The sequence below is a fragment of the Sarcophilus harrisii genome, unplaced genomic scaffold (assembly GCF_902635505.1).
Source record: "Sarcophilus harrisii unplaced genomic scaffold, mSarHar1.11, whole genome shotgun sequence".
In the NCBI taxonomy this organism is placed as follows: domain Eukaryota; kingdom Metazoa; phylum Chordata; class Mammalia; order Dasyuromorphia; family Dasyuridae; genus Sarcophilus; species Sarcophilus harrisii.
In genome coordinates, this window is record NW_022290915.1 from 8005 (window position 1) to 76515 (window position 68511).

At 34.4% G+C, this 68511-nt stretch overlaps 3 long non-coding RNA genes across 4 annotated transcripts; all 3 read left to right on the forward strand.

The window, feature by feature from the left end:
• Nucleotides 1-21981: 21981 nt before the first annotated feature.
• LOC105750984 lies at nt 21982-40358 on the forward strand. The gene is made up of 3 exons (XR_004230767.1): nt 21982-22020; nt 26261-26368; nt 40335-40358. It is a non-coding gene; the product is annotated as an uncharacterized LOC105750984 (long non-coding RNA).
• LOC111721567 lies at nt 29405-36842 on the forward strand. Its single transcript, XR_004230768.1, has 3 exons — nt 29405-29434; nt 30041-30082; nt 36829-36842. It is a non-coding gene; the product is annotated as an uncharacterized LOC111721567 (long non-coding RNA).
• Nucleotides 40359-49903: 9545 nt separating the features above from the next.
• LOC116420434 lies at nt 49904-57100 on the forward strand. Of its 2 annotated transcripts, XR_004230766.1 has the most exons (4): nt 49904-50334; nt 52714-52722; nt 53432-53452; nt 57078-57100. It is a non-coding gene; the product is annotated as an uncharacterized LOC116420434 (long non-coding RNA). The 2 variants fall into 2 exon arrangements; XR_004230765.1 differs by lacking the exon at nt 57078-57100 and having other exon boundaries at nt 53432-54633.
• Nucleotides 57101-68511: the final 11411 nt, after the last annotated feature.

The following is a 68511-nucleotide window of genomic DNA, read 5'->3' on the forward strand; positions in this document are numbered from 1 at the left end:
TTGTGTTAAGAATGATTTCCTCCACCATTTTGCTTTATAATTATTTAATATGTATTTACCATGTGACATTTAATGATATTTCCCTTCAGTATTTCCTTTTTCTCCCAGCAAGAATGTAAGATCTTTGGGGTCAATGACAATCTGTCACCCTAAACAGTGAGTTCATTTGTATAGAAGTAACAGCAATTTCCTTTGTCACAAAAGGCTTTTAATAAGTATTGGTTATCAGGTGTATTGATTGATATTTGGTCATTTTATCTGAATCTTTTGGATTTCAATTTCTAAAAGACATTTTCTCTTTTAAAACCATATTTATTTTAATTTTAGTTTGTGAAATAGAAACATCTCTGTATAATAAAAGGGATGATTGTAGATGAAAATGCAAAGCTATTTTGTACAACTTTCTATTCCTTTAAAATATTTCATGAAGTTGTCATGTCAATTTCTTTCTTCCCCTTTTCCACAGCTCTTCCCACTCTAGAGAAGGCTACCATTAGACACAAATATTTCTATATTATCAAGACTGGATTATATACAAGTGAATCTATCAAACATTTTAATATAATTAATTCCAATACTGTCTAAGATGAAAGTCTGATAGATTCACTTGTACAAACATTGAGCCCTGAATAAATGTATTCAAACTGTCTATTTCCTCTTCTGCTAATCTAGACTATATAAATGTATATGTACATATATGTATATATTATCCTTAAAAATATTGCTCTTGATTCTACTCATTTTGCTCTTCATTATTTCATGCAAGTCTGTTCATGGTCTTCTAAAACCATTGAGCTCTCATTTCTTATAGTTCAGTACTATTCTATCACCTTTATTTAGAATAGCTTGGTTAGCTCATTCTCCAATTGATGAGCATCCTCTGTAATTTCTGGTTTTCCTCTACAAAGGAAGCTGTTATTAATATTTTAGAAAAATCCAGATTCTTCTATTTCCCCTAATCATCTTGGGAAATAGACCTAATAATCGTCTCACTGGTTCAAATGAAATAGATCATTTAATAACTTTTGTGTATATAATTGTAGATTGTTCTTCAAATTGATTAGATCACTTCACAATTTCAGTAAAATGCAGTAGTGTCCCAGTTTTCCCACAATTCCTCCAACAGTGGTCACTTTCCCCTTCAGTCATTATAATCAATCTGGCAGTTGTAAAATAGTCATCTCAAGGTTGTTTTAATTTACCTTTCTTTAATTATTTAGATATGTTCATGATTTAGATTTTAATTTAGAACATTTTCTTTTCACATGACATAAATGGTTTCAATTTCTTCACAGGAAAGCAGCCTATTTATATCCTTTGACCATTTATTACTTAGAGAATGATTCATATTTTCATAGATTTTACAGAGTTCTCTATGTATTTGAGATATGAATCTGTTATATGAGAAACTGCATATAAAATTCCCTCCCTCACCCTGCTATTTTCTCCTTTCTTTTTGATCTTGTTTTTTTTTTTTTTTTCATTTTTGTTGCTGAGGCAATTGGGCTTGAAGTCTTGCCCAGGGTCACACAGCCAGGAAGTGTCAAGTGTCTAAGGCAATATTTGAAGTCAGGTCATCCTGACTTCAGGGCTGGTACTATATCCACTACATCAACTAGCTGCCCCTGATCTTTTCTTATTTGTAAAAAACTTTTAATTTAACGTATTTGAAATAATCCATTTTAACACCTCATTCTACTCTCTATGTTTTGCTTTTCCCCATAAATTGTTAACCTATCCATAAATCTGTGAAGTCATATATTCTATATTCTACAAATTTTCTTGCAATATCTCTCTTTACCTCATGTATACATTTTATTTTATCTTGGTAAACATTATATATGATCTATACCCAAGGTTTGCAATATTGCTTTCCAGTGTTTCCAGTAATATTTGCTGAATAATGAATTTTTATCTCTTTTCTTGTCTTTAACTTGACAAATGCAAAGTTACTCTATTTGCTGCTGTAAATTGTATGTCCCCACTGTTCTATTGATCTACTCTTCTATTTCTTAGCAAATAACAGATAGTTTTGATAATTTTTCTTGTATAATATTAGCCAAACATCCTTCTTTTATATTTTCTCTTGATTTTTTGCTTATCCAAATGAATTTTGCTATTGTTTTTCCAATTCAGCAAAATAGTTTATTTCATAATTTTATTGGAATGGAAGTAAGTATATAAAGTTATTTTAGGTAAAATTACTTTTTATATTTGATCCAATTTTTATATTTCTCCAGTTAAATATGATTTTATTTATACACTTAAAAAAATTTTTTTTGTTTATATAGTTCCTGGAACCATTTTGGTTGGTATGCTTTATATTATATATAGCTATTTTAAATGGGTGCATTTCTTACTATCTTTTCCTTCTGCATTTTGTTTATGATAAATGGGAATTCTGATAGATTTGTGTGGATTACTTTTACATAGTGATACTTTGCTAAAATTATTCATTATTTCACCTTACTTTTGAGTTGAATCTTTGGGAATTTCTATCATCATATCATTTGAAAAAAGAGATGGTTTTATTTTTCATTCCTTATTTTTTGATACTACAGGGAAAGCTTCTAGTTTTCCTGGTATAAATAATGCTTGCTGATTGTTTTGTATCAATTTAAGGAAAAATCCATCTATACTTATGCTTTCAAGTCTTTTTAAATAGAAAAGTGTACTGTATTTTATCAAAAAGTCTTTTCTATATATTTTGATATATTATTTTTTAAAATTTTATTTTCCCATAAGCAGTTATGTTAATTGTCTTCCTTATGTTAAACCATTCTTGCATTCTTAGTATAAATCCCACTTGGTCATACGATATATTCTATGTAATGTATTGTCATCTTTTGACTAGCATTTTTTTTAGGAGTTTTGCATCTCTATTCATTAATGAAATTGGTCTATAATTTTTTTTTTCTATTTTTGCTCTTACTATCTTAGGTATAAGTATTTTATCTGTTTCACTTAGTAAATTTCACAGAATCCTTTCTTTGCCATTATTTCAAACAATTTGTTTAATATTGGAATTAGTTATATTTAATTTTTTAAAGTGAGGATTATTACTTTATTTTGCAAACTTTGATGCTAATTTAAAAAGCAAGTAATCAATTGAAAAAATATCTGGGTGAAACATCAGTCCCCTAAAACTGCAGGGGAAAAGAGGGAAATTACAAGAAACATGTCACTACCTGCAAGAATTCTATGTCAGAGAATACACACTTTGGCCTCTGCCACTCCATTAGCCATAGTGGAAGCCAATCATCTTCAGCATTAGCCAGAGGTTGTAGTTCCTCTACTCTGTTCCCAAAATCCATTTCCTCCCCTTAAGTCTTCGACAAGCAGAAGCAGTAGCCAGGAAACAGTATTCACCAGTCTCAACATTCCACTCTCTCTGACCTTGCTCTCATTCCATCTCTTCACTCTCAATTGAGTTGCAGCTAAGCAATGCAATTTTTTAAAAATTATTTTTTACTGTCAAGATAATAAATGCTGTATTTTAGTATTTTAAATTTAGAAGGTTTTTAAACATATTAATCCATAGTGAACTTAATAAAATCTGTAATAAAAATAACACAATATAGTAACATTTGCCACCAAAAATGAGGAGGATTAAAAACAACAAAAAACAATTATGAGAACAACGTTGCCATCAAGACAGTATTGACACTGCAAGTTTTAAAACCCACTTAAAATCATCTGTAGAATTCTGCAAAGCTCAGTGTGGAAAAATCTTGTGGTTGACTTCTTAAATCCAACCGATTTTCCATTGTAGGATTTGTTGGGTGAGCTGAAAATGAAGAGCCATTGTGATCTTCTTCCCTCTTCAGGTGGAAGCCTGAAGCGATCACATTCATAGTCAATTTCGAGGATTGACTTCATGTAGATCCAAGACTGAAAGGAAACTTATATTATGTATCTTTTCTATAAAATGCATGCCTTCTAAGTCAGCCCACCTACAAGAGTCCCTGTGGTTGGAGCTAATGAGGGTCAAATGCCTTGATGAATTAATCTTTGTTTTATGTTGATCGATTGATTAAATGTCCATTCCCTGTCCTTCTGAATTCCAAGGCTTTTGATTCCAGGAATTAGTTATATTTAAATATTTAGTAAAATACACTTGTACATCTATCTGGTTTCCTTTTCTGAAAACCTAGACAATTTGTATTTTGTACATATACTATTTCATTCAATTTTCACATGTATTGGTATAAAATTGGGTAAAATAACTCCTTACAATAAATCCTTATAATTTCATCTTTGTTACTCATATTGACCCTTTTCATATTTGATACTAGTAATTTGATTTTCTATTCTATGTTTAAAGATGAAATTAATTAATAGTCTATCCGTTGTGTTTTTCCATAAAACCAGTTACTAACTTCATTTATTTTTCAATGTTGTTTACATAAAATGTTATTAATCTCATCTTTAATTTTACCATTTCAATTCAGTGTTTAATTAGGGATTTTTAGTTTGTTCTTTTCAATTTTTAAAATTGCACACCCCAATTCATTATTCTGCTCTTTCTCTGTGTTATTGACTATATATAATTTTCTTCTGTTCCTGACTTTGTTGTATTCCATACGTTTTGATATATTATACTATTATTGTCATTTTAAAATGAAATTGTTAGTTGTTTCTATGATCTGTTTTTAACCAACTCATTCCTTAAGATTACATTGTTTAATTTCTAATTTGTTTTAATATTTTTGTGGTCTTTATAAAATATTATTTTATTGATTGCAATCTGAAAATATTTTGAAAATTCCACTTTTCTGCTTTTGAATGAAAAATTTTTTCTATCCTAATACATGATAATTTTTTGTAAATGTACTATTTCCTGCTTGAAAAGATGTATTCCTCTCTATTTTCACTCATTCTGCTCCAAATGTCTATTTTATATAGCTAATCTACAATTATATCCATTTTCTTGCAATTTTTTCTTATTTATTTCTTGGCACAGGACAATAGATTTATCTATTTCTTTCTTTTTTTTAAATTAAATAACTTTTTATTGACAGAACCCATGCCAGGGTAATTTTTTACAACATTATCCCTTGCACTCACTTATTTGATTTTCCCCTCCCTCCCTCCCCCTCTCCAAGATGGCAAACAGTCTATACATGTTAAATAGATTACAGTAGATCTTGGATACAATATATGTGTGCAGAACTGAACAGTTTTCTTGTTGCTCAGGGAGAATTGGATTTAGAAGGTATAAATAACCTGGGAAGAAGAACAAAAATGCAAGCAGTTTACATTCATTTCCTAGTGTGGTGTAGTCACCCTTGATCAATTGAAAGTAAGTTAGATCTTGTCTTTGTTGAAGAAATCCACTTCCATCACAATATATCCTCATACAGTATCGTTGTTGAGGTATATAATGATTTCCTGGTTCTGCTCATTTCGCTCAGCATCAGTTCATGTAAGTCTGCCAATCCTCTCTGTTATCGTCCTGCTGGTCATTTTCTTACAGAACAATAATATTCCATAACATTCATATACCACAATTTACTCAACCATTCTCCAATTGATGGGCATCCATTCATTTTCCAGCTTCTGGCCACTACAAACAGGGCTGCCACAAACATTTTGGCACTACGGGTCCCTCTCCCTTTTTAGTATCTCTTTGGGGTATAAGCCCAGTAGAGACACTGCTGGATCAAAGGGTATGCACAGTTTGATAACTTTTTGGGCATGGTTCCAAATTGTTCTCCAGAATGGCTGGATGTATTCACAATTCCACCAACAATGTTCCAGTGTCCCTGTTTTTCCCACATCCCCTCCAACATTCTGCATTATCTTTCCCTGTCATTCTGGCCAATCTGACAGGTGTATAGTGGTATCTCAGAGTTGTCTTAATTTGCATTTCTCTGATCAATAGTGATTTGGAACACTCTTTCACATGAGTAGTAATAGTTTTAATTTCATCATCTGAAAATTATCTGTTCATATCCTTTGACCATTTATCAATTGGAGAATGGCTTGACTTCTTATAAATTAGAGTCAATTCTCTATATATTTTGGAAATGAGTCCTTTATCAGAACTTTGACTGTAAAATGTTTCCCAGTTTTTGTTTCCCTTCTAATCTTGCTCGCATTAGTTTGTTTGTACAAAAACTTTTCAATTTGATATAAATCAAAATTTTCAATTTTGTGTCAATATGATCTCTAGTTCTTCTTTGGTCATAAATTCCTTACTCTTCCACAGGTCTGAGGGGTAAACTATCCTATGCTCTTCATTTATTTATGATCTCATTCTTTATGCCTAGATCATGAACCCATTTGACCTTATCTTGGTGTACAGTGTTAAGTGTGGGTCAATGCCTAGTTTCTGCCATATTAATTTCCAATTTTCCCAGCAATTTTTGTCAAATAATGCATTCTTATCCCAAAAACTGGGGTCTTTGGGTTTGTCAAACACTAGATAATTAAAGTTATTGGCTGTTTTGTCCTTTGAACTAACCTATTCCATTGATCAACTAGTCTATTTCTTAGAATACCAGATAGTTTTGTAATGCTGCCTTATAATATAATTTTAGATCTGGTACCAGGCCACCTTCATTTGATTTTTTTCATTAATTTTCCTTGAAATTCTTGGCCTTTGTTTTCCATATGAACTTTCTTGTTATTTTTTCTAGGTCATCAAAATAGTTTTTGGGAAGTCTGATTGGTATAGCTCTAAATAAATAAATCTATTTAGTTTAGGTAGTATTGTCACCTTTATTATATTTGCTTGCCAATCCAAGAGCATTTAATATTTTTCCAGTTAGTTAGATCAGACTTAATTTGTGTGGAAAGTGTTTTGTAGTTTTGCTCATAAAGTTTCTGATTTTCCCCTGGAATCAGATAGATTCCTAAATATTTTATACTATCAGTAGTTACTTTAAATGGAATTTCTCTTTGTAACTCTGACTGTTGGAATTTGTTAGTGATATGTAAGAATGCTGATGACTTATGTGGGTTTATTTTATAACCAGCAACTTTGCTAAAATTGTGGATTATTTCTAATAATAATTCTGGGGTTCTCTAAGTGTACCATCATATCATCAGGAAAGAGTGATAATTTGGTTTCCTCATTGCTTTCTTATTCCTTTAATATCTTTCTCAGCTCTTATTGCCATAGCTAGCGTTTCTAATACATATTAAATAATGCTGATGATAGTGGACAACCTTGTTTTCACTTCTGATCTTATTAGGGTGGTTTCAGTTTGTCCCCATTACATATGATGCTTACTGCTGGTTTTAAATAAGATGCTACTGATTATTTTAAGGAAAAGTCCATTTATTCCTATACTCTCAAGTGTTTTTAATAGGAATGGATGTTGAATTTTATCAAATGCTTTTTCTGCATCTATTGAGATGATCATATGGTTTTTGTGAGTTTGGTTATTAACATGGCCAATTATGCTTATAGTTTTCCTAATATTGATCCAGCCCTGCATTCCTGGTATAAATCCTACTTGATCATGGTGAATTATCCTGGGGATGATTTTCTGTAGTCTTTTGCTAATATTTTATTTAAGATTTTAGCATCAATATTCATTAGGAGATTGGTCTATAGTTTTCTTTCTCTGTTTTTCCACTAACTGGTTTGATATCAATTACCATGTCTGTGTCATGGGAATTTGGTAGGACTCTTCATTCCCTATTTATCAAATAATTTATATAGCATTGGGGCCAATTTTATTTAAATGTTTGGTAGAATTCACATGTATATCCATCTGGTCCTGGGGATTTTTTCTTAGGGGTTGTTTAATTGCCTGTTCTATTTCTTTTCTGAAATGGGACTATTCAAAACAATTTACATCCTCCTCTATTAGTCTGGGAAGTCTATGTTTTTTGGAGGTAGTCATCCATTTCACTTAAGTTATCAAATTTATTGGCATAAAGTTGAGCAAAATAACTCCTTATTATTTCTCTAATTTCCTCTTCATTGGTGGAAGGGTTCTCCCTTTTCATTTTTAAGAGTACTAATTTCATTTTCCTCCCTCCTTTTTCTAATCAGATTTACCAAAGGTTTATCAATTTTAATCGTTTTTTCATAAAATCAACTCTTAATTTTATTTATTAGTTCAATAATTTTTTTAGTTTCAATATTATTAATTTCTCCTTTTAATTTTAGAATTTCAAGTTTAGTAATTGATTGGGGTTTTAAATTTGGTCTTTCTAGCTTTTTAAGTTTGCAAGCCAATTCATTGACCTCTCTTTCTCTATTTCGTTCAAGTAAGCCTCTAAGGATATAAAGTTTCCCCTTATTACCGCTTTGCCCATCCCACAAATTTTGGTATGATGTCTCACTGTTGTCATTATCTTGGTGAAGTTATTAATTGTGTCTATAATTTGCTTTCACCAATCATTCTTTAAGATGAGATTATTTAGTTTCAATTACTTTTTTGATTTACTAACTTTTTGTTGATGTGGTTTTTATTGCATTGTGATCTGAAAGAAATTTATATTTCTGCCTTCCTGCATTTAATTCTGAGGTCTTTATGTCCTAATATATGTCAATTTCTGTGTAGGTTCCATGGGTTGCTGGAAGAAAGTATACTCCTTTCTATGACCATTCAGTTTTCTCAGAGAACTATCATACCTAGTTTTCTAATATTCTTTTTCTTTAATTTCTTTCTTATTTGTTTGTCATTTGATTTATCTAAATCTGAGGTGCAAGATTGAGGTCTCCTCTATTATAGTTTTGCTGTCTTTTCTTCTTGTAACTCTCTTAACTTCTCCTTTAGGAAGTTAGATGCTATACCACTTGGTTGCATATATGTTTAATACTGATATTGCTTCATTGTCTATAGTTGGCCGAGAGATTAGTTTCCTTCCTTATCTCTTTTAATTAGATCAATTTTGCTTTTTACTTGATCTGAGATAGGATGCTACCCCTCTTTTTGACTTCACCTGGCATAATAGATTCTCTCAAGCCTTTTACCTTTTACTCTATGTATCTCCCTGTTTTAAATGTGTTTCTTGTAAACAATATATTGAGGTTCTGACTTTTGATCCAGTCTGCTATCCGCCTCATCTTTATGGGGAGTTCATCCCATTCACATTTACGGTTAAGATTACTAATTCTGTATTTCCTGCCATTCTAATATCCCCAGATTATGCTTTTCTTTTTCTTCCTCCTTCCCTTCCTTAGTATTAAATTATTGGTCCCCTTGCGTCACCAGCTCTCCTCTTTAGTATGCCTCCCTCCTCCCTTTGAATCCCTTCCCTTTCTTGTACCCTTCCTTATTACTCTTTTTCCTTTTCCCTCCTCTCCACTTTTTAATGATGTGAGAGAAGATTCTCTTAAAACAAATGTGTCAATTATTTCCTTTTTGAGCCAACTCTGATGAGGTAAGATTCGCTTATTTCCTCCCCTCTCTAAGTTCCCTCAGATATGATAAGGTTTCCTTTGCCTCATCGACACATGAAGTTTCCCTCTTTTTATCTCCCTTTCCCTTTTCTGACACTATCCCCTTTCCATTTCTACTTCTCTTTTTTATGCTATATCAGTAAATCAAATTATACATGTTGATTTTATGTATATACCACACAAATACAGTTCTCAAGGTTCCTTTCACCTTTTCTACGGGTCTGTTGTTTGGAGATCAAATTTTTGTTTAAGTCTGTTTTTTCAGAAACAGATGGAATTGCTCTGTTCATTAAATGTCCATCTTCTTCCATGGAAAAAAATGTTATTGCTGGTGGTTTATTTTGGCTGCATTCCAAGTTCTTTTTGCCTTTGGGAATATCAAATCCAGGCCGTTCGATCCTTTAACGTTGAGGCAGCCAGATCTTGTGTGACCCTTATTGTGGCACCTTGGTATTTGAACTGTTTTTCCTGGATGCTTGTAGAATTTTTTCTTTAGTCTGAAAACTCTGAAGTTTGGGCACAATATTCCTCGGGTCTTTATTTTGGGGTCTTTTTCGAAGTGTTGATTGGATTCTTTCCGCCCTATTTACCTTTCGGTTCTATTACTTCTGGGCAGTTCTCTTTAATGATTTCCTGTAAAATAGTATCTAGGCTCTTTTTTTCATCATAATTTTTGGGTAGTCTGATGATCCTTAGCTTTTCTCTCCTAGATCCATTTTCCAGGTCTGTTGTTTTTTCAAGTAAATATTTGACATTTTTTTCCAATCTTTCATTTTTTGGTTTTGCTTGACTGATTCTTCCTGTCTCAATAAGTCAGTCACTTCTATTTGTTCCGTTCTGATTTTTAGTGTGTTATTTTCTTCATTAGCTTTTTACCTGTTTTTGTATATGTCCGATTGAGTTTTTAAATGAGTCATTTTGCTCTATGGAATTTTTTTCCATTTCACCAATTTTTTTTTAGTGAGTTATTTTCTTTTCTCAATTCACAAATTCTATTTCCTACCTTCTTGGGGTTTTTTTTCAATTCACATTTCAGGGGAGTTGTTTTCTTTTCCACTTTGTCAAATTTTTCTTTTAGTGAGTTATATGTCTTTCTGCTCTCTTGCATAGCTTCTCTTTCCTTTCCCATTTTTCTTCTAGTTCTCTTTTAAGGTTTTTAATAGTCTCTTCTAGGGAGGCCTTTTGTATGGGGACCAACAATTGTCTGGAGACTGTCTGCTGTTAGTCTCTTCAGAGTTGAAAAGTTGTTCTCTTTCTGAATAGAAACTATCAATCATCCTTTTGATTTTCTTAGTCATTTTATTAAAGCCTGTAGGGTCTGCCTTCAAGGCCAGGAGGTTACCAGCTTCCTCTGCAGAGTAGTGAGAGGTGTACGGACAGGTAGCTGTCCTGCTAGCTGGCTGCAAAAAGCAGCAAGTTACTTGAGTGCTCTGGGAAAGAGTTCCACCAGAAGTAACTCAGGCCTGCAGGGGCAGGAGCTGGGAAAATGCCTGCAAAGAACCCCTGCTTGTGAGATAGGCTGCCCTGGGGGCTAGATGCTGAGCAGTGAGGTTTCACTACCCCAAGCCAAATCCGCCCTGGGGCTGTGGGTATTGCGTTGAGCAGTGAATGGATTTGCAGGGACCAGAAGTGTCTCTGTCCTGGGAAGCACAGTCCTGTTGGGGAAGTTCTATTGCCCTAGGCCAGGCCCCACTGTGCAGTTAGAGGCTTGCCCAGGCTGTCCCCCCCATGTGGGTTTTGTAACTGCCCCATAAAGCTCCGAGCTGCAGGATGTGGCTCAGGGCTGTGTTTCAGTCTGCCTGGGTCACTTCCGGGTTTGAGTAGCTCAGCCAGATCTTGTTGGGTTTTGGCGTTTTTAGGTACCCTCTGTGTTGGCGATTTCTCTGCCAGTTTCTGCTTTGTAATCAAGGCAGAGCAGTTAGCCTATGGCAGAGTGGTCTCTAACTTCTTCTAGCCACAGATCACCCCCGCCCTGGTCTGCTCAGGACTGTCTCTCACTGCCTGTCTGGTCTGTTCCTGGTCCCTGGGACAAACCTTTCCTGGCCATTTTCCAGATTGACTTCAGCTGGTAAATTGTATGCTTCTGATCTTCATGATTTAAGCGGTGAGAAGGCCATTTCTGAGGCTGGATAAAATGGTTGGTTATGGGGGAATGAGAGGAGCTTAGAAGTCAGTGTGCCTTCTCTGCCATCTTGGCTCCCCCCAGACCCATTTCTGGACTTTCTATTCTTAAAAGTTTTCCTGTGTTCTCACATACATAAAGAAATTATTCTCTTTCAGTTTTCTGGGGTTTATTATCTTTCATTTTCTGCTAATATCAACTAGAAATTCTTAAATAATGACCTTAATTTTCCTTAAACCTATATTATGTATAAAGGGAACATAGGTTTGAGGTCAGAACTGGTCTGGGACTTAGAAACCAGGTCCCTATATGTAAATTTGTCTTCTAAGATGCTAAGACATTATTTCTGTCTCTCTTGCATCCTTTCTTTTGTTTTCAAGCAAATGTACAAAAAGAGAATTAAAGAGAAGCTTTCTCAAAGTTCAAGTCAATCTTTGTGATTTTTAATTTATTTTTTAGTCAAAGTCACAATTTTAGCTCTTTTCTCGTCTCAAAAAAGATACTTGCTTTCCCCGGAAAACATCTTAGAAAAAGATTTAGTGTTATTTAAGTTTTAAAACAATAGAACTTCCAACTTGATCTGAGATTGCTCCCTAGGAACTAAATATGTTACCAATGCTTCAGACATAATATATTTTTCTGGATATTATGTTTTTTAAAAAATTCTCCCAAATGATTAATTTTTATAACAAATTAAAAATATGAATTACCATTTGGTTTTGAAACAAATATTTTATTTCTTTATATTTTATATATATATATATATATATATATATACTATATATAAAATGATGTTCTTTATTTTTACATCATTATTCATTTCCTAATATTTCCCTTTCTACCTAACAAACAATTATCCTTCTTTTCTAACAATTTAACAAAGAGCAGAGTTTTGATAGGCCGAGGAGGGAAGTACTATGCAAAACCAAACAATATTGATGATTTCTGATAGTTCCTGTATTCCACATTCATAGTCTCCACATCTTTAATTCTCTGGGTACAAGGTTGATAACCACAAATGAATACATTCAGCTTTGCCTTCTTTCCATTTAACCTGTTTTATTCATTGTGTACATAGCATTGTGGTGCTAGTTATTTCATTTTGGAAAAGTTCAGCAAATTCTTCCCATGTTTTTCTAAATACTTACTATCTACAGTTTCTTTTAGCAGAGTTGCATTTCATTTTATTCATATTGATGGGCATGATTTTGTTTTCATTTCTTTGCTACTACAGAATGTGGACTTTTTAGCACATTTGATACTTTTCTGTGTTTAACTTTTTGTGGTATATACTTAACAATGCAATCTTTGGGTTAAAGATTAAGAGTATTCTAATCACATTCAAATATAATTTAAAATATTCTTTTAGAACTATTGGAACATTTCTCAATTGTGCCAATAGTTTCTTAGTATGTTTGTCTTCTTGAAGCTTCTTTAATGTTATTTCTGTTTTTCATCTTTGCTAATTTCTGAGTGTTAAGTAAAACCTGGTAGTTGTTTCGATGAGTATTTTATTATTGATTATTTGAAACCAATCTTAAATGAGTAGTTAATAGTCTGAAATTCATTGAGATCTTTTCCCACTCCTCCCAGAACCTTTCATTACCTATTCCTTAGGGCCAGGTTTTTGTCTAGAATATTTGTGTTATTTCATTATATATCTTGAACATCAGTCCCAGAGAGATACTTTATCTAATATTTCCCCCCAAAGGATAGTTTTCCTTTTTATCCTTAACCACACTGACATTCTTCCCCATAAGAAACCTTTTGAAGATTATTGTTGTTGTTTCAACTCTTTATGACCCCATTTGGGGTTATCCTGCCGATGATATTGGAGGATATTTTCTTTTCCGGGTCATTTTTCAGATGAGTGACTATGAACACAAGTTACTCATGAAAATAAGGTTAAGTGACTTTTCCAGGGTCACACACACTAGTAAGTTTCTGAGGTTAATTGAACTTAGATCTTCCTAAATCCAGGACCAGAGCTCTACCCATTGTACCACTTAGCTGCCCATCAGGTAATACAAATTATTTAATGAGTATTTAAGTTTTCCAAAGACTTTTACAAATATGGTCTTATTTTTATCCTCACAACAATCCAGGAGCTAGGGTCTATTATTATCCTATTTTATAATTGAAGAAACGGAGGTGGACAGGTCAGGTATCTGGCCTAGGTTCAGATGTTTTAGTAAATGTTTAAAGCAAGATTTGAACTCAAGTCTTCCTGACTGCACTTTATATTCCATTTCATTTTTAGCTTTTGTGATCTTCTTTACATTTTATTTGATTAAGAATTTGTTTCCTATCCATATTTCTATATTCAATTTCCTCTCTTTTACTTAACATTTAATTTTTTTAGTCAAGTATCCACTTACACCTTTTTAGAACATCTGGCTTAAGATTAAAACCACTATTTTAATTATAGATTCATTTTCATTTTTAGGGGCTGTTTTGTCTATATCTAGAGACAATTAAAATCTAGATAAAAGCTGGAACAAAGGAGTAATGGCTTAGCCACTCTAGCTTTAATTGCATGCATATTCAAGATAATTTTTATCTGCTTGACCTTAGACCAAAGGTTTATTATCCCAGAGCAGAGAGCTCTGTTTCATTCCTCTGAGAAAAGTGAGATGGAGGGTTCACCATTGTTAGGGCTGCCAGTCAATAGATAGAAAGTTCTGCTCAGAAATAATGTGGGAGTGATTATTTTGTAAGATAGGAAGTTTCTGAGTTTCCTTCATCTGTTCTTTATCAAATGGGGATTGGACTGGTTTACTTCTCCATGTCTTTTACAGATCTAAACATTCATGTCATGCTAAGTGATCATATTATATGATTTTCTGTCTTGCCCCCATTCTTGAACTAATCTTGTATTGATCGCTAATCTTGTCTCTGTTTTCTAGAGAAGATCACTGTGACAGGACAAAAACAACCAATCATTGCCCTGGTGGATGGAGAAGCCATAATCCCATGCCACCTTTCTCCCCAGATTGATGCCCAAGACATGGATGTGATGTGGTTTTATGGTCAGTCCTCACAACCAGTGCATCACTATAAAAATGGGCAGGATGATCTAAGACATCAGCACCAAAAATATAAAGGGAGGACAGAATTTCTTCGAGATGACATTTCCAATGGGAGCGTGGCCTTGAAGCTTCATCACATTCGCCCCTCTGATGAAGGGAAGTATTGGTGTTTATTTGAAGGTCCTAGTGCTTATGAGGAAGAAGAGTTCAAAGTTTATGTAGCAGGTAAGTGAGAGCTAGGTGTGCTGGCCCTATGAGGGGGATATTTGGGGAGAGGAGCATTTGTGGTATTGGTCTGAGAGGAACACAGAGAGTCCCAAACATCATGCAAGAGGAACAAAATTAGGAAGGACAGGCTGGATCTAAAGGTATCTTGGTCAGAGGCAGCTGATTGAACTGCAGTGTCTGAAGGACTAATGAGAAGATGAAATTCAAGGTTAGGAGAGTGAAGAGCGGTTCAGAACAGACACAAGTAGATCAGGTGTAGTAATTGGGGCAATTCAAACCTGGCGCATGAGTACAAGCAAAGGACACTTTTGGGGAAATAAGCAGAGGGAGATCATGGTGAGATAGTGAGTTCCAGTAGTGACACAGGCAAATGTGAGGGCTTTTGTAATATCTTTGCTCTTAGTTGGATGTGTTGACCAATTAAATTCCATTTACATTTAGGGAAACATTTTCAAACACTCATGAAGACAAAATTGAATAATCTCTTGGACTGAAGTTATGCAGACTTCTATGTGCGTGCATGTGTGCATGTGCATATGTGTGCATGTGTGTGTGTGTGTGTGTGTGTGTGTGATGAAAAACTGAGAACTAGAAGAGAACTTGAACATTATCTAGTATAATCCTAACCTGAACAGGACCTCTCTATAATATCTCTAACAGTTAGCTAGCTTCTTTGGGGAAGCTTTCAACCAAGTTAAACACATTGTTTTTGAAACAGTTTATCCAACTATTTGTTTATTAATTTATTATTTAGACAACTATTATTACAAGAATGAATATCTGCAATTTCCCTTCTGAACCCTCCATCCATTGCTTCCATTTCTCTTTGGGATCAATCACAATGAAACTAATTACCTTTCCACATAATAATCCTTCAAATACTTGAAACAGAAACCTCATCTTTCCAGAGCTTCTCTTTTCTTCTATTTTTTCTGTTGCTTCAATCCATATTTCCAAGGCAAAGTATCCAGTCTGTTTTCCCACATTAGTCATCCTTCTTTGAGCATATCCTCATTTGTTAATGTCATTTTAAAATGTGGCTGGTTTTTGCTGGTTGATTTCTTTGTTGATTTATTGATTGATTTATGGGATACGATTGATAGGCATGTCACAGATTGGTTACATTCAGCAACATTGGAAGAATAACTAGATCATAGGTGCATCTGAGTGTTCAAGAAAATCATTATTTACACTGTAAAATTATTCTTCCTTTTACAAAAGGATTCACTTAAGGAATAATTTCAAAATCACTTCAGTGAATAAAACAATTTTCTTACAGATCATTAAATATGGAAGCCTATAGTGAAATTTTCTTTTTTTTTCAGGTCTTTTTGTCCTTTTTATTGAATCTTTTATTTCCAAAATATATGCAAGGATAGTTTTTCATCACTGGCCCTTGCAAAACCTTGTGTTCCAATTTTCCCTCTTCCCTCCACCTCTTCTCCTAAATGGCAAGTAACCCAATATTTATTAAACATGGTAAAATATATATAAATCCAATCTAAGCATACATATTTATATAATTATCTTGATGCACAAGAAGAATCAGATCAAAAGGAAAAATGATAAAATTCAAGCAAACAACAACAAAAGAAGTGAAAATGCTTTTTGTGATTCACACTTAATTTCCATACTCCTGGGTGAAGATGGTCTCATCATCACAGATTATTGGAACTGGCCTGTATTGTCTCATTGTTGAGGAGAGCCACGTCCTTTAGAATTGACCATCATATAATCTTTCCATTGCCATGTACAATGATATCCTGGATCTGCTCCTTTTGCTTAGCATCAGTTCATGTAACTCTGTCCAGGCCTTTCTGAAATCATCCTGCTGATCATTTCTTATAGACCAAAAATATTCCATAACATGCATCCACCCTAACTTATTCAGCCATTCTCCACCTTCTGGCCATCCACTCAGTTCCCAGTTTCTAGCCACTGTGAAAGGACTGCCACAAATATTTTTGCACATGTGGGTTCCTTTCCCTCTTTTAAGATCTATTTGGGACATAAGCCTAGTGGAAACACTGTTAAATCAAAAGGTATGCACAGTGTGATAGCCCTTTGGGTATAGTTACAAATTGCTCTTCAACATGATTGGATCAGTTCACAACTCCATCAATGATGCATTAGTGTCCTACTTTTCCCACATCTCCTCCAACATTTGTCATTATCTTTTCCTGTCATCTTAGCCAATCTGAGAGGTGTGTAGTGAGCGGTATATATCAGAATTGTCTTAATTTACATTTCTCTGATCAATAGTGATTTAGAACACTTTTTTATATGACTAGAAATGGTTCCAATTTCTTCATCTGAAAATTGTCTGTTTATATCCTTTTGACCCTTTATCACTTGGAGAATGGCTTGAATTCTGATAAATTTGAGTCTATTCTCTATATATTTTAGAAATGAGGCCTTTATCAGAACCCTTAAGAGTAAAAATGTTTTCCCAATTTGTTGCTTCCCTTCTAATTTTGACTGCATTAGTTTTGTTTGTACAATTTTTAAAAATTTAATATAGTCAAAATTATCTACTTGGTATTCAAGAATGAGTTCCAGTTCTTCTTTGGTCACAAATTCCCCTTTTTCACAGATCCGAGAGGTATACTATCCTATGTTCTTTTAATTTGCTTATAATATCACTCTTTATCTCTAAATCATGACATTTTGACCTTATCTTAGTATATAGTGTTAAGTGTGGGCAGTGCCTAGTTTCTGCCATAATAGTTTGCAATTTTTGCAATAGTTTTTGTCAAATAGTGAGTTCTTATCCCCAAAGTTGGGTCTTTGGGTTGGTCAAACACTAGATTGCTATAGTCATTGACTATTTTGTTCTGTGAACAGACTATTAGACTGATCAACTACTCTATTTCTTAGCCAGTACCAATTGGTATTGATGACCCCTGCTTTATAATATAGTTTTAGATCTGGCACAGCTAGGCCATCTTCACTGGCATTTTTTTTCATGAATTCCCTTGAAATTCTTGACCTTTTGTTCTTCCAGATGAACTTGATTATTATTTTTTCTAGATCTGTAAAATAATTTCTTGGGAATTTGATTGGAATGGCACTAAATAAGTAGATTAATTTGAATATTATTGTCATTTTTATTATATTTGCTCAACCTACCCTTGAGCACTTGATATTTTTCCAATTGGTTAAATCTGGCTTTATTTGGGTAGAAAGTTTTTGTTGTGTTCATATAGTTCCTGACTTTCCCTTAGCAGATAGATTCCCAAATGTTTTATACTATTGACAGTTATTTTGATGGAATTTCTCTTTGTATCTCTTGCTGCTGGACTTTGTTGGTGATGTATACAAATGCTAATGATTTATGTGGCTTTATTTTGTATCCTGCAACTTTGCTAAAATTGTGAATTGATTCTAATAGTTTTTTAGTTCATTCCAAACAACTTTAAAATAATGTGTTAAGTCAAATTCTAAAGTGGCATAACCAACAAAAATTTAGAGTGAGTCATTATTCATTTCAGGACAACTTAGCTGGTCAGAAGTAGAGATTGGTGGCCCTTGGTGGGGACTAACTTGGAGCATGGCAGTAACACTAAGGCAGGGGCTTGAAAATAATAGCAGCAACAGCAAATAAAAGCTCTCACCACTGAGAGATGGAAAGGGGACTGGAGACTTGCTCAGAAAGAGATTCCAGGGGACCACTGGAACAGCATTCGGCAGAGGTCCAGGGACCAGTTGGCAGCTTATTTACCAATTTTGGTCTGTAATTCCAGCCTGAAAAAGAGAGCTTGCAATCACAAGTGACCAGGGGTCCTAAATCAAGGATCTTAATTCCAGGATAGAAAGAATGCTTATAATCCCATGAGCAGGAGACAGTTCTGTCATATAAAAAGGAATTGTAGTCATTAGACAGTAGGGATTCTTTATGTAATGACCAGAGTGGAGGCCAGGAGACCAGAGACCATACCTCTCCTGAATAATATTGCCTTGAAGGCATCCAATATTGATAAGGACATAGAACTATTGTTAAACTGCAAGGAGAAAAAGTCTGAAGTTTGCAAAAGTAACTGCTGACTCAATCATTCAATCTTCAAGGTGAGCTGAGCAAAGTCTAACTCTAACACATGAAGTTCCAAGTCAGGAATCGGCTGTAAAAACAAGCAAAGAATCAAGAAGTAACCTGATCATAAAAAGTTACTATAGATTGAAAAAAAAACTAAGAAGTAAAAAATTACATAAATATGTACAAGAAAGGCCTCAAAGAAAAACAGATTGAATAAACCCAGTAATTCCTAAAAGTAACAAAGATTTAAAAGGATTAAAATTATTTTAATTTCAAATAATAGAATAAGAGAATTTCAAATCAAGAAGTAACCTGATCATAAAAAGTTACTATAGTGACAGAGAAGATTGAGAAAAAACTAGAAGTAAAAATTACATAAAAATATGTACAAGAAAGGCCTCAAAGAAAAACAAATTGAATAAACCCAGTAATTCCTTAAAGTAACAAAGATTTAAAAGGATTAAAATTATTTTAATTTCAAATACAGAGGAAAAATTAGGAAAATAAGAGTGATGAAAGAAAATTATTAAAAAAGAGCTAAGAATTTGGTAAAAGAGCAACAAAATACTGAAAAAAAGTTTTCTTTAAATAATAGAACACGTCAAAAGAGATGTAAAGCCTCACTGAAGAAAATAATCCCTCAAAAAGCAGAATTTCAAAATTATTTTATGTGACATCATGATACAATAAAACAAAGCCAAAAGAATGAAAAAATAGATGAAAAATCTGAAATATTCATGGAAAAACAAATGGCCTAGAGAATAGGTGGAAGATAGTCACTGAGTTACCTGAAAAGAACAATAAAAAATTCTAGATATCATATTTCAATAAATTTTCAAGGCTACCTGCTCACATATCTTAGAAGAAGAAAAAAATAGAAATGTAAATAATTCAACAATCACTTCATGAAAGAAATCCCCAAATGAAAACTACCATAAATATTAGCAAAATTCCAGAGCTCCTAGGTCAAGGAGAAAATATTTCAGGAGCCAGAAAGAAATAATTCAAATACAGTGGAACCACAGTCAGGACTACACAAAATTTAATGACTTCCACATTAAAGGAGTAGATGGCTGAGACTAGGATATTCCAAATGGCAAAAGAGCTAGAATTACAATCAAGAATGACCTAGAATTACAATCAAGAATGCCCTACTCAGCAAAATAAAATATAATCCTTCAGGGGAAGAACAGATATACAATGAAATAAAGAACTTTACAAAGTTTGATTAAAAAAAAAAACCCAGAGGTGAATAGAAATTTGCTATTCAAATACAAGACTTAAGAGAAGCATAAAAAGTTGATAAGAAAAATGAAATCATAAGGGATTCAATAAGGTTAAACTGTTTATATTCCAAAATGGGAAGGTTTTATTATACATATACATATTTATATATACATACACACATATATCAAACATACAAGATCTTTATCTCAGGTATAGGGTAGTTAGCAGTTTATTTAGACTGAATTCATGAACATGTATCTATTATTTTGGAAGGATAGAAAAAAAAGGCAAAGCTAAGAAAGAGGGGGAAAGGAAAAAAAAAGAATGGGGAAAATTATCTCATGTAAAAGAGGCATGCAAAGTGAAAGAGTTTTTACAGTGGAACAGGAAATGAATGGGCGGGAGGAGTAGGTAATCCTTGACCCTGACTCTCCTCTGCATTGGTTCAAAGGTGGAAGATTATATGTACATAGTTTGTTGGGTATAGACATTCATCTTATTCAACAGGAAAACAAGGAGAGAAAATGGATAACTGAATGGAGGAGGTGATAAGAAGGAGGGCATATTAATGAATGAAGTGGTTAGAGACAAAACAGACTTTTGAGAAAAATGACAAAAAGAAAAAAAGAGAGAATGGATAAATAAAAGAAAATAGGACAGAGGAATCACAAACATTTAGTAATCATGACTATGAATGTGAATGAAATGAATTCATGCGTACAATAGAAGAAATATAATGGATTAATATGTAAATATTTTGACCTCATATGTATAATGCATATCATATTGATTGCTGTCTCATTGGGTAGAGGAATGGTTAGAGAGAAGGAAAGAATTTGGAAATGAAGATTAAAAAATGAGTTTTAAAAGATATATATTTAAAAAGTGACATAATTGAATAAAAAAAAATAGGATCTGACCAGAAGTCAGTAGCAGAAGGAAGGAGTCACTTGTTCTACGGTAGTTCTGTAGTTATTTCCATTGTATCCAAGTCTTGGGGAATTCATTGGGAATTGTTTTGGCAAAGATACTGTAGTGCTTTGCCTATTTCTTCTCTGGCTCATTTTACACACAATGGTCAAAAAGCTAGTTTGTATCTGTGGACAGATTTGAATTCAGGAATGTGAGTCTTGCTGATTCCAGGGCCTGTACTCTGTCCATTGTGTCACTTAATAGGTCATTAGTATTTTGTGCTCACTGATCAAGTCATGTCACTCTACTAACATCTCTTCAAATGATCTGTCAATTTGTATCACCTTTATCATTTACCAATATAGGTGAAATAAAAAAAATAAATTTTAGTACAGGTCTTTACATTTGTTACTGTATTATTTTATTTTGAATTATGATATTGCTTTAGACTGCCAAGAACTTTTATAATTCTAATCTTGGCATCTAATATGTTAGGTAGTTTTTGTTTTGCTTATACTCTATCATATCCCTGAAATTATTTGGTATCTATAAATGTATGTACATGGATTTCCCACTCCTGTCCCCAATCCCCAATAGAATATAAACTCCTTGAAGTTAAGAGATATTTTGTTTTTGATTTTGCCTTCCTAACATGGAATTGGAAATATACATATTGTCTTCCTAGATATAGATACATGTTGTATGTTTTTCTCATTTAATACTTTCCCAATAATAAAATTTAATAGAAGTGATAAAGAGGAATAAGATAAAATTCCTCTTGGTTTCTAGGAAATAATCTTACTTTTGTGTTATTTCCATTTCATAGGCAAAGGCTCTACTCCTCACATACACGTTGAGAATGATGGAAATAAAGGAGTTAGAGCTGGTGTGCATACAGGATGGTATCCAGAGCCAAAAGTGCAATGGAGGAAAAAAACCAGGAAGAGTCATTGTCACAAGACACCAAGATCATGAAGAATGAGAATGGCCTGTTCTCTATTGAAACATCAATCACAGCATCCAGTGATTCCACAGTGAATGTTTCTTGTTTCATTTGGAACCATCTTCTTCTCAACCAAGGTTGGAAGCAAATTTTCTCTGCCAGGTTAGTTCCTTCCACCAGACACTAAGGACAGTAGAACTTTTTTTTTGATTAAAAGGGCAGGTGAAAAATCCAGGATTTCCAAATATTTGTCCCATTTATGTGTTATAATGTCCAAAATTCTACCTTTAAGGATAAGAAGATTTTAGATATAGAAGGAATTTTAGAAGTAATTCAATCTACCCCTCATTTTACATATAAGGAGATTGAGAGTAAGGGTAGTAAAATTACTTTATTAGTCTGGAAACATTTGTAAAATTCCTCCCATGTTCCAGGCATTGTGCTAAGCTCTAAGGAAATATGAAGAAAGTAGAAGTCAGCCCCCGCCCCCCAATCCCAAAGAGTAAAACAACCAAACAAAACCATCAAAGCAGTCTTTATTCTTAAAAAGCACACAGATTAATGGGGGGAGGAAACATGCTGATATCTGAACCCAAATATTATGTATGATCAATAAACTGGAGATAAATGCAGAGGGGAAAAGTAACATGATGAAGGTTTTGTAGATAAACTCCATTCTTTACAGGGAGTTTAGCTCCTCCAGTTACCATCTCTTACCCCATCATCTCAGGGTGATAGAGGGATCAAGGAATTCCTGTGACCATGAGCCTTGTGTTTTTCCATCTCTACTGGGTGCAGTGTGTCTCTTGCTTGAGCAAAATCAAGGCAAAGCCTGCCATCGTTCATCTTTCTAAGGACAACCTCCATCCCAGAAAGGGCTTTCTCTCGTGCCAGCAAAATAACTCCATTCGTGCTGCCCTTCTATTTTCCAACTTGTGCATGGATAAAGGAACAATCCACTCTTTGATTTCAGGCCCACAGCATCTGTCTTCACAGAGGGAAGAGGAATGGGGAAAATGGGATTACTGCCACCTTGTGCATGTTTGTTCTCTATCTTGGTGTTTTACTGTCTGGAATTTCTTTCATAAGGATCAGGCCTTAAACCAAACTAATTTGATCTAACTTGCCATCAATAGGTCCTGGGCAAACCCCATTTGGTTACTTTTTTGGGTTCTGATTGACTCCAGATTAAATGTAAGTAGCAGTGACTGCTATAGCTAGAAATTCTGGAGTCTTGCCCTCTCAGATTCATTCATTCATTCATTTTATTTGTGTATTTGGAATTTTTTTTTGGATTAGGTGAAGAGAAGATTCTTTGCCTCAGTTGCTATTTAGGCTAACCCACTGATTGGGTGTGGCCTCAGTCAAATTGAGATTTGTTGAAGACTTTAGCTTAAAAAGATTAAAGTCTCCCATTGCATCCAGGACCAATTCCAGTTGTCTTGAACTGTATCTTGCCATGGAACTCAGATGGCTCTGGAGGGAAGGTGAGGCAAGTGACCTTTACATAGACCTGTTAAATCAATTCATTTGCATGTCATGAGTGTCACCTACTGGATGTCTTTTAGAGGAAGGAGGAACAATAACCTATGTTTGCTTTTTTATCTGCTACACTTTTCTTGCCTGATCTCCCACCTTTTTTTGGAGGTGAAAGATTAACCATTTGATCATTTAACCCTGTCCCTCCCATTTTAGTAGGTGTCTCTTGCCTCTAGCCCACAATATTCAAATTTTTTGAAGGAATGGTGCAGACCATAATGATGAACATTCTCACCCCTTTCTACAAATGCCTTCATTTCCCAATAACTCTGACTCTCTATAGATAATCTTCCAGACTCTACCCCATACCATTCATCCAAGCCCTTATTACTATCCCTTTTCAAATCTTCCACTTAAAATTTTCAGTGAAACAATACCCAACCCTTCCTCTTTGAATTTTCGCGTCACAGAACAAAACTTCTCTTCATCCTAAGAAATCCTTTTTTTTTTTTTTTACGCCATTTTATCTACTAGATCTTACTGAGCAGCAATCCTGGTTGCATGGCTTCCCTGGCTGCAGCACTCAATCCACCCTTATTCATTCACCATGATTCACTGGTTGAAGTGGGGAAGTTGCATTTCTCCTTGTTCTACATTGCCACTTCTATGTTTTTTTCCCCTTCTTCCATGTCTCAGTAACTTCTCTACTTGCAGGTTTAATCTATTTAATAATGGCCCACTACTCCAGTCAAATTCCTGGTAGAAATTTTTCTATAGATTTCCAAGTCATCCCCCTTCTTTCTACATGAGTTTGACATCTGATTTACTATTTTCCTCTCCCCCACAATCCCTCCTCTCATAGTAGGAGATTTCAAAATACATATTAGATTAGGAAGATTTTTCTTTTTTCTAACTTTCACTTTAGTAGTATATTATTTTTCCAATTAGATATAAAGATGATTTTTAATATTCATTTTTGTAAGATTTTGATTGCCAATATTTTTCCTCCTTTTTTTCTTTCCTTCTCCCCTTCCCAAGCTAGCAAAAAATCTAATATAGGATACCTGTGTACATTAAATTAAAAAAAATAATCAAATTCTTTTATTTTCAAAATAACATACAAAGATATTTTTAACATTCACCCTTTCAAAACCTTGTGTTCCAAATATTTCTCCCTCCCTTTCCTCCACTTCCCTCCTCTAGATAGCAGTTAATCCAATATAGGTTAAATCTGTGTAATTCTTCTAAACATATTTCCATACTTATACTGAATAAAAAAATCAGATCAAAAAGGAAAAAAGTGAGAAAGAAAAACCCCCCCACAAGCAAATAATAAAAAAGTGAAATACTATGTCGTGAGACACATTTATTCCCTGGAATTCTCTCTCTGAATGCAGAAGACTCTCTCTTCACCATAAGTTTATTGGAATTATACTGAATCATCTCATTACAAGTCCATCATAATTGAGTGTCACATAATCATCTTGTGGCTGTGGTGTACATTCATTTTAACTTATTTTCACATGAGTTATGAGTTGGTTGAAAAGAAAGATCTGAACAAAAGGGAAAACTAAAAAGTGAAACTGGCATGCTTCAATATTCACTTAGTCTCTATAATTCTTTCTCTGGATTGCATTTTCCATCTAAAGTTTATTGGAATTGCTTCAGTCAGTTTTTTGTTGAGAAAGAGCCAAGGCTGTCATAGTTGAGCATCACAAAATTTTGTAGCTATTATATACAATGTTTTCCTGGTTCTTCTTGCTCGACAGCATCAGTTCATGAAAGTCATTCCAGTCTTTTCTGAAATTTGCCCATTTATCATTTCTTATAGAACAATAGTATTCCATAGATTCATATATCTTAACTAAATCAGCCCTTTTCCAAATAATGGGCATCCTTTCAATTTCCACTTCCTTCCCACAACATAAAGAGCTACCACAGTCATTTTAGCACATATGGGTCTTTTTCCCTCTGAGGATTTTTAAAATTTAGATTTTGATAGCTGAATTGTAATAAAATCGATTTCATTTGTAATTCTATATATCCCATTTTGTGCTTTTAAAAAATATAACTCTGAGAAACAGTCCATAGATTTCACCAGTCTGCCAAAGGGATCCAAGACATATGAACAATTAAGTACTTCTGCAATGGGAAGAAAAGATAGACTACCACTAGGTACCTGCTTTGATGATGATATTCCTCTAAGGGTATTTTTGCTGTTCAAGCCAAAGGACCTTTGTAAAACAGAACAGAAAAACTCAGGGCCCAAGACCACCAGTGACATGGTGCTTCATTCAACCCAAGTCTTCCTTCCTTTCTTCTCTCTGTCTCAGTTTAGCCCAAAAAACATTTTGTTGCTTCTTAAACTGAAAAAAGTTTTTATCTGAAGCATTGTCCTTCCACATGTGGGCAGGAACTGTGCTTCTTTTCCTTATTAATTAGACTGGTTCCAATTGGTCAACTTGTATTTATTAAATGGTTCCTATGTTTCTATCACAAGCATTGGGATACAAAGAAAGGCAAAAGACAATGCATGCTCTCAAGCATGTCACAGTGAAACAGAATTAGAGCATTTTATTTGGACAAAAAAAAAAAGACTCTTTTCTCAACATTAGTCACACAACCTCTATTCCTGGCCTTGTAGACTGCCTTCCCTGTTGCACTAATATCCAGATCAGAGAAGAGTTTCTGAGCTCCTGTTGCAGGACAATCAGGAACCAATCCCTGGGGATATTTGGGATTTTGGAGTTCTATGCTGTAGTTCTGCAACTACACCAAACTGATCTGAGATTTAGTTTCCTTTTCTGGAAAATGAGGGAATTTTACAATTTAGTGCAATCACCAAGATTTTCACTAATTTAGTGATCAAAGGCCTCTTCTACAACTGACTGTGTTATATAACTCTATGGTTTGAATTTTTCAGATGCCTTGAGTCCAAATGACCCTTCTTGGATGGTGATTGTGCCTGTGGTCCTTATAATCGCTGTGTGCATCATCTTTATTGTGACCTGGAACTTAAAAAAAGGCAAAGGTAAAGATCTGTGCAATGTGGATTATTCCGGCATGATGTGGAACACAGTGATGCCAGAATAGAAGATGCTCCAATGAGGACACTACCTCTGTCAATTAAGGCTAATTACTTCTAGAATTTTATAGGCTTAAAGAATTGCTGAGTACATTGAGAGGCTGAGGGCCCTCTTCAAGGCTGTACAAAAGGCAAATTTCAAACTCAGCTCTTCCTGACTTTGAAATTAGCTCCTCATTTACTATTCCATGCTTCTCCAAAATATATACAAAGAAAATATATATTCCATATTATATATGCCTACTGAATAAATATATGTGAAGATTTATGTATTCAAAAAATATACATATATATGTATACATGCATCTTTATGTATTTTATTAGTATAACTATCCAAATTAAATACAAAGGACATATGAAAAAAAACTTCTGCTTTCTTCTGCTTCCAGATAAAGAACTAAAAAAATCGAAGTACAGGCAGAATATTTATATATAATGTATATTTTATATATATGTATATACATATATACACACATACATACATATTCATGCATAGATATTTATGTCCAATGGTAACCATCCCAAGGGCAGTAGAGAAGGGAAAGAAAAAAAGGAGTCAAAAAAATAATATTCCGTATATTTATTATATATTTAAAAAAAAAAGGCAAGTGTTAGATAATGAATTTGCAGTTTAATGGACAAGCTTTTTCTATTGTACTACGTATGAAAATGCTTATATTATTTCTTAAGTTCTCAATAAAAATATAGTTCAAAACATGTATTACATAAAAGGTCATTGTGGAGAAGAATAGTAACAACTATTTTTACATAATGGGTATGCTCTGATCTCTCTTCCAGTGTTGGGCCAGTTACAGCAGGATTGTAAGGAACCCTTGAAAGAGTTCTCTTTTGCGTTTACCAACAATAAATGTTACTTACTAGCTCCCTAGTTCCCTTTAACCAATCTCTATCATTTAGCTTTTTTTGAGGAGGTGAGGCAATTGGGATTAAGTGATGAGTCCAGAATCAATAGCTACGAAGTCTTGTGTTTAAGGCTGGATTTGAACTCAAGTCCTTCTCATTCCAGGACTGGTGCTCTATTCACTGTACATCTATTTGCTCCTATCAATTAGCTTTTAGGAGTGTCTTTTTTTCAAGATGTTGTTAGCACAAGTAAGAATTTCCTGTTAACATTCTGGGGACATGCTCTCCATAATTCTCATATAGGAGAGAATAGATGTATTCTACAAAGCCTTGGTTCCACCAAGTTCATGTTCAGAAGCAGCATCAATGAGTCCCCTTTTTGGTTTTTACTGGCCTAGGGCCCCAAGCTTCATGGTCTTACTGAGCTCCAAGGTATTGATGCCAGGCGACTTGAAAAACTGACTACAGACTCCTCCTCTGTAACTCTCAAATTCTGAGTTCTGTCTTGACATTTCAAAAGGGACAAGAGCTTCCAGATTAAACTTTTCAGCAGAATAAAGAACTAAATGAGGAGGGAAGGAAAGAAATGGATTAGAGTGGAAAGGGTCCAAGTCTTTTCCCTTTTCATTACTGTTTCTCCCTGGAAGTTTTCAACAAACCCTTCAAACCAAGAGCAGAGAGAGATCTACCAGGAGAGCAGTCAAAGAGAATGGTGAAAGGTTTTGTAGGCTAGTGATGTTAGAATTTGGAAGGAAAAAAGAAGCCTTTGTTAAGCAGCTACTATGTGCTAAGCATTTTTAAGTACTTTACAATTGTTGTTTCATTTGACCCCAAGAATGACATAAAGAAATGGGTGCTATTGTAATGTCCCCATTTTATTGTTGAGGAAACTGAAGTTAATAGTATTATTGAGGATTACATAAGCTACTAGGTGACAGATTGGGTTGAGCATTTCTACCTGATTCAGGTCTGTCTCTTTGTCTTTATTTCATTTGCTTCTCTGAAACATTCCTAGCTCAGTCTATATAGTTGATCAAAGCAGATAACATTCACCCCATGGCAAGTAAACTGGAACAACTTTCAGCATTACTACATATGTTCCAAAGTTTCCCCAAGGGTCTTCTTATATTTCTTTGAGGTCTGATGATACTTTTGTGATGTCTGATGATTTTTTGTGAATAGATAATTTCATCTCTCATCCCTGTAATTGTGTCCAGGGAACCTGGGAATTAAATTGATAAGGAGTCCTCCATATCCAGCACATCCGTCCAGTCTCCCAAATTGTAAAGGGGAGACAGAACTTCCTAGTTTTCTGTAAATTGTTTTGTGAACACCCTGTTTTTACTTAAGAAATTAACAAAATAATGACATCTTGTAAAGGTTGATGGATGGAAGCAATACATAGGCGGAACATTTGTAGAAATTAATATGTTCTTGGATTCTATAAGATTTGAAGTTGGAAATGACTTTAGAGGTTAAGCAGTTCCATGGTTTCATTTACAGATGAGAAAAAAAGATGCTTAGAGATGCTATATTTCTCGGAATACAAAACATCATGAGTGTGAGAGTCGGGATACATTCAAATATTGTTAGATTATAAGGAATTATAGAGATTATGCAGTACAACTGTTTCACTTCAAATGTGGAAAAAGTGAGAAAGTGCTTTCTGACCATGATAGAATGAATTTATATGAGAACAGACCCCAGATCTATGTCTTTTAATGGGTAGATGAATAGTTCATTCCTCAGTATCAATAAGGCTCAATACTTTGGAGAATAAAAAACAGCAGATAGAAGCATCCCACTGTGTTGCAAATGGAAAATGCAAGAGAATCTAATACTCTCTCTCTCGCTTTCTTTTCTCTTCCCCTCATCCCACCTCAGGCATGTGTAGATGAATCCTGGTAAGTAGCATTTTCTTCTTCATTATCAAAATGTTGGTATATAATGATGCTACACTTGGCAGAATTGTGGTGGAATAAATAGGACAGCATTCAGCATGTTGCAATTTCTTCTGGGCTGAGGGAGGCTTTGTGGAACTGCCAGGCGTTAGAGCCGTGCTGCTTTCTCGCGAACATAGCATATACCTGCGTCTCCATGTCTGTGTTTTCTGTGTCTCTGTCTCAGGTATTGCAAAAGTTGAAAGTGGTGAGTAATATGATATATAATATAATATTCATTATAGAAATATTTGTGGTGATATTACTTGCCACTGGAAAATTTAGGGAAATGAGCTAATGACTGACGTCTCTGAGTCAGTGTACACATCTAGTGTGTATAGGGGAGACCTTGTCAGTTTCAATTTTCTTGTGAAGTATTTGTTTTGTCAAATGAATTAATTTTCAAAATAAAAGAAGTTTGGAAAAAAATCAGTTAATGGGATGCAGTGGGACATGAGGCATCTAGTCGAAATTGGTATTATCTTTACTTTTATAGATTTAAAGTTCAACATGATTGGGGCACTAGTTCCATAGTTTCATATGAGAAAATAGAGGAAGTAATGATGTTATCATGTTCTAAAGATCTAAAATTCATGAATATGAGGTTGGAAGGTTCAAGTTTGTTAGGTATCTGGAGTCTTAGTGGTATGTGAACGACTTTGTAGTGGATCATTATCCTACATCAGTAAGTTAGAATATTTTGGAAACTAGAGAGTACAAAAGAGGTTATTTTCAATAAAACAAATGGATTATTAAGGGAAGTTAATTTTTGCCAAATTTTGTCTATTTGTCTTTTTATTTTTCTCTATCTCAGACTCTCTCCTACAACCCTCAGCTGAGAGCAATGTCGCAACGAGTGAGTATTGTGTCCTTCACTATTGAAATATTTGAATGTGTTGATACTATAGAAGAAGACTTTTGAGACATGATATTTATTAAAATCCTCATAAGTCCAATGTGTCCTATGCTTGATGACTGTGTTTTAAAATCAGCTGGAGTCAGAATTCAGGATTGGGGGGAAATCATCTATTTTTATTCTTAGCAGAGATGAAGAAAGATCCAAAGAGGAAGAAAGGAATTGGCAATAGCAATGTCAGCAGCTGAGTCAAGAAGCTAGCTAGACCAGAAGCCACACGACCAGCAGCTAACAGAATAGAACCCAGGCCCAATCTCCCCCAGCCTCTCTTCCTGTCTCTCCGCCTCCATCCACCAAAATTGTCATTTCCTATACAACACATTAGGACGTCCACAGAGAGTGGGTGGGGGCCATTCTTTATCCAAGCATATATATTAATAGAGTATAGTCCAATTACTATTTGCTTGTCTTGGGACCTCAATGCATCAACTCAAGCCTCAGCCCATTATCTCCTTTCTTTTTGTTTTAGAACACAGGTGGTCATGCCATTCCTGACTCCTCAGGAGTCCAAACCCCCCCAGGGGAGGAGTGATCACAGCCTCTGACTTCTCAGAAAGGGCCGGTGGCACCGAAAGGAGGTGATCATTTATGACTTCTCAGGAAGGGAAATAAAAGCACTAAGGTTGATGATCCGCTCTCCCTGACATCTCAGGAAGGAGATGAAAGCACCAAGGAAATGGGGGTTGCTAGCGGGTTTTTTTTTTGTGCTAAAGATGTAGTATGTACAAACCCTCAGCATGGGAGGTATTACACACAAGCACATATGTAACAATACTTGCCAGAAGCTATTAGGGATGACCCTCCCCTCAGTCAGTGCAAGGCTCGATGTGGTGTAGCCTGAAACATGAATTGTACCGCAAGTAGCGGAATAACAAACAATATAAATCAACATGGTGTTTGTTAAAGATCTCGCCAGAGTCCAGAAGGAGGTATGCCAAACAACAGTCACACATATGCCTTCTTCAGCAGCCAAGAGATAGTCCAAAACCAATCTATTGTCCATTGCTTACCTGCATGTCAGGGAATCAATAGTCCCCTAAGATTTTGAGACCCTGCAAAAGTCTTTTTTATGTGTTAAGGGAATCCGTGATTCCAGCAGATTTTGAGAGGTCCTGAAACAGTATTATCATTTCTCAGAGAATCCAATGATTCTGGAGGTGTTTCAGTCCTATATCTCCAGAGAATCCAGCGATTCCTGAGGGTTTTCAAGTGTTATGTCTCAGAGAATCCAATGATTCTGAGGGTTTTCAAGTCTACAACAATCTTATCATGTCTCTCCAGAACTCCGTGATTCCTGAGGTGCAGCAATCTTTCATGTCTCCAGAGAATCCAGTATTCCTGAGGTTTTGAAAGTTCAACAATCTTTGATGTCCATGAGTCAAACGCCATAACTGCAGCTCTTTCAATGGTGAGCACAATCAGCAACAGAACCACCCGATATTTCTTGGAACGTCTCCTTTTGTTTTCAAGGTCTGCTCTGTCTCTGCGATGTACAATCTGAATATGGCTCATTGGCGCCCATCCTGAGTTCCTTCTCCACCTGTGGAGGCCACAAGAGCGACCCTCTCCTGGGCGGTTAGCCTATCTGGTCCTTTCCATTCACCACTTTTGGGTCTCCACATCACCTGGCGTTCTCTAAAGATAGTGCACCTTCTGCGCTTTTGGACACTGACCTTCCGATTGGGTTATAAAACCTGTCTGCGAACCAGTGCATCTTTATCAAAATCAAGTTAATAGTATAAGAGCTAATTTAGAAATTCTCTGGGGTTACTGTGGCTCCCCCTTTCTTTTTGTTTTTTTTTGGAGGAGTGTCTCAATATCTCTGTTTCTCCTCTCCACTATTGCCTGTCCTTGAGGATTAAGGGATGCCGGTGGTGTGCGGAAATCTTATGCTGTGCACAAGAGCTGTGCAAAATGTTTCGAGAGTATAAGCAGACCATTGTCTGTTTTTTATTGCTTGTGGCACACCCCATAATGGCGAAATGCTTGTATGAAATTCAGTGACATGGGCTGTCTCTTTTTTGCTGCTGGCATTGCAAAAGTGAATCCTGAAAAGGTGTCTACCACAGCATGGATGAAGACAGGCGACCAAAAGATTTATAATGGGTCACATCCATTTGCCAGACTTCATTGGGTCTCAAACCATGAGGGTTCTTCTCTGGAGGCAGTGTAGGAGCATGGAAGGAAGGCAAGCCATTACAGGCTTACTATGCTCCTAGCTTCCTCTCTTTGTTGTCCAAATTGTAAGCGTAGAAGCTCCAGCAGCCTGATGATATTTAGAATGAGATGCCTGGACTGCTTGGAACTCTTGAATTATTGACCAACATCGTTAGAAGGCTATCTCCTTTGGTGCGTAAAAAATGGGACCTGGAAGTCCATTATGAGAGTGTGCACATCTAATATATAGATCTTACCTGGACGCATTGTGCACTTTGCTCTTGAAGTTTCTTAAGGAGCTGATATATATTAGAACCTGCAAATTTTATTTTGGGCTGTGGCAATTCTTTGTACCACACATTGAATAGGCCGAATCAGATATTATATTTATGTCTCCTGGATAATAAGTAACAGCTAGAATGACCGTGTACAATTCATTCTGCTGAGTGGACTGAAAGGAGTTCTGACTACTCTCTTTATAGTTGGGTGTGAGTACACAGCACAAATATTATGTTTGGATGCATCTGTGAAGATAGTTGGTCCTTTAAGAGGAACTTTAGAAACTTTTTCTTCAGAATCCATAAATATTAAAAGTCATTTTAAGGAAAGTGTTTTGGGGGCCATGGCTTAAAATTTCCATCTGGGATTCTCAAACTTAATTTGTTTTGGAAAAAAAAAGGGGTTATATCTTTCATTTGTAAGATAAATTTCCACTTTCTTATGGCCTTTAAAATTCTAGAAAACCTGGGTAGGGATAACTTGTTCTGGTTGTCAATTACCCTTCTATCCACTGTTTTGATAAGGATGCTTGGGTCCTTTTGTTAAAACGAATTTCAATTTTGGGATCTTTAAACATTGGGATAAATCCAGTTCAATTTTTTAAAAGCCTTTGAGTTCTTTTGTAAGATGTTTTATTTAAACATGTTCCCCTTAAAATTCATATAATTTTGTAACTTGGGTATAAATAAACCTGTCCATCCATTGGGATAAATCCTTAATTTTGAAAAACTTAAGGTTTACTTTTGTTCTTAAGGACAGTTTTGAACAAAGACCTTTAAAGGGTTTATTTATATCCTAAAAAAAGAACTTTTGAATTTTTCTGGTTTTTATAATTTTAATTCCGTTTTCTATGGTCTTTTTGTCTCTCTTTTTTTCCTATACATCCCTTATATTAATTAGTAACTTTTGGGAATGCTTTTTTTAAAAACGAGAAATTTTGAAAATAGTGGGGCTGTTTTTCATTCCCTTGGCAAAACTGTCCACTTTCTTTTTGGCTCAGCTGTTAAAATGGGAAAAAAAATCTTTTCATATTTTTATAAGGATAGAATAGAAACAATTTTTTTATGCCCAAAACCTTCTCTAGGCAATTGAGTGGAAATAAGTCCCATAAAATTTTAGTTTCCATTTCATTTGTTTTTTAAATTATAACTTTTTTCCAATTTCTTTTTTTCCCAAAATTTAAGGCTTAAGAAGGTTGTAAAGGGCCCTTTTAAGTTCTTTATTAATAAGTAATTTTACTTACCTGCCTGTTTATCCACACTGGTTATCTTTTTTTGGAGGAAAGAGGAAATGTTGGGAGTTCCCACAGCAGCCCTGAAAAAACGATACTCATTTTTAACCCCATTGCTTAAAACGTCTCTTTTTACAATTATGGGTTTTTCCAAGTTAAAAAGGAGTAAAAATTTTCCTTCAAATTCTTGGGGAATTTTAATTCATGAAGATTTCCCCAAAACTTGGGGTTCCAATCTTTGGCCAGGAAGGGCAATGGACACGTCGCCTGTTCTCCCCCTTCTTTAGGCCTTTTATTAGTCGCTGTGGGCTTGGGTAGAATTCTTTTTCTAATCAAATTTGGTAAATTTCAAAACAGGGTCCGTTACTTTTCCCGGGAATAAAAGCATAAAGGGAAATTTGGTGATGGGGGTTTTATTCATTCCCGTTTCCCCTAGTTTTATAACCTTTTAAGGTCAAAAGGAGGGAAATTAACCAGAGAGAGGCAAGGAATGGTGGGAGGTGATTTCCTTAAGGGGATCTATTGTGCTTAAAACTTATTCTTAATTGTTTTTTCCCCATTTTGGCTTCGGCTGATTGTTAATAACCCATTTTATTGTTCCTCTATTGTTATATTTATTGGATTCTAGGCACTCTTTTTCACCATTGGCTGTCTCTTTAAATATTTTTTTTGGGGCCTTTCTGGGCCCCTCATCCCTTTCCCTGAACCGCTACATTCTACCCAATGGAAGTTCTGTTCTTTTTACTTGGGGTCGGGTTTCCCCCTCCTTTTTTCTTTTCTGTTTATAAAATTTTGGGCTTTAGATGTATTTACCAACTTAAAAGATTGACAATTTTGGATCCTTCCAAAGGGACCCCTCTTCCCCAAGTTGGGAACTTGGGAGCTGATTTTCTGTTAAAGGTTTTATTGGACACGTTTATAATCCCTAAAGGACATCCTTGTGCATTAGTAAATTCTTTGGATTTAGCATTTTTTGGGAAGTTGCCTTATTAAACATCCTGTTTCATTTTTAAATTAGTTTCCTTGGATGGCATCTTAAAGTCCCACAAAATAAAAAGGGTTCATTTGGCCCCTTGTTTATTTTTTTGGAGCCTATCCTTGTATTTTATTGGAAAAAGTGCTTTGATAGTGGATTTGCTCATTTGCTTTACTGAATAATTTTCTGGGACTGTGGCTCTCTGGGACCTATACCTGTTGTAGGATGGGGATCAAAGAACAATTTTGCTTTTTTTCTTTTCCCTCCCACTACAGAAAGAAAATGAATTCTGGGCAACCCTTCTTAATTTCAAAGTCATTTGGGGAAAAGATTTCAAAACCAAATTCTGTAATAGCACTTTAAAAAGGAGACCCCAAAAATCAACCATCTTTAGGTTTCATTTAAAAGGGCTATCTTGGCTTTTTTCCTAGGGAATAAATGTTTAAAACAAAAAAATATTGATTTCTCATCTTCCTTTCTCTTTGGCCTTCATTCTTGTTGCCCTGTCTAGGGTATTGAATTGAGGGGGTGGGTTGGATAAAAACCCCCCAAAAATTTTTTCCATGGGGTGGGTTATGGAAAGGAAGAGCAATACCTGCTCTGAGGTGGGTGAACTCCTTAGGGTGAAAAAACCTTTGCTCTAATTCTTGAGTGGAAATGATTAATTTTCATTGTTTTCTTATATCAGGTTCCCCATTTGGCTTTATCCAAATTTTTCTTTTTTTAAAAGATTTAGTCAACGTTAATTTATAAATAGTTAAATGGAAATTGAATGGAGTTTTACTTAAATCAATCCCTGTTGTAAAGGCACCAGTTATCTAGAGATTGCCCTCCTTTAGAAAAAGGGAAGAGAAATGTCCCAATCTAGTACCTTTCCCAAGAAAATACCCTTTCCTTTAAGCTTGTATTTTTCAACATCCTGGGTGTTTTGAAGGGTGGGGCAGGGAAATTTTTTGTAGATTTTTCCCTTTCGCCAAAAGTTCTTTTTTTTTTAATTCCCTTTTGTATTTAATACCCAATTTTCCTTCCCAAAGAATTTTTAAGTAAGGTAGGGTCTTGGCCCAACCGGGGCCCAAATGGATGGGCTCTTATTTTAAAAAATAGTGGGCCAGGAATTCGGTTAAAACACAATCTTTTTCTTAAGAAGGAAAAAATTGGAGGAAAAGGGGAATCAGAATAGCAATGTTCGCGGCTGTCAAGAAGTGTAACCAGAAGCCAAAAAAAAAGAAGTAGAAAGGCCCAATTTTGGGCCAGCCTCTTTTTTTCTCTGCCTCCCATCCCCAAAATCTCTTTCCAAAACCTCAGGCTTGCAAGATGGGCGGGGTTTTTTTCAACATGTATTTTGGTTGTATTATTTAAAGAGTTTGGACCTGGTATAAAAAGCCCATAACACCACCTAGTATTGGGTTGTGAGTGGAGTCTCTTTGTTTTTGTTCATTTCTTAATTCATGGATTTTTTTCTCATCAATAAGTCAGAATATTTTGAAAATAAAGTATAAAAAAGATTTTCAAAAACAAATGGAAATTAAAAGTTAATTTTTTGTTTCTCTGTCTTCTTGTCTCTCTCTCTTTTTTTTTTCTGTCTCAGATTCTTCCTCAACCCTCGCTGAGGCAATGTCCCAACTAGTGTATTTTCTTCATTTTTGAAATATTAGAATGTGTTATACTACAAGAAGAGAAAAATTTAGGGATAGAGCATCAAGAAGCCCCTAAGTCAATTTCCAATTTTATCTAGGTTTTAGGTGGGAGCCCTTCTTTTTGATTTTCCCTTGGAAGTCTTTGTTTTAAAACAATTTCAATTAATTAATTGACAAAATAATGGAATTTTGGAAAAAATCAGTGAAAGGGAAGCACTGAAAATAGAAACCTAGTGGAATCCCTTGATCAATGTATTTTTAACCAAGGTTCTTGTGTATTAATAAATATCAAGAACCTGAATATTCTCAAATTGATCTATTAAAAAGGCACAAAATGTATGTAAAGGCTAATTTTACCTGTCTCTTGTGTTTCTCTTTTCTGTTTATCACTTTCACCCTCCTTCAGGTGTGAGCAAAAATTTAACGGGAGAAATCTTCTTCATTTTCATGTTATATCTAACTATATGTGTTGATATTTATAGTAAAGTGAAACGAGCTATTCAAATGACCACAATTCCATGATCCAAATAATTTAGTATGGGAGCTTTGCTTGCTTTGTTTTCCTCTGAATTTTGTTTCTAAAGAGTGTTTTTTTTAATTAAACATCAGGAGATTTTCATAAATGTCAGGAATGGGACACATAGGACAGGGGAATCTAGTAAAGTCAGTGTGATTTTAGTTTTTTTTTTTCAAATGGACTTGCCTTAGTATGTCATTTTTATTTGATAGATGAAAAATAAATTGTTCACGGTGCTATCACTTTATAAAGATAATGGAGTTCTTCAGTGTCAGACCTGAGATCAACTCAAATATGTTTGAATAGAAAACACCTGAGAGTTTATAGATAGACCCTTTTACTTTAAATAATAAAAAAAAAGATCTTACCAAAGTTTAAGCTTATATAAATGAAACATTCCGGTTATGCTCTTACCTGTATTTTGTGCCTTCTTTAGATCAAGGGGTAAATATTTAGGCAAAACAAAAGGAAAAGTAAAAGTAAAATGGATAATACATAGGACTTAATTTGTCTTTTGTACATTTTTTAATTATCTGTTTCTCTATTCTTCATCTGTCATGGAGAAAAAGGCAACTGGTGAATCATAAAACTTAAAAGATATGCACATAATAAATTATGTAGCGTGATAAATTTAGAAAATGACCGTCACATAACCTTCCCTTCCTGTAGCCACTAACTTTTACTTTTTAGAAAATGGACTTTTATCTGTTTTGATTTTCCTCAAATATTTTTTTCCTTAATGGGTTCCTTCCGATTAACAATAAATGAAATTTTGAAAAAATAAATGAATGGAAGTATTTCATACACATCCAAAAGTCAATGTGATTTTGTTTATAGCTTTAATGTTGGAAGGTCTATTGGCTGACAGTCCATAGTTTTCTATGACAACATTGTTCCATGTGATGAGATCAATTATTAAAATCATAGTGATCATAAATTGTGACATCTGTTTGATACAAATATGTTTAGATTACACAAAATCTCAGAGATTAAAGGAAAAGATCCCAAATCCTTGGAGTGAAAAAAAGAAAAGCCTTTACATAGGCATTAGAATGAACCCATTAGGGAACAGTCAATTGAACAATGTACTTTAACCAATGATTTATTGTATTTCCCCACCAGAACCTGAATATTCTCAATCATAGACCTATTTAAAAGAGGCATTCAATATGTATGTAAAGGATAATCCAGAAAAATCTTACCTGTCTGGTGTGTTTTTCTCTTTCTTTGTTTATCTCTATCACACATCTTTCAGGTGTGACAAAGATGCAACTGGTAGATAATAATTTCTTCATTTTTCAATATTTATAAGTGTTGATATTATATTGTAAAGGGAATGAGCTGGTCAGTACACCCCAATTACATGCACTCATCCCAAACTTTTGTATTGAGAGTTTCTGTTTGTTCTCCAAAGTCTTTGTTTTCTAAATAGTATTTTTTAATAAAAATAATATTCCATATTTATTATTTATTTAAAAGGAATAGGGTGGTAGAAATAGATTTCGTTCAATGGGCAAACTTTTTCTTTTCTAGTACATTATGAAAATGCTTATAATATTTCTTAAGTTCTCTATAAAATATATAAGTCCAAAACTATGTATTACATCAAAGGTCATTGTGGAGAAGAGTAGTAAACTTTGTTATAACCGTATGCCAACTTTCTTCAGTGTTAGGTCAGTTACACAGGATTGTAGGGAACCCTTGAAAGATTTCTTTTTGTTTACAAGATAAATGTTATTCTAGCTCCCTAGTTCCTTTAACCAATCTCTATCATTTATCTTTTTTTTTGAGGGGTGAGGCAATTGGGGTTGGGATACCCAGGTAAAACTGGAAGTATTGTGTCTAAGGCTGGATTTGAATAAGTCCTTCTACTCCGGACTGTGCTCTATTCACTGGCCATCTATTTGCTCCTATCAATTGCTTTTAGGGAGGGTTTTTATTTCCAAGATTTTGCAAGCACAAATAAAAAATTTCCTGTTAACATTCGGGACATGTTCCATATTCTCATATAAAGAGAATGATTTCTAAAACCTTGGTTCCACCAAGTTCACAGAAGAAGCTATTAATCCCATTTTTGGTTTTACTGGCCTAGGCCCCGCTTCTCGTCTTACTGGGTCCAAGGATAATGCGGGCTACTTGAAAACTGTACAGATCCTCCTCTTGACTCTAAATTCCTGGAGTTCTACTGTTTGACATTTCAAAGGGAAGAGCTTCCAGTTCCGCCGAATAAAACAAATGAGAAGGGAAAGGAAAGAAATGGATTAGAGTGGGAAGGGTCCAATGTTTTCTATTTTCATTACTGTTTCTCCCTGGAAGTTTTCAACAAACCCTTCAAACCAAGAGCAGAGAAGATCAAGGAGGCAGTCAAAGAATGGTGAAATGGTTTTGTAGGCTTTGGATTGGAAAAAAAGGGAATTTTTAAGTCTAAACTTTTTAAGTCTTTAAGTTGTTGTTTTTTAAAGAATAAATAAAGAAATGGGTGCAAGAATGTTTTTATTGTTGAAACTGAAGTTTGTATTATTGAGGTTACATAAGCCAACTTTTAGCATTTCTACTGATTCAGGTCTGCCTTTTAATCACTTTTCATTTGCTGCCTCTGAAACATTCCTAGCTCAGTCTATAGCTGTCAAAGCAGATAAATTCACCCCATGGCAAGTAAACTGGAACAACTTTCAAAAATTTCCAAAGTTTAAAGGGCTTCTTATATTTCTTTCGGCCTGATATAATTTTGTGATGTCTGATGATTTTTTGAATAGATAATTTCCTTTATCCCTGTAATTGTGTCCAGGGAACCGGGAATTAAATTGATAAGGAGTCCCATTTTTTTTGCCTCCCCAAATTGTGGGGAGACCTTGGGAGCCTGGTTTTTCTAAAGGTTTTTGAACACCCTGTTTTTTTTATTAAGAAATTAACAAAATAATGACATCTTGTAAAAGGTAGTGGATGGGAAGCAATGAATAGTTAAACATTTGTAGAAATTAATAAGTTTTTTGTTTTTAAGTTTGAAGTTAAAAGACCTTAGAGGTTAAGCAGTTCCATGTTTCATTTTATAGATGAGAAAGTAACTCAGGATGCTATCACTTTCAAGGTCAAACATCAGAAAAGGGGGAAGAACTGGTTGATTTAAAGGAATTTTAGAGATTATGCAGACAACCGTTTCATTTTAAAGGTGGAAAAGGAGAAAGGGTGCTTTCTGACCAAAGGGAATGAATTTATAGAGAAAACCCCAGTTTGTCTTTTAATGGGTAGATGAATAGTTCATTTATTCAATGGCTCAATACTTTGGAATAAAACCGAAATAAACATCTGGTTTCAGATGGAAAATGCAGAAACTTATTTTTCCCCTCTCTCTCTTCTCCCTCTTTCTCTTCCTTCCCTTTCCCTTTCCCCCTCAGGCATGTGTAAAGATGAATCTGGTAAGTAACATTTTCTTCTTATTATCAAAATGTTTTTAAAATACAATAGCAGCAGAGAATTCTGTGATTGAATGATCAAGAGACCACAATTCAACACACTCATTCAGTCTTCAATTTGTGGGGAAACTTTGGACTTCATTTTTCCTGTGGAATTTTGTTTTCTAAAACACAATTAAAAATTTTTAATTGACTCTTTCTTTCTCTTTTTGTCTCTGTTTCTTTTTTTCTCTTTGTCTCTCCTCTTTTGTTCCCGTCTTGTTTTTCTTGTCTCTGTCTCGGTATTGCAAAAAGTTGGTGGTGGTAATAAATTATAATATAATATTCATTATGAAATATTTGATGTGGTGATATTATTGCCACTGGAAAATTTAGGGAAATGAGCAATGATGGGTCTTGAGTCAGTGTACACATCTAGTGTGTAAGGGAACCTTTTCAAAATTTTTTGGAAGTATTTGTTTTAAAAATGAATTAATTTTCAAAATAAAAAAGTTTGGAAAAAATCTAATGGGATGCAGGGGAATAGGGCATCTATATGGTATTATCTTATTTTATAGATTTAAAGTTCAACATATTGAACTTGGTCCTAGTTTCTTTATCACTGGAAAATAGGGAGGATTTTCCCTTTGAAAAATTCATGATTGTGAGAGTTGGAAGGGTTCACATTTTGTTAGATTATCTGGGTCTTTGTATGGGTAGTATGACCCTCTTGATCCTTCCACTTTAAGATGGAAAAAGGAAGAAAAGGCTTTCTCAGCATCATAGAATGAACTAATCCAAGAACAATGATCTAATCTATGTCCTTTAACCCATAATTCCGTGGTTCATTTTTCAACATCAATGCCTGAATATTTTTGAAGAATAGACATTAAAAGCAACATTCAAAATTAAAAGGATAATTTTTCTTGTTTTTCTATTTTCTTTTTCTCTTCTTACCTCTTTCTTGGGTGAAAGGTAAAAGGGAAAATTTTTCTTCAATCCAGAAGTTAAGGGATGACCGGGCCTGTGGGAACTAATCTTGTACCAAGTCAATGCCATCTCCTGTCTCTCAATTTTTAGAAGGGAAATTTTGGCGGCCAGGAATTTTTTTTAAAACACACTAGTACAATTGTTCTCCTTTAAGAAGGAAAACATGAGAATATGGCTTTCCCAAGATCATAAATGACTAATGTGATCATAGTCTCCCAGGCTTTGTTCATCCACCTGAATTTGTGGATCATTATCCTTCCATGTCAGAATATTTTGGAAAATAAAGTTGAAAAGATATTTTTAAAAAAACAAAGGATTATTAAGAAGTTAATTTTTTGCTGTTTTTTGTCTGTCTCTCTTTTTTTTTTCTCTATTGACTTCTCCTCCCCTAACGGAGCAATTTGCCAAAGGAGTATTATGTCCTTCCTTTGAAATATTTGAATTGTTGATATTATATAGAAAGAAGAATTTAGAGACATGAGTTTATTAAAAAGCCTCATAAGTCAATGTGTCCACCTATATCAGGGTTGTAATGGAATCTCTTTTTGCTTTGTTCATTCACCTGTCTTCATGGATCTTTTTCACATCAATAAGTCAGAATATTTTAGAAAAATATAAGTATAAAAAAGGTATTTTCAAAAACAATTGGAAAATTAAGGGAAGTTAATTTTTGCCCTTTTCTTTTCTCTTTTCTCTTTTTTTTTTTTATTGTTCTGTCTAATTTTTCCTAAACCTCTGGGACAATGTCCCAAACAGTGACTATTACTTCTTATTTTTGAAATATTGAATTGTTGATACTAAAAGAAGAGAAGAATTTGGAAAGGTTTATAAGAAGCCCCTAAGTCAATATGTCCATATTATCTAGGGTTATAGAAAGGGACTCTTTGTTTTGATTTCCTTGGGAAGTCTTTGTTTTAAAACAGGTTTAATTAATTTAATGAAAAAAGGAAATTTGGAAAAATCAGTGAAAGGAAGCACTGAGAAATGGAAACCTAGTGGAAGTCCTTGATCAATGTATTTTAACCCAAGGATTCTTGTGTATTAATCAATATCAAGAAGCCTGAATTTCTAAATTAGATCTATTAAAGGGTTTCAAAATGTATGTAAAGAGTAATTTTACCGTCTTTGTTTTTTTTCTGTTTTAATTTTCCCCCCTTCATGGAGCAAAAAATGCAACTGGTGAGTAATATCTTCTTTTTTTGGTTAAATCTACATATGTTTGGTATTTATGTAAAAAGTGAAAGAGCTATTCAATATGACCAATTCCACATCCACCAGCCATAATTTTAGAGGGAGACTTTTGCCTTTGTTTTCCTCTGAAGTGTTTCTAAAAAGGGTTTTTATTTTTAAAGAACATGGAATTTTCTAAATGTCAGGAAGGGACACATAGGACATAGGAATCTATAAAAGTCAGGTGATTTTAGTTTTTTTTTCAAATGGACTTGACCTAGTATTTTTTGTTTGATGTAGAAAATTTTTCAGGGCTATCACTTTATAAAGATAATGGGTTTTCAGTGTAGACCTGAGATCAACTCAAATATGTTTGATAGAAAACACCGGGTTTATGGATGCTCACTTTTGCAAATGAATAAAGGGGAAAAGATCTTTCCAAAGATTTAAAACTTTATAATAGAAGCATTCGATTGCTCTTTGAATTTGGTGTGCCTTCTTTAGTCAAAAGGTAAATATTTGGAAAAAGGGCATTAAAGTGAAAAGAAAAGTAGAAATGGATAAAATAGGAAAATTTGTCTTTTTACATTTTCTCAATATCTGGATTCTTGTCTTCATCTTCAGTGGGAAAAAAAGAAGCAACTGGTGAATCATAAAATCTTTAAAGATATGACATAAACATTATGTAGCGTGAAAATTTGGAAAATGACCTGATCAGCATAACCTTCCCTTCCTGTAGCCACCTTACCTTACTTTTAGAAAATGGACATTTTATCTTTTTGATTTTCCTCAGAAGTATTTTTTTTTCAAGGAGTTTCTTCACTGATTAATAAAAAATGAAAATTTTGAAAAAAATCGTGAATGGGAAGTATTGGGTCTCACATCAGGGAAGTATTTTTTTTTTTAGCAATGTGGGGCCTTTTGGCTGATCAGTCCCTATTTTATCTATGACAAAATTGTTCCATAGTGATGAGATCAATTAAAAAGTTAAATGATCAAATTTTAACCGGTTTTGATAAAATGTTTAGATTAACAAAATTCCAAAATTTTAAATCCCCTTGAGAGATGAAAAAGAAGAAAGCCTTTCTTGGCATTAGAATGAACATTAGGGAACAGTCATTTGAACAATGTACTTTAACCAATTTTTTGTATTCTTCAAACCAAGCCGAAAACTAATCAAGACCTTTAAAAAGGGCATTCAAAATTATGTGGATAATCCAGAAACAATCTTACCTGTCTTGTTTGTTTTTCTTTCTTGTTTATCTCTACACCCTTTTCAGGTGGAGCAAAGATGCAATGGTGATAATAATTTCTTCATTTTATATTTATAAGTGTTGATATTATTTGTAAAAATAAGTTCAGTAACCCCAATTTTACTCCATCCACCCCTTTTTTATTGAGAGTTGTCTGTTTGTTTCCGTCTTTGTTTTCTAAAAGAGTTTTTTTTTTAATTAATTAAAAATTTATTAAAAAAAAAATGTTGGAAATTGAAAGCACTTCCGGGCATTATGGAAATCAATATTTTAGTTTTATTTTTTCCCTGATTACCTCAAAGGGGTTTCATTTGGGAGGATAAGAAAATTGGTTTTGTGGTGAATCAGTTTATAAAGACAGGGATTTTAAATTAGACCTGGGCCAATAAAATGTTTTTCAAAACTCTTAAGTTTTTTAAAATTCCTTTACTTTAAGTGAAAAAAAAGAAAATTCTAGGAATTTTTGTAATTTGAAAGCTTTCCCCTGATCTTTTGTAACTCAATTTGATTTCAAGCAAAAGATTTAGAGAAAAATGGTCAGGGCATGTAAAATAGAAGTGGATAATATTTAAGCCTTTTTCCCAATTTTTTCAAAATTTGGATTCCTTTTTCTCATCTCTTTACCTCTATGGGCAAAAAAAAATACTAAGAATTCCTCTTCTTTGATTGCTGAAATTTATGTCGGGAAATTTGGAAAAACTTCAATTGAACCTTAGGATAAAAACTTTTAGAAAGGAGATTTTTGTTTGATTTTTCCCAGTTTTTTTTTTTTACCAATGTTTTCTTTTTAAAAATTTTAAAAAAGGAAATTTTAAAAATAGGAATTGAAAATTGGGTAAGATCTGGGAAAGTTGTTAATCTTGTTTTAAGATTTAATTTTTAATTGTGTTTTGAAAGCTGAAATCCATGGTTTTATTTGAAAACGAAAATAGTATTAAGATCAATTATTAAACTTTAGTGACATAATTGTGGCCTGTTTTAAAAAATTATTTAGCTTCAAAATCTCAGCTTATGGAGGATCCCCAAGATAAATTAAAAAAGAAGAAAGAAAACTTTCAAACTTTAAATCCCACTATATTTTAATATCAAGAACCTGAATTTCTCTAATATAGAACCTATTAAAATAGGCATTCAAAATGTATTTAGAAATGACAATCCAGAAGAATGAAACTTAATTTGTCATGTTTTGATTTTTCCATTTCATTCTTTATCTATATTGCTCATCCTTCAGGTGGTGATAAAATATGATACTGGTGAGTAATAATTTCTCCATTTTTAAATTAATGAGCATTGAGATTATATTAGTAAATGTCTCTGAGACAATACGAATTACCGAATCTAAACAAAGATCAAGCTTAAAAATATTGGTCATTTATCATTTCTTTTTTGATCTCTGTAAATCTTTGGTTTCTAAAAGGTATTTTCATGAGATCATAGTGGAAAAGTTTTTTGGAGAGTGCAGATGAATGGGAATCCAATGGGTCTTTGTCCATTTCATAAAGGCAATATGATTTATGTTTACTCTTTTCAACTCGGACTTGACAATATTCATAGTATAGTTCTCTTAGATAGAGATAGAAAACTGATTGTCATGCTTTTATCAGTTCATAAATATAACAGATTCTTACTGTCTTGTCCTAAGATCAAACACAAATTATGATCTTACTGAAACATGTCATTCTTTACAGGTATTGATCCCCTTTACTCTTTTCAAATGAAAAATATTTTATAAAGATTCCCCTATTACAATTGAGATTTTTATGCAATTTGATACTTTTTCATCTCCTGATTTCGTTATTTACAACCTTAATTCTGTTGCCTTCTTCAATCAAGAATCAAAATTTGTATATATTGCATTTCAGAGCAGAGTAAAAGTTGCAATTGATAATATATAGAGCTTATTTTCCTCTATGTTGTAGTTTCAATATTTGTGATTTTCACTATTCCCTCCTACCACTTTTTCTACCTCTCAGTGGAACAAAGATAAACATGAGTCATATCATCCTGTTTTCCAAGAAATGAACATTAAAATTATGCAGAAAATTTAGAAAATGACCTTATTATTATGACTTCAATTTCTTCAATCAATGTAACCTCTACTTTTAGAAAGGAATATATCATCCCTGTGATTTTCCTCAAAGTGTTTAATTTGACGACAACCTTTCTTCACTGATTCATTGACTTAATAATTGAATTTTGAAAGAAAAATCAATAAATATAAGCATTGGGACATAGCGAATATGCAAATTCACATGAGCTTTGTTTGTCGATTTAATTTGGAAGGTTCTTTCAATTATTTATTCCTTAATTTTATTCATGACAGATAATGATCCATATGATGACATGAATTATTCAGGGGTTAAGATATGTGTTTGATCAAAAATTTTCTTCATGAAAACCTTTTGAAAATTTTTGGAGAATTCCTCATAGTTTATTGATTGATAATAGGAAAGTTTATATCACAAAGATTTACAATGAGCCCATGAGGGACCAGTTTATAGACAATATCGTGAAGCAATCCTTTGGTGTTGTTTTAATATCAAGAAGCCTGAATATTCTCAAGTATAGACCTATTAAAGGCATTTCAAAATGTATGGAAATGACAATCAGAAAGTAAAATTTAATTTGTCTGTCTGTGATTTTCCATTTCTTTCTTTATCTATTTTACTCATCTTTCAGGTGTGATTAAACATGATACCGGTGAGTAATAATTTCTCCATTTTTCAAAATTAATGACCATTGATTTACATAAGTAAAGCGAAATCGACTGACAATAGAATCCAATTACAAGGCAATACAGCCCGACTAAATTTTGTAAGCTGGCTCATCATTTTCTTTTTGTTACTCTTACAATCTTGGTTTTCTAACAGGGTTAATTTTCATTTCGAGACAATATGGAGATTTTGAATGTCAAGTGAATGGGGATCAATAGGTCTTGGGGCCATGTAGTGAAAGCATTGATTATTAGTGTTATCTTTTTATGGACTTGACTTTGTAGTTAGTGGTTCATTAGATGAGGGATGAGAAAACTGATTATCATACTTTTATCAGTTTATAAATAAAAGGGTTCTTTCATGTGTATCCTAAAATGAATTCTAAATATGTTTTGTTGGGAAACATTCAATGTTCTATAGGCATGAGACCATTCTACTCGTTTCAAATAAAAAATTAAAAAATCCCGTACCAGATGGAATTCTTATCATTAGATGTGAAGCCAGATCAATTTGGTAAGCATCAATTCTCTTCATTTTACAATGATTTAGGATGTTGATTTAAGATAGTAAAGTCAAATGACATAATAGGACTATTTATCCTGTCTCTAATGAATTTTGTTCTCAATATTGTGAGCTTTCTCATTTTCTCCATCTTTTTCTTCTAACAGAGTATTTTAATTGAACACTGAGAATATCATGGAATTTTCAAATTGATCCATGAATGGTATTCACTAGGACAAGACATTAGTGAAAGTGCACGATTGATTATTAATTCTTATTTTTCTATTAGACTTGCACCTTTAATGAGTATTCCTTAGATTGATGGGAAGTAAATGACTACAGATTCTCTGTTATTTTATCACTTTTAAAGATAAGGTTCAATTAATGTAGACATTGGATAACAATTAAATCATGTTTTCTAGAATAATTAACAGGTTTATAGATAGATCCATTAATTTGCAAATGAAAAAAGAAAGTGTAAAAATTCAAGATCGAGTTTATTAAATTCGTAGAATCTTTCCTGACTCTTTGTTGATTAAATTCAAGTGAGATTCTTCAGATCAAGATAGAATCCATAAGATTTAGGAAAATGTTTGATATTTGGAGAGAATTAACAAGAAGCAATGGAAATTATAGACTATATTTTCACTCCTAGTATGTTTCAATATCTGAGATTCTTTGCCCTATTTCCTTCTCTTTCTTCTACCTCTCAGTGGATAAACAAGAACAGAGTGAGAACATCCTCTTCATTACCAATGATATCAAGTGTAATGAATTATGTACAGTGGAAAGTACAGGAAAATGCTGAGTCATTTTGACCTTCCAATCCTATAGGCATAAACCTCTACTTTTATGAAAGGGAATATTTTCATTTGTTTTCCTCTCTAGTTATTAGTATTTCTCATACATTGTTTCATTTTTGTTTCTATTGATTAACTTGGACTTTACAAATGAAACATATGATATTAATGTATTCTTTTCAATGACCTGCAAACCTTTTGTGTATTTCTTTTTCATCACTTCATGATGGGTGAAGTCAATTTTATATGCTTAATTGTATAAAATATATAAGATCAATACAGTATACATGATTATACAAGTTATCTTCTGCTAGAAACATGTCAATGAAGGAAGAAAATTTATGTTATGAAACAAAAAAATATGCAACATAAATCAGATTTGAGAAGCTATCCTGATCATGGTCACATTATCCATAATTCTCTCTTTAGTTGTAGTATAAAGCTCTTTTATATTGAAAGCAAGTAAACTTGTAATTGAATAATTAATCAGAGAGTATTGTTCATCAAATTGATCATCTTATAGTCTTGTGTTTCCTATAATGATTTCTCCTTTCTACTCATTATTGATGCTAGAATGCAAATTAAGAATGATCACTACATCCCTTCAGTTGACTAAGAATGAACATGTGAAAATATGTATCAATTTGAAAATTTGGAAAACTGAGCATGATACATGTTGTTCACTTGAATGGATAACCATTCTAGAGAACAGTTGAGAATTTCTATGCTCAAAGTCTTATTCTGACTGACATCCTTGATTCATAATGTTTCTATGAACATTCCAAAGAGATTTTAAACAGTGGAAAGGACAAATGAATGAAAATACATGATTTAATTTATCTTTAACTGGAAGGTCTTGCAGAATTGTGGTCCTAATAGTTAGAGAAAATGATGCTGTATGAATAGATTATAGATATAGATCTTTTTGATCTAGAAAATATTTTCTGTATGAAAACCAGCAGAGATTATTGAAGAGACTCATTAGTTGAAGATTAAAATAGAAAGTTTCTGCTACAAATGATAATGAGCAGAACTTTACTAATTAATGTCTTAACCTGATTATTGTATCCATAATCATGCCTGAATATTCTGAATAAGACAATAAAGTTTCTGCAAAATGTATTTACAATGAGGACCGTCTCAGGATCCATTGCTACTGAAATATAGACTTGACATATTTTTGTGTGATTTCTTAATATCAGCCTGAATATTCTCCTTACCTTATTAAAATAAAGAGGCATTTATATTATATAGTAAAATGACATATTCAGAAGCAAATTTAAACTGTCTGTAGTGATTTCATTTCTTTTTATACTCTATCTTTTCAAAGGGTATTTTCATTGAACCATGTGGTCAAATTTTTTTTGTCAGTGATTTCAATGGACTTGGATACTTAGTAAGGAAATGCGGAATAGATAGGACTAATTCATACATAGTTGACTTAAATTATGGTGATGAGAGGATACAGATTGTCTTTATCAGTTTAATACTCTAAGTTCTTTGTTTGTCTTAAACAAATATGTTATTATTGAGAACATTAGAGATTTTACATAGATCTTTTTATCGTGAAAGAAATACAAGGACATGAGCATTAGTGCAAGATCATGTGATTTTAGAATTTGAAGTTTCTTCTGATTTTTCTTTCCCATCAGGGACCATTCTACTGGACAATGTACTTGAACTAATGATTTGGTGTGTATTTCTAATATGAAGCTGAATATTCTAAGTATAACATTAAAGAGGATTAAAATGTATGTAGAATGATCAATCAGAAAATAAGTTATTGATCTGAATGGATTTTCATTTCCTGATTTAATGGCTTGACCATTCTATGACTGTGATTAACATGAAAGTGGTAGTAATTTCTTCATTTTCAAATTAATGAGCATTGATATTATTATATAAAGGGACTATGACTGACAGTAGGATCCCATTACATGCACACACGACTTAAATTTGGTAGTGGGATCATTTCTTTCTTGTACTCTGAAATCTTGGTTTTCTAAAGGGTATTTTTCATTGAGACCATCGATGGAGATTTTGAAGTGTCAGTGATTGGGATCCAATGGACTCAGGCAAGTAGTAGAAGGCACTATGATTTTAGTTTATTCTTTTCAACTGGACTTGACTTTTTAGTTATGGTTCTTAGATTAGATGGATGAGAAAACTGATTGTCGTGCTTTTATCAGTTTATAAATATAACAGAGTTCTTTACTGTGTTTCCTACAATGAACACAAATATATTTTGGTGGGAAACTTGTCATAGTTTACAGGGATAGATCCCCGTTTACTTGTTCAAATGAAAAAAAAAAAAAAGGAACCCCTCTGTAGCACAATTTTATGCAATTTGATATGCTTTCCCTGATCTATGTTAGTACAACCGTAATTCTGTTTGCCTTCTTTCTGATGAAGAAATCAAAACTTTAGGGCTATGTTGCATTTGTGAGCCAGAGTTAAAGTAGCAATTGTATAATATATAGGAGCTTTTTCCCTCTATATTTTGTTTCAATATTTGTGATTGTCCCTCTTTTTGTCCCCTTTTTCTCTCTCTCAGTGGTGAAAAAAGAAGCAACCGGTGAGTCATGTCATATCTCTTTTCCAAGGAAATGAACATGTAAAATTATGTAGCAGCGAAAATTTAGGAAAATGACCTAATCATTATGGCCTTCCAATTTCTATAATCAAGTATTCTCTACTTTTTGTAAGGGGAGATATTATCCCTTTTGATTTTCCTCAGAAGTGTTTATTTTGACTGAAAGGCTTTCTTCACTGATTCATTGTCTTAATAACGGAAATTTTGAAAGAAAAATCTATAAATATAAGCATTGGGACATAACCAATTCAGAGAAATTCAGCATGAGCTTTGTTTTATCCATTTAATTTTCGAAAGGTTCTTTCAGATTATTTAGTCCTTAATTTTATCTATTAAAAATGTTTTATGGCGATGACATGAAGTATTCAGGGTTAGATTTGTGTTTGATCTAAAGAATTTCTTGTATACAAAACCTGAGAGATTATGTTTAAAGATCTTCATTAGTGGATTGATTTAAAATACAAAAGTTTTGGCTGGATTCTTTGAGATGATAGTCTCAGTCAGCCCTGGGACTAAAGATCCATCTGGTCCTATATCTGTCTCCATTTTAACATTATTATTGAATTTGTCTCTAACTCTGTCTTGCTCAGTTTCTTTGGCATTGCATTTTGAATCTTCCCCAGTGAGATATCAGGAACTGAGAATGGGACCAGGGTTAGTGACATTTCAAATCTCCACTTGGGCTTGGAAACAGTTGGGAATCTTGGAAAAGAGCTAGCCCTCTGGATTTTTCCAGAGGCTTTAGGAAGAGAGCAATTCTTCAGCTGGGGCCACACCTGACAGTGGATACTTTCTATCAGGCCAGGAGAGAGTAAGTGTCAGCACTTGGATTCTCAGAATATTAGAATATACTGGCTTGTGCTAACACCTGGGTTCTTAGAATAAATTCTGAGCAATAGTGTTGAACTGCATGCAGTTGACACTATCTGAGTGTCTCCTAAGACACATCTGGTTCTGTGTGCCAGGTGGTACAACTCTGGGCATTCCAGAATATAAATCTGGGTGTCTTTTAAAGAAACATTGGCTTAGCCTTGTGTGTGAATAATCAGAGATGGTTGTCACTGTTGGGGTGCCCTTGAGATGCCATTGATTATTGATGAGTGTCTAACTGGACATGGTTGTCATTATGGGTGTTCTTTTGGGGTACCATTTGGCTTGGTTGATTAGTGTCTAACCGGACACAGTTGTCACTATTGGGGTGTCCTTGAGACACCCATTTGGCTTGTTTCTTGATTATTGTCTAACTGGACACGGCTGTCACTATTGGGGTGTCCTTGACACCATTTGGCTTGTTTCTTGATAGAATCTTTCCTTGAGCAGATGCTTTGCTTGAGGAACTTCCTTTAACCCTTGTCTCTTTTAACACCCTCCCCTGCCCCAGACCAAGGAGACACATGGCTGTTCTTGGGACCTTACCCTTCTTGGGCAGGGGTCTCAGCTTATGTCTCTTTGATCTGTTCTGGGGAGATAAGGTGGAGAAAGAGGAGCTGTGTCTGAGACCCTTCTCCATTCCACTATAAATGCAGTGGAGTCTCTAATGGTCAGACTATAGCCACGAAGTTAAGGTGACTGAATTGGGGTGAGCTCAGAATTTATTCTGAGAATCAGATATTAGCACAAGTCAGTATATTCTAATATTCTGAGAATATTAGAGATTATCTCTCTGCCCACAGCTGCTACTCCCTGGACAGGGGTAAATGTATAAGACAATTTAGGAAAATAACCTGATCATTATGACCTTCCAATTTCTTCAATCAAGTAACCTCTACTTTTAGAAAGAGGAGATATTTTCCTTTTTTATTTTCCTCAGAAGTGTTTATTTTGACTGACAGGGTTTCTGCACTGATTCATTGACCTAATAATGGAAATTTTGAATGAAAAATCGATAAATATAAGCATTGGGACATAACAAATTAGAAATTCACATGAGCTTAGTTTATCATTTAATTTTGGAAAGGTTTTTCGATTATTTAGTCTTAATTTAACTATGAAAAATATGATTCTTAGTGATGACATAATTATCAGGGTTGATCTGTGTTTGATCTAAAGAATTTTCTTGTATACAAAACCTGAGAGATTATGTGGAGAGATCCACATTGATTGTGAAATAGGCAAGTTTCTTTTGCAAAGATTTAGACGGAACTCATCAGGGACCAGTCTACTGAACAATGTACTTGAACCAATGATTTGGGATGTATTTCTTAATATCAAGAAGCCTGAATATTCATAACTATAAACCTGTTAAAAGAGGCATTCACAATGAATGTAAATGATAACTCAGAAAGCAAATGTAACCTGTCTCTATGTGATTTTCTATTTCTCTGTTTCTCTCTTTTACCCATCCTTCAGATGTGATTAAAGCTGCACTAAGTGAGTAATAATTTCTTCATTTTTCGATATTAATGAGCATTGATATTATATAGTAAAGGGACATGAGCTGACCAGTAGGATCCCATTTACATGCACACAGCTCGCCTCAAATTTGGTAATGGTAGATCATTTCTTTTTTCTACTCTGAAATCTTGGCTTTCTAAAAGGGTATTTTTCATTGAGACCATAGTGAAGATTTTTAGAAGTGTCAGTGAGTGGGACCCAATGGGACTTGAGGCAAGTAGTAAATGGCAATATGATTTTAATTTTATTCTTTTCAACTGGACTTGACTTTTGTAGTTAATTGTTCCTTAGCTTGATGGATGAGAAAACTGATTGTCATGCTTTTATCAATTTATAAATATAACAGGTCTCTTGTGTGTCCTAAGATAACACAAATTGTTTTGCTGGAAACATCTCAGAGTTTATAAGGATAGATCCTCTTTACTCATTGCAAATGAAAAAAAACAAAAGGAAAGCTGTCTGTACCAGATGGGAATTTTATGCAATTTGAGATCCTTTCTCCTGATCTAAGTTGGTACAATTAATTCTTTTGCCTCTTCCAGATAAGAAATAAAGCTTTAGGCTATATTTGCATTTAAGAGCATAGTAAAAGTGCAATTGGATAATATAGAGGCTTATTTTCCTTTATATTTTGTTTCAATATTTGTGATTTTCCCTGTTGTCCCTTTTTTTTCTTACCTCTCAGTGGAGCAAAAAGAAGCAACTGGTGAGTCATACAATCTCTATTTTCCAAGGAAATGAACTTGACAAAATTATGTAGCAGAGAAAGTTTTGAAAAATGACCTGATCATTCTGACCTTCCAATTTCTTCAATCAAGTAACCTCTACTTTTAGAAAGGGGAGATATTTTCCCTTTTGATTTCCCTCAGAAGTGTTTATTTTGAATGACAGGGTTTCTTCACTGATTAATTGACACAATAATGGAAATTTTGAAATAAATCAGTGAATGCCAAAAATTGGGTCATAACTTACCTAGAGGAAGTGAATATGTTTTTAGTTGCATAGATTTAATGATGGCCATATCGTTAGAGGCTGATCTGTACATAGATTTATCTAGTACAAAAATGATCTAGGACAAAGAGATCAGTTATTTATGGACTCAGTGATTATAATTGTGAGACCTGTCTTTGTTACAAATACATTTGTAGTATAGAAAATCTCAGAGAGTATATGGAGAGATCCATGCTCCTTAAGAGATTGAAGAAGAAGAAAGTGTATTTGGAAGGCTTTACAATGAACCCATTAGGGTACAGTCCACTGAAGAATGTACTCTCACCAAACTTTGGTTTCAGCAATGACTCCTGAATATCAAAAAGCCTTAATATTTTCAAAGATAGATTTAGAAAAGAGACATTTAAAATGGATGCCAAGGACAATCTAGCGAAGCTAATTTTTCCTGTTTCTGTGTGTGTTTTTCTTTCTGTGTTGATCTCTTTCACCCATCCGTCCGGGATGAGACAAGTTGCAACTGAAGAGTAATATCTTCTTTGCTTTTCAAATTTATATCTGTTTATTTGATACAGTAAAGGCAAATGACCTATCAGCATGACCCCAATTCCCTGTACCCGTCCTTTTCCACGTTTCATCGTGTTGGAGCTTGTCTCTTTTGTCATCAAAAATCTTTGATTTTGAAAAGGATGTTTTTAATTAATTGAAAACATTGTGAAGATTTTCACAATTATCAGTGAATGGGATGCAATGGGAGGCATGTAGTGAAAGTCAGTATGACTTTCTCTTCCTTAACTTGATGGCCAATAAATAGATTCTCTGTAGTGTTATCATCTTGTAAAGAGCATGGGTTTCTTCATATGAATCCTGATATCACTGAAACATGTTTTGCTAGAAAATGGATAATATATAGGATCTAATTTTAAAATTTTTTTTTTCAATATTTGTGATTCTTCCTGTCTTTGTCCCTTTTTTCTACCTCTCAGTGGAGAAAAAAGAAACACCTTGTGAGTCATGTATCTTTATTTTTTTTAAGAAATGTACTTGACAAAATTCTGTAGCAATGAAAATTTAGGGAAACATTTAGGGAAATAAGAGCATTTGAAGAAACATAGCAAAAGTACAAATGGAAACTATATAGGATCTAATTTTCCCTTTGTATGTTTTTAACCTATGATTCTCTCTGTCTTCATCTTTCTTCTATTTGTCAGGTGTGAAAAAAGTAGGAACAGTTTAGCCATATCATCTTCATTATTCAAAGTTATACATGTGATAATATTTTGGAGTGTGAAAAGTTTAGGAAAATGACCTGATCTGGTCGATGTTTTCATCCCTGCAGCTATATAACCTTGAATTTTAGAAAGTGGAGATGTTGTCTCTTTTTATTTTCCTCTACAGTATTTCTTTTGCCTCTCATTATTTCTTCATTGATCAATTGACATTAGATTGGGAATTTTCAACATATTCTATGAGTGGGAAACATTCAATTGTAAAACATTTATGGTAGTCAGTATGATCATAGTTTTATATATTTTATATTTGAAGTCACCTTAGAGGCTGATTAGTCCATAGTTTTCCCAATGAGAAAATTGATCCTTAGTGATTAGATCACTTATTAAAGAACACACAGATCATATGTGTGATACCTGATTTCAATTCTAACGTGTTTAGATCTTTCAAAATCTCAGAGATTATGTGGGCAAATCCTTATTAATTTAGAGATTCAAAAAGAAGAAAGTGTCTTTCATTTGGCTGTCAAATGAATTCATCAGGGAATACTCCCCTGATTTATGTTCTTTAACCAAAGATTCCACATGTATTTGTCAATATCAAGAAGCCTGCATATTCTCAAAAATAGACATATTAAAATAGGCATTTAAATGGCATGTAAAGGATCATCCAGAGGAGCTAATTTTACTTCTCTCTGTGTATTTCTCCTCTGTTTCTCTCTCTCTCTTTGCCTTTTCCCTCAGTTGTGAGCAATGATGCAGATGGTCAGTAATAACTTCTTCATCTTTAAACATTTTTATGTCATATTACTATATAGCAGGGCAAAGCAATGGGAGATGACTTAATTAATATGGCCTCAAGTCAATTCATCCTTTCAGTCACAGCTTTTGTAGTAGGAGATGTCTGTTTTGTTTTTCCTCTGAAGTGTTTGTTACTAAAATAGTATTTTTAATTAGTTGAGAATATCATGGATATTTTCATGAATCTCTATGAATGGGAAGTACTGGAGTAAGAGGCATCTAGTGGAAATTGGTATGATCTTAATTTTATAGATGTAAAGTTGGAAGTGACCTTTATGGCTTAAGTAATAATTTTATTGAAGTGAAAATAGATTCTTAGTGATGTTATCCTTTTAAATCCGAGATCTCATTGAGGACCTGAGGTCAAATATAAACTTGGTTGACTATTTGTAGTCTTAAGTTGGTGGGTACAACTCTGTTAACATACAGATGAAAAAATAGAGAAATAGAGAAAGTATCTTACTCAATATCTTAAAAATGAAGTATTTTGAGAATATTCCCTGGATCTATCTTCTTTAACCCATTCTCACTATTTGGAAAATAGACATAGTACATGAGGCCATTGAATTGTTTCAAATGGATAATGCAGGAAGACTATTTTCCTCTCCTCTCTTTGTAACTCTCTTTTCTTTTCTCTCTCTTTGATGTCTCTGTCTCTCTCTGTTTTTCTTTCTCGTTTCTCACTTTTCTTTTCTCCCATCCTTTAAGTGTGAGAAAAGATCAAAATGTGTCTATATCTTCTTCATTTAAAATATTTCTATTTGTTGATACTATATAATTGTTAATCTCACTTTATCTTTTGTGTGTCCCTCATTTTAAATGTGTTTCTTGTAAATAACATATTTTTGGTTCTGATTTTCAATCCATTCTGCTACCATTTCTGTTTTATTGGTGAGTTCATCCTTTCACACATTCAAATATTTAAAACTATTTGTGATTATCTTCTATCTTATTTTTGATTTACTGCTGCTATTCTCAGTTCTTTTCACCCTGTTCCTGGTCCACGTGCTAAATTAGGTTGATTAAAAGTAACAAATGTTGGAAAGAGTTGCAGAAAATTGGACCCCTAATTTTGTTAGTAGAATTGTGAATTGATTTAATCAATTTGAGAACTTTAAGGAATTATACCAAAAGAATTATTAAAACTATCTATATGCTTTGATTGAATGGTACATTACTAGGTCTGTTTTGAAGATTAGGAAATGCAAGAATTATATGTTCTAATATATTTAGAGCAGCTTACTTCATGTGTGAGCCTAAATTTGCAGGCATACCCATCAATTTGGGGATTGCTGAACCTGCTGTGGCAAATGATTAATTGTAATTCAATGTCTTTTCTTGTTTCATTTCCAGACGAACCTGAATTTCTCCAGGAACGTAAAGGTAATCAAGACAAAGCCAACTTTCTAATAGTCTGTGGGGGCAGGGTTATATTTGGGATTGCTCAAAAGTTGTCAAGGCTTTAAACTATGAATCCCTTCATTATGGGATATCTTTGAGAAAACTAATGCTTCCATCAGACTTTATTGAAAGGGCAACCAGGTCTGAAGATGATAAGCCATTCATGGCCCATTGTATAACGGAAGTAGGAAAGGAGAGGAAGAAGAAAAGGAAAAAGAATAAAGGAAGTAAAGTTGAAAAACAAAGGGAAGGAAAAAAGGAAGGAAGGAGAAAGGGAGGGAAGAAATAGGAAAGAAGAAAAGCAGACAGGTAAAAAGGAAGAAAGGAAAAACATTTAATAATGCTAATTCCTGAACATTGATAATTGCTGGGAATTAAAAGGAAAAACTTCCTTGTCTTCAAAGAGCTAATATTCTAACAGAACAATTATCACACATAAGATCTAGATGGGATTAATTTGGGGTAGTCTCAGAGGAAGGCATTAATTAGAAGTCTAACACCTTGAGAATGTTGGACTTTATGTGATTCATAGAAACCAGAGAAAGCTAAGGGTAACAATGAGGAGGAGACTATGTAAAGCATGAGCGAAATCTAGTAAAACTCAGTGTCAACCTCTAAGAGAAGGACAGGATCAGAGAAAGAAAGAATTCCCTTATCCTTCAGGAGCCCGTAATGATATGCTAGCCTCTGAGGGAATAAGTAGAGAAGAGATGAAAAGATTCAGAGGAAAGAAAGATATGATAGGGAGTAGAACAGGTTAACCAGAAATGTCAAACTCACATCCAAAGCCATATTAATCCTAAATATCAAAATATAGAATGATGATGGCAGATATAGCAAAAGGAAGAGCAGAGTGAACTAGAATCAGTAATAATGTTAAGAATTTATAAGCTCTTAATACAGAAAAATGACAATTTACCAAATTAATCACTTATAATCCCAAACAAACTGCCAAAAGATTATTTCTAGAGCTAGATAAAACTGAAAGAATGCCTCCAGAAGAAGAAAAGGTCACATATCAAGTGGATTAATGAAAAACAAAAATTCAAAGGAAAGTGGCATCCATAACATACCTAAAACTACTATAAAGTAAAACAATTCAAAATCATTTGGTATAACTCAGAAAATGAAGTAATCATTAGAGACCTAGGTTAGGTACATAAAGCCAAATGACCATAATAATCACTGTTTAATAAATTCAAAAGATTCCACCTTCTGGAATAAGGACTCATATTTGATGAAAAACTGCAAGAAAACTTGAAAAGTTGTATGGCAAAAGCAAATAGAGCACCATCCTAAGCCTGTACAAAGTTAAAAGTTAATTCATGTTTTACACGTAAGGGTGATAGTATAAACAAATTAGAAAGCAAAAATTTCTGTCAAATCTTTTGAGAATGGAAAATTTTATGACAAAACAAGAATAAATTTTCATAAATTATTTCAATTATTTCATAAATAAGAAATCCAAAATAGATATATGGTTAAATTAAATTCAAAAAAGTTTTTGCACAAACAAAACTAATGCAGTAATGATTAGAAAGGAAGCAGAAAGATGGAAATAATTTTTAAAGCAAGTGTTTTTGATAAAGGCCTTTTTGTCCCAAATACATAGAGAAGTGAGTAAAATTTATGGGAATATTAGTAATTATCCAATGGATAAATGGTCAAAGACTATGAACAGATAGTTTTCATATGAAGACATTAAGGTATTTCTGGGTAGTTGGAAAAAAATGTTTAAACACCCGTTAGAAAGCAAATTAAGCAAACCTGAGATACCCCTAAAACCCTATCTGATTGGCTAAGTTATAGGAAAAAAAATGGCACTGTTGGAAGGCATGGCAGAGACATGAATTCATGGGGAGTTGTGAATTTATCCAACCACTCGAAGAAAGCAATGAAATATACCCAAAAGGCTCAAACTTTCACCCTTTGGTCCAGCAATACAGTTATTGTCTGTATCTCAAGGAGATCATAGACAAGGGAAAAAGAGTCTCATGAAAAAAATATTTGTAGCAGTTCTTTTATTGGTGGCAATTAATGGGAAATTAGGGAATTAATGGGAAAAAAGGATGCTCATCAACTGCGGAATGACTGAAAGATTTGGGAATATATAAATATAATGGAATACTATTGTTTTCAAAGAAATTTTTAGCAAGTCCAGAACAACAAATATGGAAAGACTTACCGGAACTCATTCAAAAGGAAATGGACAGACATGAGAGGACGTTGTATGCAGTGACTGAAATCTTGTGTCCTACTCAACTATAATAGACTTGACTCTTCTCAGCAGCAGGTGATGGAAGACAATTCCCACAAGTCCGGATAGAAAAGCCATCCACATCCAGAGAAAGAACTGTGGAGACTCTTGTAGATTGAAACAACAATTTTCACTCTTTCTCCTCTTTCTCATGTTTTTCCCTTTTTTCATTCTTCTTTTACAACATGACTAATGGAAATTTTACCATGATTGTATATGCAAACCTAATCAGTTGTTTGCTGCTTGGGGAGGAAAAAAATTGAACTCAAAATCTGATGAATGTTCCAATCTTTACATGTAATTGGAAAAAATACCATTAGGAGGAAAATTTATAGTTCTTTATGTTTTCCAAAGTGCTTTACAAATGTTAATTTGCTTAATTAATTGATCATCACTTAACCCTGGAAGGAGCAATTATTATCCCCATTTTATATATATAAAAACTGAGGTAAAGAAAGTTTCTATGACTTTGCCATAGTCATGGCATTGACAGATAGTCAATGTTTGAAATGAAGATTGGGAATATAGAATATAGAGGCCCTGTTGAAGTTAAGGAGCAGGGATGTGGCTCTTTTTTTTAACGCCTAGACTGAAATTGTATATTTCTGCAGTGGGCATACCTTTCCATGAATGCCTACTCTTTGCTCATTCTTTCTGCAAAATAATTGCAAAGATTTCTTGACCTTTTCTATGAAAGTAAAGATCCTCAAGCTTGGGGATGAGTTAGACAAAGTGACCAGTATGCTGGGCAAGGAGAGATTCACTTCAGGAGGTACTTCTGGGAGGAAGCTGTGCAGAAAAGAAGATGTGAGTTCTGGTGTTCTGTAAGGACACAGTCTGCAATCGAGTGGCACAGCTTACACCAAAGGCCAGGTCCTGGGTTCTTTGTCTGACAAATAGGAACATTGATGTGGTTCTCTTCATGAACTGGCCTGTTCTCCAATTGGTTGTGGCCTCTAAATTGTGGGGATTTTCCTGCACTATGAAGTAGGCCAGGTATCCTTCTACAATATCACTGATCTCACCCACATCCATATCTTCCATGACACTTTCAAGGAAGCACTTGCATGGTAATCTTTTTGATGAAAGGATAAATGATGCTCTTTTGTCTTTTCTTTTTTCCCCTCGACAGTCATTTATTTTTTGAATATATATATATAAAGATCATATTCAACATTCATATCTGAACAGTTCTGTGTTCCAAGTTTTTCTCCCTCTCTCCCCTCCCCCTCCAGGACATCAAGTAATCTGATAGAGTCTAAACACATGCTGCTCTTCTCAATAATCTATCACAGTCAGTTAGGGGTTCTAACCCTCAACCAATGTTCCTAGCAATGCTTTTTATGAGAATGCTAAGCACAGATATCTAGGCACCAGCAAGGAGATGCTCCACTTCTAATTCCTCACTAAACATAACCTAACAGAATTTAAGAATGACAAAATCAGAGAATTAAAGCTGGGCTGGACATTCAGAATCATCTGTTCCAAGCTCCTCATGTTATAGCTGGGACTGGAGGCTCCATTCAGCAAACTGCCCAAGATCATACAGGTAACAGGTGGTGGAGACAGAATTTTGAATCCAGGACTTCTGCCTCTTTCCACCGACCCACATCATCTCTGGTGACTTGGCTTTTCTCTGTTGCTAGATATAAAAACTCAGTGGATGAGATATTTTGGAGGATTTTGGGATGAAATGTGAATTTCTCCATTTATCCTTCTTCATTGTTGTCCAAATTCACTTTGCCTTACACAGCACAGAGTCACTGGTGTAGTGGCTAGAACTCAACTTGAATTCAAATCAGGCTTGGACTCTTATTAGATGTGTGAGCAAGTCAGTAACCCTTTATTTGTGTTAGTTTCCTCATCTGTAAAATGGAGATAATGATAGTAGCTGTCATCCAGAGTTGCTCTAAAGATCAATGAGACAATAATTGTAAAATATTTAGCAAGGAACATGGCACATTGGCTACTATTTTCAATCAGTTCAACACAATAGAATTCTAAGTGAACCTTTTGTAGAAAAATCCAACTTGTCTTATAGATTTTTAGTGTCCTCCAAATACCCATTAGCTGATAAGATAAAGGTGAAGAAATTTCCCAAGATGGATAATGGACCAGTTTGTGTGGATATGTGGGCTGTTTACCTCCAGCAGAGAGAGCTCCTCTGTAATATTCTTCTCTAAAGTGCAATCTTCTCTGGGAGCAGGTTACTTGGGGGCTTCTGGAGGCAGCCTTAGTTTCAGTTCAGTTCAATAATCACCTCAAATGCAGCCAGGAGTTAAAAGTCCAAATCCTTTATTTTTTTTCCTTCAAAGTCTTTTCTCTCTTTTCTTGTGGCCTGGTTAGTTTTCTTAGAAGCCTTCTGTAGTCTTGGTTCTGACAGCTTAAGCTGCCTTCTCTGGCTTGTGAATCTCCTTGAATGAATCCTGGATGAGGCTCTGAGAGCTTCTAGTGGGCTTGTGTGTCTGGCCCTGAGAGCTCCTCTTTATATATGCTCTCTTAAAGGTACAAATCTTGTGGAACTGTAGTATATACTAAAGACATATAGAGAACTGTTAAGCACCCTGCTAAACATCTATTGTCTCTATCAATTCCACTTACTTAGCACCTTGTAAGCATCCTAACATCTCCCATTTTCTTTTAATTTAGAACATAGGTGGTCATGACCTTCCTGACTTCTCAAGGAGGTGAGAACCCCAAAAAAGAAGGTGATCATGCCTTCCCTGACTGCTCAAAAAAGGAGTGAAAACACCACAAAAAGGAGGTCGTCATGCCCTCCCTGACATCTCAGGAAGGGAGTTATAAACACCAAAGGAAATGGGAATCAAATCAGATTAATGGGTTTCTGAAAGGGTTCACTCTTAAAACAGTTATACATAAATCCATCAGTATGGGAGGTATTATTTTTACCTAATGTAATTACATAATTACATAAATTACATAAGCACTATAGCAATATAGCATAGGTTAATAGTGATGTAACAAATAACATGAATCAATATGAGGAATTATACATGTCCATAAGCCCTAGAAATAGTCCAAAAGGAATCTATTGTCCATTAGTTCATGTGCCAGGAATCCAATAATTCCTGCAAGTTTTGAAATACTGCAATAGTCTCATCAACAACTTTTCATCTCAAGGAATCCAATGATTCCAGCTGGTTTTCAAATCCTGCAACAGTCTTATCTTGTTTTATAGAATCCAATGATTCCTGCAGATTTTGTTCTTAGATCTTCTCCTTTGTCTCAAGGTTTTTCTCTTTCTGTCTCTCTCCAGGTGCTCGTTGCTACCTATCTCCTTCTCCATCTGTTTCTTCTCCATCTGTAGGAATAAAAGCAAACCCTTTCTCTCAAGCAATTAACCTAAGTCCCTTCTATTTACCACTTTCTAAATCTCTCTTCATCATCTGGCAATTACATTGGAGCTGTTTGCACTGGACACTACTCTGTTGGTTTAAAAAGCCTGTATTCTCTCCAATTGTAATCCCCTTTCCCCATCTGATTGCTTTTCTGCTGATTGATCATGTAATCACTTTTTGCCATGTGATTGCTTTTTGGCTGATAGATTACATCAGAATCCTGACTGTCTAATGACTCTCTAGGTGTAAACTCAGCTGCCATCATGCCCCACCTATCTTTTATATGATATCTTGGGGCTGGGCCCAGCCTCTCATTTCCCTGGGTCAATCTACATTCTGAGGCCCGTTGGAAACTCTTGTGGCATTTTGGATGGTTTTAGGTCTTCTCTCAGTTTGTCTTCTCACTCTATCTCCATATCTACAATAGGCTGTCAGATTTGCTATTTTTCCACATTGAAAAAATCAACGATTTTCTCTAGAAGTCCCTTGCCAAGAGGGACCCCATTTTCCCATGTTCCTTATAGTTCATACAAGTATAATAAGCACTTGTGCCCACTGTGGCACAGTGCCTTATGATCTCCTCTAAAGGAGCATCTTTGTGTAGTCCCCATATAATTCTTCTGCAAACCTCATTGGCATTTTCCTTAGCCAGATGTCTGGTCATTATTTCTGTAGCTGCATTTTCTCCAATGGTTCTTGTGACAGCTGTTTGCAAACATCCCACAAAATTCACAAAGGATTCATTGGGACCTTGCTCTATTTTTGTGAAGGCTTCCCCTCGATCTTTCCCTGGAAGGGTACTCAAAGCTTTTATAGCAGCAGCAGCAATTTGTTCATAAGCTGTTATGGGGTAATTAATCTTTTCTGAATTCTCTGCATATTGACCTTTACCTGCTAGTTGGTCAAAGGTGACATATATTAACTCCTATTTGCCTATTGCATTGGGCTTGAATCCTACATAATTCATGATACTCTGAAAGCCACAACAAGTTTTGTCCAGGTTCTAAATATGTCCTTACTATGAATTTCCAATCACAAGGGGTTAAGATTTCATAAGCCAAATTCTTTAGTAACATATCCACATAAGATGATGTAGCCCCATAAAAAGTGCAACTCTTTTTCAAATCCTTAATTTTTTCCAGATCAAAAGGAGTGTATCTTCTCCTTTTTTGACCTGAAGAATCAAGCTCTTCAATCACAGGCTATGCATTTATTTTTAAATCAGACGTATCCTGTCCTTCATTTTTTGCTTTAATCAATGCTTTTTGTAATCTTGTCATAGGCTGCTTCATAGATAGGGCTGATTGTGTCATTGCCTCTCCCCTTCCTCCTTCTCCCCCCACATGTGAAGGGTTAATTGAGGGAAGTTGGTCAGGGGATGGGGAATGGCCTAATTTCTCCTGATGTGAAGTACCACACTTAAAATTGTACTTAACTCCTTCTTATCTAATTCTTCATCCTTTTCACCTAGTTTATTTGGCACCTCCCCCTCCTGCTCTTTCTTCTTATAACTTATATAATTTCCCAAAGTCAGTTGTATTAAATTATATGTATTAAGTATGTCTTTGGAAATTGAGTCTGGTCCATTATCATTGTAGAATTGACATAATTGCTTTCCTACTAATTTCCACTCATTTGGATTCAATTCTTTTTCCATAGAGAATCAAGATGTCTACTCTACAGTTTCTAAAAGTTCAGTGATCTGCTCCCAAATTATAATCAAACCTTGGCTTTTCATAAGTCTGACAATGCTCTCTACACATTTTCCTTGAATTGGAAAACAGACTGTTTTCTAAACATCTGTCCCATTTTAGCTGAAATATTATTTTATGGCTTTAACAAAATTTCCTTGTCTGTTTTTGTACTCACCCTAACTTCTGGGTTGAGGAGACTTTTCCACTGAAATCAGGATCAGAGACTTTTTCACTGAAATCAGGATCAGATGCTTTTCCACTGAAATCAGCATCATGTCTGTCCCACGTTCAGAGTCAAAATGTAATATTCTTCTCTAAAGTGTAATCTTCTCTGGGGGCAGGTTTTTAGGGGGGCTTCTGGAGGCAGCCTTCATTTCAATTCAGTGTCATCACCCCAAATGGAGACAGGCATTTAATTCCAAATCCTTTAAGCTCCCTTCTCTGGCTTGTGAATCTCCTCAAATGAATCCTGATTGAGGCTCTGAGAGCTTCTAGTGGGCTTCTCCTCTTTCACCCTAAGAGTTCCTCCTTATACATGCTCTCTTAAAGGTGTGAATCTTGTGGAATTATAGTAAATATTAAGTACATGTCAATTAGAGAATCATTATCTCATCAATTCCACTGACTTGGCACCTTGTAAGAATCCTAACACTCCTCCATGAATGAGGACTCAGTACTTCTGTGCATGTGCAGACTTTCTTTTGATGTGGCAGCCAGCTGTTAGGACTCTTCTCCATGTGCATCAAAGCTCTTTGCAACTGCATCAGCAAAGTTGGGGGGAACATTCTGGGAAATGTTACCATAGTAATTGTAGTTTTATGTACCTGGGACTTTTCTCTGGGTGTGCCCAGATGCCAGAGGCCTGAGTTTAGTTTGCAGAGATGACATTTTGCATTTTCCTACCATACAGAAGGCCATAGCCTCTTCTTAATTTTTAGAACCATCTGGGTCTTTAAATTGTCCAGACTGGGACATTCTAGTTCTTTTTCTAGTTTCATCCAGCCATGGCAAAGGATCGAGTTCATCCACAATCTATGAACTGACCCTCTGAGGGGACTCTCTCCCCTTTGACTCCAGGCTTCCAAGAAATGGGCTTGTATTTTTCTTTTTATTCATTTGCTCTTTTTGTGTATACGTCCCACTACACCTGGGATATTGTGCTAGCACAATTTGAGAGGAAAGATTCTAAGCCAGAGGTTGTAGCCACGTTAAGACGGGAGTCCTGAGGGGCCAGTATTCCTGAACTCTGGCCAGTGAGTGTGTCTGGTCTTGGGACTTTGCTACATAGAGTTAAATTTAGCTGTGAATCTAAGGCCTTTCTCTTCCCCAGGGACTGAGTGTTACAGGGTTGGGGGTCTATGCCGTTGAAGGTATCGGAAGGGTATTTATGTTTATTCTGGATATACTTGTGGAGTAAACATCCCCTTGTGAAAGCTGACTGATAACTTGGTAAGTGGAACTGAATGGAGTTCCTCATACAAATAAGGGAATAACGTTGCTAAGGAATGAAACCAAAGGGAGAGCCTGAATCCCTGATTACTTATACTTTGGGAAAAGCCTGGTGAGCCTTGGGAAAAGAGCAAAATAAAATCCATCTGGCTTTCAGGTTGAGAAAGAAGTGAGGAAGTTAATAACTGTTACAACTGAATCATGTAATGCCATTTTTAGGAATATACCTGGACAGTGCTGTTAAAACACAAAAAGCAGTCTGGTCAAAGCTGTTAATAAGAGTGGGGCTTGGAATTCCCAAAATAACATAATGTTTGATAATAAAGGAATGGCTAAATAAAGTGTGCTCAATCATTTATTTTTTGGGGAAGCACCCGACATGATTTCTTTACCATGTAGAACTTCTGATGGGAGATTGCCTTTATTGACCCTTTTCAACCTTCCTCAAATCTTCTCTTTCTCTTTCTTCCCCAATCCTTTCTGACCACACTCTTGCCTCTTATTTTCCTGAAAATCTGAGGCCATTCACAGAAAGTTTCTCTATTCCTTCCCTCTTCATCTCACATTACCCCAATATCTTATGCCTTTATCTTCTCTTTCATCTGTCTCACATAACAAGGGGACCTTCTCTTTTCCAAGACCAACCCTTCTCCGTGTACCAATGATCCATTCCATCTCACCTGCTAACTCTCTGTCCCTACAATCATCACTGTTCTGTCACTTCTCTTCAGTCTTTCCCTTCTATAGAATGTTTCTTATGTCTATCAGTAAATATACCCCAAAGCCTGTCTAATTCTCAGACACCGTCATTTAACCTAGCCAGCCCTGCTGGCTCCTATCCCATTTTTCTACTTCTTTTTTGCAAATAATTCTAAAAGAAAGAAATCTACATACAGCACCTGCTGACACTTCTAGTTTGCTCCCTTTCTGCTTAATTCATTTCATTCCCAAACCACATCCACTGTCTCATATTTCTCCCCATAAGTACTTGCAAAAATAAAATAAAATGCCTGTTTAAGAAACTTCTCATGGCAAGGTTGTGCTGTGCGGGGAAAAGAAAAGCAACTTTTGGAGCCTGGGAAAGTAATATTCAAGTCTATGGGGTGGAGTTTCCCAGGGAGAAGGAGCTATTGCTATGTATGATTACAGTGGAAAGTTTTCTTCTGAAGACATGGGGGAAAAGACAGAAGGAGAATGTATCAAATTCAAAATCATTGAGCAGGAAAGCAGTGAAAATAACATATCTCAAGAAACTCAAAGAATCATGCTGTCAAAGACAATAAAGTAATACAAATTATTTTATATAATGAATTTTAAATGAATTAATTCATATTTTTCTTTGAAAGTCAGATAATTGATGATATTCATACTGCAAAAGAGCTGGGCATGGAGGAAAATGTGATTGAGAGTTATGAGGAAATTATTAGGAAATATCATTCAGAAATTTCCATCATCTGTTTTTCCTTTTCCCTTAATTTCTTTTTCTAATAATAATGATTTTGTAATGTATTATTTGAAATAGAGTTGAAACTGTAAGTTTTATTTTCAGTTTCCTATTTTGAATTCTAGTGCTCCTTACACACTCATTTGCTTTTATTGCAATGTTTGGGCTAGCTTTCTGTCATAGTCTGACCCAGTCTCAGTCTTAAGCCAGTCTCCTTCAGCAGTCTGACAGTCTGCCTCTGTCTCAACTAGTTTTCCCCCACAGTCTGACTCCAGTCTGACTGCCTGTCCCCAGTTCTTTTATACTTTATTACAATTGCATTATTTATCATATTGAATATATGCCAATCAGAGTGATTGTATCATTATATCAAACTAGAGTGATTATATTATCATTATGTCATACTAGATATATGTGAAGCAGAGAACTGATATCTCATCTATTCTACTAACACCTTGTAAGAATCCTTGTTTCAAGTATACTTGGCCCTTACATTTCATCATGATGAATGAACTCTTTTGACCCAACTGTGGCTCCTTCCTCCTTCCATACCATCTTTTCTGAAATACATGTATGTATGTGCATGCCCCATTCACTAGGACTGTGTATTGCAGGCTTGAATGTGATAAGCTCTTCCTTCAAAAGGGTACTAGATGCCTTTCCCATTGACCATGAAGCTCTAGTGTGTCACTGCTTTACTTTTGGACTCCTGTCAATGAGCAATGCAAGTATTTCAGGGGACTGAACAGTACTGGAGTCCAGCTCCTGTAGTGAAATGAAGTGTGATAATCAGGAGGCCAGGCAAAAGAATTCAATTAGAACTCTTGAATTTTATTGATCAGAACAATGACTATATATACATATATACCTTAAATGCTTATAGATTTGATACAAAGTACATTCTATTAAAATTCTTATAGTCTAACAATATCCACTATGATGTAAATGATTAACCCCCTTAAGCTCCCAATCTTGATTGCTTAGAAAAGTAAATAGTTGATATATTGGTATAATAAATTTTACACTGATGTCTGTCTCATATATTCTTTTCCAAATGCTTTTAGTCTCCTTGTAGACATTTTTCCCTTTCCTGTTTTATTTATTTATCTATTTATCTATCTATTTATTTTTTACTATAGCTTTTTATTTGCAAGATATATGCATGGGCAATTTTTCAGCATTG